We start from the raw sequence: 72,089 nt of genomic DNA, 5'->3' as shown, positions 1-72,089 counted from the left end.
TCCCTCTCCTTCTCCTCCCTCTCCTCCTCCTCCTCCTCCGCCTCTCTCTCCTTTTTCTTTTTACCGGAGCACTGCTCAGCTCTGGCTTTTGGTGTTGCAGGGGATTGAACCTGGGACTTCGAAGCCTCGGGCATGAGAGTCTCTTTGCATAACCAATATGCTGTCTACTCCTGCAGTCTCCCTTCCTTCCTTCCTTCCTTCCTTCCTTCCTTCCTTCCTTCCTTCCTCCCTCCCTCCCTTCCTTCCTTCCTTCTTTCCTTCCTTCCTTTTTATTTCTTCCTTTCTTTCTTTCATTGCCACCAGGGTTATTGCTGGGGTTCAGTGCCTACACTAGAAAACCATGGCTCTTGGTGGCCTGCTAGGGAAAGAGAGAGGCAGGCTGGGAGTATGAATCGACCTGTCAACGCCCATGTTCAGTGAGGAAGCAATTACAGAAGCCAGACCTTCCACCTTCTGCATCCCACAATGACCTTGGGTCCATACTCCCAGAGGGTTAAATAAACACTATACTTTAAGGGATCATTTCTATAGTATGTTACCAGAGGGTTAAAGAGTCAGAAAGCTATCAAGAGAGGGGATGGGATACAGAGTTCTGGTGGTGGGAATTGTGTGGAGTTGTACCTCTCTTATCCTATGATTTTTGTCAGTGTTTCCTTTTTATAAATAAATAAATAAAAATAATAAAGCTTTCCCCCTGCAGGTGGGGACTAGAGGACTCAATATGCATTTTCCAAGTATGTCCAGTGGTAACGTTTTTTGATGCAATATTTTTCTTTTTAAAAAAATTTATTTATTTCCTTTTTGTTGCCTTTTTTATTGTTGTTGATGTCATCATTGTTGGATAGGAGATATCACAACTGACACCACAGAAATCCAGAGAATCCTGCAAAACTTCTATAAAGAACTATATGCCACCAAGCTAGAGAATCTGGAAGAAATGGAACAATTCCTAGAAACCTATGCACTTCCAAAACTGAACCAAGAAGAACTACAAAATCTAAATGCACCAATCACAGACAAAGAAATTGAAACCGTTATTAAGAATCTCCCCAACAACAAAAGTCCTGGACCAGATGGCTTCACAAACGAATTCTACAAAACTTTCAGGAAACAGTTAATACCCATACTTGTTAAGCTATTCCATAAGATTGAAGAAACAGGAATACTCCCTTCCACCTTTTATGAAGCCAACATCACCCTGATACCAAAAGCTGATAGGGACAGAACAAAAAAGGAAAACTACAGACCAATATCTCTGATGAACATAGATGCCAAAATATTAAACAAGATCTTGGCCAACCGGATACAGCAACACATCAAAAAGATTGTTCATCATGACCAAGTGGGATTCATCCCAGGAATGCAAGGCTGGTTCAACATCCGTAAGTCAATCAATGTCATTCACCACATCAATAAAAGCAAAGCCAAAAACCACATGATTATCTCAATAGATGCAGAGAAAGCCTTTGACAAAATCCAACACCCATTCATGCTCAAAACTCTACAAAAAATGGGAATAGATGGGAAATTCCTCAAGATAGTGGAGTCTATATATAGCAAACCTACAGCCAACATCATACTCAATGGACAGAAGTTGAAAGCATTCCCCCTCAGATCGGGGACTAGACAGGGCTGTCCACTGTCACTGTTACTCTTCAACATAGTATTGGAAGTTCTTGCCATAGCAATCAGGCAAGAGAAAGAAATCAAAGGGATACAGATTGGAAGGGAAGAAGTCAAGCTCTCACTATTTGCAGATGATATGATAGTATACATAGAAAGACCTAAAGAATCCAGTAGAAAATTACTGGAAGTTATTAGGCAATATAGCAAGGTATCAGGCTACAAAATCAATGTACAAAAATCAGTGGCATTTCTTTATGCAAACACTAAATCTGAAGAAGAAGACATCCAGAAATCACTCCCATTTACTGTTTCAGCAAAATCAATCAAATACCTAGGAATAAAGTTGACCAAAGAAGTGAAAGACTTGTATACTGAAAACTATGAGTCGCTACTCAAGGAGATAGAAACTGATACCAAGAAATGGAAAGATATCCCATGCTCATGGATTAGAAGAATAAATATCATCAAAATGAATATTCTCCCCAGAGCCATATACAAATTTAATGCAATACCCATCAAAGTTCCACCAAGCTTCTTTAAGAGAATAGAACAAACACTACAATCATTTATCTGGAACCTGAAAACACCTAGAATTGCCAAAACCATCTTAAGGAAAAGAAACAGAAATGGAGGCATCACACTCCCAGACCTTAAACAATATTATAAAGCCATCATCATCAAAACAGCATGGTACTGGAACAAAAATAGGCACACAGACCAGTGGAAGAGAATTGAAAGCCCAGAAGTAAATCCCAACACCTATGGGCATCTAATCTTTGATAAGGGGGCCCAAAGGATTAAATGGAAAAAGGAGGCTCTCTTCAATAAATGGTGCTGGGAAAAATGGGTTGAAACATGCAGAAGAATGAAACTGAACCACTTTATCTCACCAGAAACAAAATCAACTCCAAATGGATCAAAGACCTAGATGTCAGACCAGAAACAATCAAATACTTAGAGGAAAACATTGGTAAAACACTTTCCCACCTACACCTCAAGGACATCTTTGATGAATCAAACCCAATTGCAAGGAAGACTAAAGCAGAAACAAACCAATGGGACTACATCAAATTGAAAAGCTTCTGCACATCCAAAGAAACTATTAAACAAACAGAGAGACCCCTCACAGAATGGGAGAAGATCTTCACATGCCATACATCAGACAAGAAACTAATCACCAAAATATATAAAGAGCTCAGCAAACTTAGTACCAAAAAAGCAAATGACCCCATCCAAAAATGGGCAGAGGATATGAACAAAACATTCACCTCAGAGGAGATCCAAAAGGCTAACAAACATATGAAAAACTGCTCTAGGTCACTGATTGTCAGAGAAATGCAAATTAAGACAACACTAAGATACCACCTCACTCCTGTAAGAATGGCATACATCAAAAAGGACAGCAGCAACAAATGCTGGAGAGGATGTGGGGACAGAGGAACCCTTTTACATTGCTGGTGGGAATGTAAATTGGTCCAGCCTCTGTGGAGAGCAGTCTGGAAAACTCTCAGAAGGCTAGACATGCACCTTCCATATGACCCAGTAATTCGTCTCCTGGGGTTATACCCCAAGGACTCCATAACACCCAACCAAAAAGAGGTGTGTACTCCTATGTTCATAGCAGCACAATTCATAATAGCTAAAACCTGGAAGCAACCCAGGTGCCCAACACCAGATGAGTGGCTGAGAAAGCTGTGGTATATATACACAATGGAATACTATGCAGCTATCAAGAACAATGAACCCACCTTCTCTGACCCTTCTTGGACAGAGCTAGAAGGAATTATGTTAAGTGAACTAAGTCAGAAAGATAAAGATGAGTATGGGATGATCCCACTCATCAACAGAAGCTGACTAAGAAGATCTGAAAGGGAAACTAAAAGCAGGACCTGATCAAATTGTAAGTAGGGCACCAAAGTAAAAACCCAGTGGTGAGGGGTAGACATGTAGCTTCCTGGGCCAGTGGGGGGTGGGAGTGGGCGGGAGGGATGGGTCACAGTCCTTTGGTGGTGGGAATGGTGTTTATGTACACTCCTAGCAAAATGTAGACACATAAATCAGTAGTTAATATGAGAGGGGGAAATCAATTGTATGTCTCAAAGTTTCTCAAAAGACAAACTGAATCTTTTAAATATATAGGCTTTGTATTTGATATGTGGACTCTCTCAAAAGCCTAGACCAAGTAGATTAGAAGCATCCAATAGCACAGCTATATACAAGATATTGGGTACTGTACAGCAAACCATAACAAAGGGACTTTTCAAAGTTAACCCAATTAACAAATAATGTGATGATAATATTAACTATCGATTGTCTTTTTGAACCCTAAGACAGCAGGAACCTCACATATTCACTATAGAGCCCCTACTTCCCCCATTCCTGGAACCCTTGGATAGGGCCCACTTTCCCGTATGCATCTCCCAATCCAAACCAAATAATATTGCATCCGCCGATCACAACCTAACCAAAGCAACGATTGCCACCTCAACATGCTTCACCTCAGACTGTATCCAGAGACTTCTCGTGTGGAATGACAACCCTTCAACTTCATTACTCGGGTGAGACCTTTCCTTTTATAGTACACTCTAACTTCATCTCAGGTAGTTCACTTTCTAACAAAGTCCCATAATCTAGATATACACCAGTTTCTGTGAGAGAGAGCTTATGTGCACACGTATCCATAAACTACTGCAAAATATATACCTGAAAGCAGAAGTACACTAGAGTTTGCAGTGAGTATCTCCCTAACACTTCCTCTCCACTATTCCAAGCTTGGGATCCATGATTGCTCAACAAATTGTTTGGCTTCATATGTTAACTCTCTTTTCAATCACCAGGTTCCAGATGCCACCAGGATGCTGGCTAGGCTTCCCTGGATTGAAGACCCCACCAATGTGTCCTGGAGCTCAGCTTCCCCAGAGACACACCTTACTAGGGAAAGAGAGAGGCAGACTGGGAGTATGGACCGACCAGTCAACGCCCATGTTCAGCGGGGAAGCAATTACAGAAGCCAGACCTTCTACCTTCTGCAACCCTCAACGACCCTGGGTCCATGCTCCCAGAGGGCTAGAGAATAGGAAAGCTACCATGGGAGGGGGTGGGTCATGGGGATTAGGTGGTGGGAATTGTGTGGAGTTTTACCCCTCCTACCTTATGTTTTTGTTCATTAATCCTTTCTTAAATAAAAAATTAAAAAATATATTTATTTATTTCCTTTTTGTTGCCTTTTTTATTGTTGTTGATGTCATCGTTGTTGGATAGGACAGAGAGAAATGGAGAGAGGAGGGGAAGACAGAGAGGGAGAGAAAGATAGACACCTGCAGACCTGCTTCACTGCCTGCCTATAAAGTGACTCCCCTATAGGTGGGGAGCTGGGGGCTGGAACTGGGAGCCTTATGCTGGTCCTTGTGCTTTGCGCCATGTGTGCTTAGCCCGCTGTGCTACCGCCCCCAACTCCCTGATGCAATATTTTTCATAGCTTCTTTCCTCCATAAATATAAATTCAAGCAAAACACTTTCTTTTAAAAAATATTTATTTATTTATTTATTCCCTTTTGTTGCCCTTGTTGTTTTATTGTTGTAGTTATTATTGTTGTTGATGTCATTGTTGTTGGATAGGACAGAGAGAAATGGAGAGAGGAGGGGAAGACAGAGGGGGGAGAGAAAGATAGACACCTGCAGACCTGCTTCACCACCTGTGAAGCAACTCCCCTGCAGGTGGGGAGCTGGGGGCTCGAACCGGGATCCTTAGGCCGGTCCTTGTGCTTTGCGCCACCTGCGCTTGACCCGCTGCGCTACAGCCCGACTCCCGCAAAACACTTTCTTAATTACTATTATTCTACTGTTAGATATTCAGATTTTTTTTTTTTTACCAGACTACTGCTCAGCTTTGGCTTATGGTGGTGTAGGAGATTGAGCCTGGGGCCTCAGAGCCTCAGGCTGAAAGTCTATTTGCATAACCATTATACTATATCCCATGTTCAATATTCAGATTCATGATTTTAACATGGTGGATGCTCAGGGTAAAAACTAGTAATTTATCAAAGGCCCTTGGAAAATCTGGTGAATGCAGACTACTTTCCTGTATTTCTAGAAGGAATAGAAAGGAAGATACGGGAAGAAGGAATTAGTTAATGTCACAGAAAATGCATCTTTGGTTTTTGTGACAAGTACATGATGATAGAAATCATTGTCTTCCTCCAGTCAGAGTCTAGAGGAATTGGTGGATTAATTTTCACAAATAGAAAATCACCTTGTTATTTCGGTAATATAATAATATCACATTTAAAATTACTTATGAATCATCTCCCTTATTCTGGTATAAACCCCATGAGAGCAAGGACTAAGCCTATCTTATTTATTTTTATGTCCTCAGAGTTTGGCACAGTTACTGGTAAAGGGAAAAAATTAAATGTTTGTTGAAGTGGATTAAAATAGAAAAGGTCTTAATTCCTCAAGGACACAGATAACTTTAGCACTAAATATTGAATGAGATTTCCCAGTATTTTATTAGAAGTGTTGATTATTTAGATGATGTATGTGGCTGGTCCTGCAAGGTGTTTCCCAGTAATCATACTCCACATTTTTAGTTGGAAACATGACCACTTAAATTAAAGACTACAAGGGGGCCGGGTAGTAGCACATCAAGTTAAGCACACATGGCATGAAGCTCAAGGTCCAGTGTAAGAATCTCGGTTCGAGCCCCCAGCTCCCCACCTGCGGGTGGGGGGGTCGCTTCACAAGCAGTGAAGCAGGTCTGCAGGTGTCTATCTTTCGCTCCCTTTTTCTGTCTTCCCCTCCTCTCTTGATTTCTCTCTATCCTATCCAACAACAACAATAACAATAACAACAACAGCAACAAAATGGGAAAAATGGCCTCTAAGAGCAGTGGATTCGTAGTGCAGGTACTGAGCCCCAGTGATAATCCTGGAAGCAATAAACAGAAACAAAAACTAAAGATTACATTTCCCTTGCAACCCAGTGTGGCTAGTGAGATACTAGCAGAAAAACAGTGTGGCAGTTTCCAAGAATCTTCCTTAGTAGATGGCCAAGAGATTGACTGGAACCTGCTAGATATGAAAAAACGGTCAGTGTTGATTCTGATAATTTATAGTTTGTGGAAATTTTATTATGTTTACTCTGTATAAGCTTTAAAGAAATTTGAATAATAGGGTAGTGTGGAAATATTGAAGTGATTATATGTTTTTTCTGTCCTGGTTTGGGAGAATATTAAAGGGCATAAATTTCACTATGGAAGTAATCATTCATTAATATTTTAAGGTCAGAATCCCTTGAGAATTCAATAAAACTTCTAGATTTACCACACCCCCAATATGCAAGGTACACTTGTTACCTTGGATTATTTCCTTACCATTTTCTGAAAATGCCCTTCCATATACTCAGTTAAAGAAGCTCCATTGCTTGAGCTCCACAACATCTGATCATCTCAGGTTGTATCTTGTCAGAAGATGATTATCTGGTGCAAACCAAGTCAATCAGAGCCTGAGCCTAAGATATTTTTAGAGTGGGAATGGATTAAGAGGGTGAATCTGGGAGTTGAGTGGTAGTGCAGCGGGTTAAGCACATGTGGTGCAAACCACAAGGACTGGCATAAGGATCCCCGCTCGAGCCCCCGGCTCCCCACTTGCAGGAGAGTCGATTCACAAGCGGTGAAGCAGGTCTGCAGGTGTCTATCTTGCTCTGCCCCTCAGCCTTCCCCTCCTCTCTCCATTTCTCTCTGCCCTATCCAACAATGACATCAATAACAACAACAATAATAACCATAACAATAAAACAAGGGAAACAAAAGGGAATAAATAAATAAAATTTAAAAAGAGGGTGAATCTTCATATACTTAAAAAAAGTAAGAAGTAAATCTTTGAAGTATTTGTTAATCATTTTTCCATCACATGAAGAAAGTTTGCAACAAAGGAGAAAAAGCCAAAGAGAAGTATCTCTCTTAGAGTTAACCACGTGAGTCTGTTATTCTAGTAGTTTAGAATAAATTATAGAGTAATTTTAGATTTAGCGTCAATCAGTTCTGTCAATTCTTGACTTTGGATTCCATAAATCTTTATCCTAACTTCTTTCTGATCAAATTTACTTTGAGTACATTTCATTTGCCACTTAGTACTACCAACTACACACAGATAAATGTGAAATTGTCTCTTCATGTCAGAGGATTCACCAAGAGTTAAGATTTCGGTGTATTACTGTAATTAACTGTGATCTAATGTACTCTGATGAGAGTACATAGGTTGTCTATCAAATAACAAATTGAACTTGTCTTGTTTACAAAATATGTTACTAGAATACATGCAAAACTTTGTTTCATTATCATTGGCCTGTAATTCGAAGTTTCCCCTATTTCAAACTTCTTGTCCATCCATAACTATCAAGATTAAAAAAAGTTTTAAGTGCTTTTAATATTCATGTATTGATTTTCCTTTGGAATATAGAATGAGAGAAAGGAAATAATATTGTGCTATTTTATTTCCTTCCACTCTAGGAAGCAATCAGGTTCTAGAAAACCATAAAATAAAATTTATAGGAGTCTGATTTGTGAATTGGAATGATAATGTTATTAATCTGTAGGAGGATGTATGCTCTTCTAGTGTCTTGAACTATGGAGTCTTCTCGCCAAGGTACTTACTTCCTGGTATAACTAGAAGCTGTCTTATTAGAAGTGACATGACCAGAAGGTCATGCTGACAAGGATGGAATTACAGAGAGAAGAAAGAGAATGATGATCAGAGATCTAGTATCCAGGCTCTGCCAGAGCCTAATGAGCTACTTTCCTCAAAACCAAAATTTTAGTCAGTGGGGGGGAAATTCTAGATATCTTTCTCATTACACTGATAATATTTTTGGTATATGTTCTGCTAGGTAAGCTCTATATGTCTTGTTGAATTTATTAATTTTCATCAGAGACACTGCTTTCTCTCTGACTTCTGATTGATTCAATATTCATGCAGTTCCTGGTTTCTGCCTTTACATTCTGGGGAGAGGTCTTTATTACTCATGAAAGCAAGCAGGTTTTGACCAGGAGAAAGTCCAGAAAAAGCTGAGCAACTACATGTATCATAAGAAGACTAAATTTAATAAAACCAAAATAAAAACATGGAACAACCTCTGTCAATTGTAGGGTGACAGTTTGAGAATCCTGAAACCTAATTCTGAAAGGAGAAACTGAGTTCCTGGAGGGTGGAGTAATGATATGATATCCAGTCAAATTTGCTCCTATTTCATTTATATCAGCTATCCCCTCTTATACAGTGGTAGGTGTAATAGAGTATTTGTGTTGAGAAGTATTGCCTTTTATTATATTTGCAATAGAGTAGAAACTACACACAGTATTTTATCAAAGAAATTCTGTCAAAATCTGGAGGTTCCCCATACTTCCTGCTTTAAAATATTCATGATTCTTTTCTTACTGTCCTCTTGATCTCATAAATGTTATTGTGCTCTCCAAAGAGAGCATTATAGGCTTTAGAAATATACATGGACTGTGACATTTGTATCCAGGGTCTGACATTTAGATAGGTTTATATTCAAAACACATCTTTCAAAATTAGCATAGGAACTAAGGAAAACCAGAGAAAAGTAGTTATGCACATACTTGAGGGTTTTACTTAAGGCATTGAGTAGTAATTGAGTTGACTGAAGTTTTAAAAATGTCTGCAGAAGGTTTCTTGTGAGTAAACTGCTTTAAAAATGGTTTTCTCTAGCCCCAGACTTTGAGATGACTGTAGCTCTAATTGACATCTTATCTGAGACCTCAAGAAGGACTAGGAATCAGAACCTCACAGCTGAGAAAACCCTGGCCCAAAGTAATTGTGAAATAATGTTTTTGCTGTTTTAAGTTGCTAATTTTGAGGTAATCCATTACAGCTATGTTGAAATAGATAATGGATACAGTCTCTAAAAGTCTATGTGATCATGTCTAAGTTAACTTTATTGGCTGTATCTTATGCCATTGTCCCCATTGTCCACAAGTCTTGCTATGTAACCCCCCTTTTTAAAAAAATCATTAATTACAGATTATTCATGCCCCCGTCCTAGAGTCTGTATTGTTATTCTTTCACTTGGTGTGCTATATACCCAATACTTTCATAAATAACTCCAAATTAGAGTTACATGTTTTAATAATAGATTTTCTATTTTCTAGTTGTACCTAGAAAAAGTACTTGGAAAAAATTTTTTCACTTCATAATATTGAAACACCAACATCAACTCAAAATGGATTGAAGACCTGGATATTTGATGTAAAAGCATAAAATACATAGAAGAAAACATTGGTGAAATACTTCAAGACCTCAGCATCAAGATGTATTCAGAAACTCAAGGTTTAAGAGGTGGGGCTACATCATATTGAAATGTTTCAACACATGGAAAAAAATCCCACAAGGATAAAAAGGCAACCCAGAAACTGGGACATGACATATCTGATAAAGGATTGCTATCAAACATATATAAAGAAATCAGGGGCTGAGCAGTGGTATACCTTGTTGAACACATACATTACCATGCACAGGAATCCAGGCTCAATACCCTGGTCCACATTTGTGGGGGGGGGGCTTTATGAGCAGTGAAGCAGTGCTGTAGATGTCTCTCTATCTCCCCCTCACATCTCAATTTCCCTCTGTCTTATCAAAAACAGAAAAGGAAAAAAAAAAAAAAAGGAAAATGTGGCCACTGAGAATGGTGGGCTTGTCGGCAGGCACCAAGACCCAGCAATAATTCTGGTGGCAATTAAAATAAATGATATATAGCTCAACAATAATAGCAACAACAACAAAAATGACCCAATAAAAAAGTGAGAAAAAGATGTAAATAGGGGCCAGGTGGTTGCACACCTAGTTGAGCACATGTATTACAATGCGCAAGGACCAGGGTTTGAGCCCCCGGTCCCCACCTGCAGAGGGAAAGCTTTACGAGTGGTGAAGCAGGGCTGCAGGTGTCTCTCTGTCTCTCTCCCTCTCTATCACCCCCCCTTGATTTCTGGCTGTCTCTATCCAATAAATAAAGATAATAATAAATAAAAATTTAAAAAAGATTCCAATAGACAGTTTTCTAAAGAAAATGTACCTATGGTCCACAGATGTATGAAGAAATGTTCCACTTTACTTATCACTAGAAAAATTCAGGAAGGTGGGAGAGATAGCATAATGGTGATGGAAAAAGCTTTTGAGGGCTGGATGGTGGTGCACCTGGTGGAGCACACACATTACAGTGCATAAGGACCTGGGTTTAAACCCCCGGTCCCCATCTGCAATGGGAAAAGGTCCCTAAGTGGTGAAGGAGTATTGCAGGCATCTGTCTGTATGTCTGTCTGTCTGTCTGTCTGTCTGTCTATCTATCTATCTATCTATCTATCTCCCACTTCCTTCTCAACTTCTTTCTATCTCTATCCAAAATATATAATACTAAATCAAAATGTTTAAAAAAGACTTTATGCCTGACTCTTCAAAGTCCCAAGCTCTGTACTACCATAAAGCCAGAAGCGAATAATGTTCTGGTAAAAACAAAAAAACAAAACCAAAAAAACACACCACAACCCTGGGCCAGCAAAATAGCTCACTTTGATAGTGTGCTATTTTGTCATGTGCATGACCCAGGTTTGAGCCCCAACCAGAACAACACTGAAGGAAGCTTTGGTACTGTGGTCTCTTTTCCTCTTTCTCTGCCTCTCTGCTTCTCTGTCTCTATCTAAAATAAAATAAAATAAAATAAAATAAAATAAAATAAAATAAAATAAAATAAAATAAAATGCAGGAGCCAGACAGTGAGGCACCAGATAGAGCACACACATTGCTATGTTCAAAGACCCAGGTTCAGGTTCACAAGTCCCCACCTGCAGGGGGTAAGCTTCACAAGCAGTCAAATAGTGTTGCAGGAATCTCTTTCTCTCTACTTTCTACTTCCTCCTTCCCTCTCAATTTGTCTCAGTCACTATAAAAAGTGGATGGAACTGGAGGTGATTTTGCTTAGTGAAGTAAGGAGGTGAAAGACAAACACTGGATTGTCTGACTCATATATGTGAACTCTAGAGAACTGAAACACAAGAGTTTGCCAAAAAGGGAAGAAGGAGGAACAGCAGTAGCAGCAATGGTAATCAACCCTCTTTCTAAGACTTTGTGAGAGGTTTGGAGAAACAGCATAATGGTTCTGCAAAAGACTGTCATGCCTGAGGCTTTGAGGCCCCAGGTTCAATCCCCAGCATCACCATAAAAGAGAGTTGAGCAGTGGTCTTCTGTGTATATTTCTCACTGTATTTCTCTCATTGAAATAAAATAAAATAGAATAAAATAAAATAAAATATCATAGGTCAAGTGGTGGCACACCTGGTTAAATGCACATGTTACCATGCACAAGGACCTGGGTTTGAACCCTCACTTCACAAACAGTGAAGCAAGTACTGCAGGTGTCTCTGTATCTCTCCATATCTTCCCCCTCCCTCTAAATTTCTCTCTGTCCTATCAAATGAAGAAAAACAAAAGGAGGTGGTGCATTTGGTTGAGTGTATATATTACAGTGCGCAAGGACCTAGGTTCGAGCCTCTGCTCCCCATCTGCAGGAGGAAAATTTTGGGAATGATGAAGCAGTGCTGCAGGTCTCTCTCTCTCTCTCTTATATATAGATAAGACTTTGTGGGATTTTTTTTGATTTGGTTAATTTTTTAATCATCTTTATTTATTTATGGATAAAGATAGCCAGAAATGGAGAGGGAAGGGGGTGATGAGGCAAGAAACAGAGAGACATCTGCAGCGCTGCTTCACCACTCACAAAGCTTTCCCTCTGCAGATGGGGCTGGGGGCTCAAACCCAGGTCCTTGCACATTGTAACATGTGTATTCAACCAGGTGCGCCACCACCCAGCCCCTACGCTTGTAATCTTTTAACCTTGTAAATCACTAGTAAATTACTAATAAAATATTTAAAAGAGAGACTTGTAAAGAAATGTGGATGGCAACTGAAAATTGTGACAGGAAGATTATATACCATGGTAGCACACCAGCCTTGTATGCCTAAGGTCCCAGGGGCCCCACGTTCAATCCCTGGCACCACCCATACGTCAGAGTTGCTAAGAGCTCCAGATCCTCTAAATAAATAAACAAGTAAATAAATAAAGTTGTGAGTGATAATAAGACTTGTGGGAAGGAGAAATTATGCTTGAAATGAGAGAACTGGGGAAGAAACAAGAAACTATAGGGGGAAAAATCCAGAGAACTATTGGAGAAAATATAAAATTGTGAGAAAGAAAGAATTGTGGGAGAGAAAGGATAATGATGAGAGGAGAAGGGAGGTGTGTGGAAGAGTGATGAAATAGCCAATACGTGTGACAGGTAGAATTGGCTTGTTAACCTGGAAGAAAATAAAACTAGGCCTTCCACATTACTCACATGATTATATTTAAGAACGATCAAAGCTTAAATGTTAACAACAAAACAACAGACATCTTCACAACTACATATTGCAGGTGGAGTGGGTCAGACCTTTCTTTTAAAAATTACTTATTTATTTTTAATATATAAGATGGAGTGATATATGACAGACCAGAGTGCTACTCAGCTCTGGCATCATGTAGTGATGGGTGTCGAACTTGGACCCTCAGGCATGTCATTTCTGTGTTCTAACACACAAAACTACCTCCACACCTCTTGGTCTTCTCAACCGAAACTGAGATTAGGCATATTTGACTTTACAAATACTTATTTTGGATAGAGACAGAGAGAAGTTGAGAGGGATGGGGGAGACAGGGAGAGAGACACTATTTCGTCACTCTGAAAATTCTTCCTACAGTTGGGGACTGGGGGCTTGAACCTTGGTCCATGCGTATGGTAATGTCTATGCTCAACAGGGGATAATAATTTTTAATTCAATGTAGATACAGACAAAATATGTAGAGTTTCAATTATTCCAATACTCATTCATGAAAATAATTTATTAGACTGAGTTCTTAAAAGAACATGTTTTAATCGAACTGAGAAACAGTTAAAAAAAAAGAGAAAAGGCTATATATTTTATATTTCAACAATGTTCTTTGTAGACTGAGCAACTTGAAGATAAATGTTCCAAAAAAAGACAGTTCTACATTTCTTTTTTTATTTTTTTAATTTTTAAAAATAATTTATTTCTTTATTGGGGAATTAATGTTTTACATTCAACAGTAAATGCAATAGTTTGTACATGCATAACATTCCCCAGATTCCCATTTAACAATACAACCCCCACTATGTCATTCATCATCTTTCATGGACCTGTATTCTCCCCAACAACCCACCCACCCACCCACCCACCCCAGAGTCTTTTACTTTGGAGTAATACTCCAATTCCATTTCAGGTTCAACTTGTGTTTTCTTTTCTAATCTTGTTTTTCAACTTCGGCCTGAGAGTGAGATCATCCCATATTCATCTTTCTGTTTCTGACTTATTTCACTCAACATGATTTTTTCAAGGTCCATCCAAGATCGGCTGAAAACAGTGAAGTCACCATTTTTTACAGCTGAGTAGTATTCCATTGTGTATATATACCACAACTTGCTCAGCCACTCATCTGTTGTTGGACACCTGGGTTGCTTCCAGGTTTTGGCTATTACAAATTGTGCTGCCAAGAACATATGTGTACACAAATCTTTTTGGATGGATGTGTTGGGTTCCTTAGGATATATCCCCAGGAGGGGAATTGCAGGGTCATAGGGTAGGTCCATTTCTAGCCTTCTGAGAGTTCTCCAGACTGTTCTCCACAGAGGTTGGACCAATTGACATTCCCACCAGCAGTGCAGGAGGGTTCCTTTGACCCCACACCCTTTCCAGCATTTGCTGCTGTTACCTTTTCTGATGTATGACCTTCTCACAGGAGTGAAGTGATATCTCATTGTTGTCTTGATTTGCATTTCTCTGACAATCAGAGACTTGGAGCATTTTTTCATGTGTTTCTCGGCCGTTTGGACCTCTTCTGTGGTGAATATTCTGTCCAAGTCCTCCCCCCATTTTTGGATGGGGTTATTTGTTGTCTTGTTGTTGAGTCTGGCAAGCTCTTTATATATGTTGGTTATTAAACTCTTATCTGATGTATGGCATGTAAAGATCTTCTCCCATTCTGTAGTGGTTTCTTTTGCTGTGAAGAAGCTTTTTAATTTGATGTAGTCCCATAGGTTTATACTTGCCTTAGTCTTCCTTGTAATTGGATTCGTTTCATTGAAAATGTCTTTAAAATTTATGCGGAAAAAAGTTCTGCCAATATTTTCCTCTAAGTATCTGATAGTTTGTGGTCTAACATCCAAGTCCTTGATCCACTTGGAATTTACTTTTGTATTTGGTGAAATACAGTGATTCAGTTTCATTCTTCTGCATGTTTCAACCCATTGTTTCCAACACCATTTGTTGAAGAGACTCTGCTTTCCCCATGTAATAGTCTGGGCCCCTTTGTCAAAGATTAGATGTCCATACGTGTGGGGCCTCATTTCTGGGCTCTCAATTCTATTCCACTGGTCAGTGTGTCTGTTCATGTTCCAGTACCAAGCAGTTTTGATGACAATGGCCCTATAATACACTTTGAGATCTGGGAGTGTGATGCCTCCGGTTCTGTTCTTTTTTCTCAAGATTGTTTTGGCAATTCTAGGTCTTTTCTGGTTCCAGATAAACATTTGTAGCATTTTTTCTATTCTCCTAAAAAATGTGCTTGGGATCTTGATGTGGATAGCATTAAATTTGTAGATGGCTCTGGGTAATATATTTATTTTGATTATGTTAATTCTTCCAACCCATGAACATGGAATATCTTTCCACTCTTTTGTGTCTTTTTCAATTTCTTTGAGTAGTGACTCATAATTTTCAGTATACAAGTCTTTCACTTCTTTGGTTAGGTTTACTCCTAGATATTTTATTGTTTTTGTTGCTATAGAAAAAGGAACTGATTTCTGGATTTCAATTTCTTCTAACTTAGTGTTTGCATAGAGGAATGCCACTGACTTTTGAATGTTAATTTTATAGCCTGACACATTACTGTATTGCCTGATGATTTCCAAAAGCTTCTTGCTGGGTTCCTTAGGTTTTTCCATGTATACTATCATGTCATCTGCAAATAAGGAGAGTTTGACTTCTTCTCTTCCAATCTGTATGCATTTAATTTCTTGCTTCTGCCTGATTGCTATGGCAAGAACTTCCAACACTATGTTGAATAGTAATGGTGATAGTGGGCAGCCCTGTCTAGTACCTGATCTGAGGGGAAATGCTTCCAGTTTTTCACCATTGAGAATGATGTTGGCTGTAGGTTTGCTATATATAGACTCCACTATCTTCAGGAATTTTCCATCTATTCCCATTTTTTGTAGTGTTTTGATCATAAAGGGATGTTGTATTTTGTCAAAGGCTTTCTCTGCATCTATTGATATGACCATGTGGTTTTTGGTCTTGCTTTTGTTGATGTGGTGGATCACATTGATTGATTTACGTATATTAAACCAACCTTGTATGCCTGGGATAAACCCCACTTGGTCATGATGAACAATCTTTTTGATATACTGCTGTACCCGGTTGGCTAGAATTTTGTTCAATATTTTAGCATCTATGTTCATCAGAGATAATGATCTGTAGTTTTCTTTTCTGGTTGTGTCCCTGTCTGCTTTTGGTATCAGAGTGATGTTGGCTTCATAGAAGCTGGCAGGGAGTATTCCAGTGTCTTCAATCTTCTGGAAGACTTTTAAAAGTAGAGGTATTAGTTCTTCTTTGAAAGTTTTGTAGAATTCATTTGTAAAACCATCTGGTCCAGGAGTTTTATTTTTGGGAAGATTTTTGATAACTGTTTCAATTTCATTAGCTGTGATGGGCCTGTTCATGTTATCCACTTCCTCTTTATTTAGTTTTGGAAGTTGGTAGGAATCTAGGAAATCATTCATTTCTTCCAGGTTCTCTAGCTTGGTGGCATATAGTAGTTTATAGAAGCCTCGCATGATATGTTGAATTTCTGCAATGTCTGTTGTGATATCTCCTCTTTCATTTACTATCCGATTTATTTGGGTCTTCTCCCTTTTTTGTTTTGTGAGTCTGGCTAAAGGTTTGTCTATTTTGTTTACTCTTTCAAAGAACCAACATTTACTTTCATTGATCTTTTGTATGGTTTTCCTATTCTCAATGTTATTTATTTCTGCCCTAACTTTAGTGGTTTCTGTCCTTCTGGTTGCTTTAGGATTCCTTTGTTGTTCTTCTTCTAGGTCTTTAAGATGTGCAATCAGGCTGTTTATTTGTGCCTTTTCTTGTTTCCTAATGTGTGCTTGTATAGCTATGAACTTCCCTCTTAGGACTGCTTTAGCTGTGTCCCAAATATTTTGATAGCTTGTGTCTTCATTTTCATTGAACTCTTGAAACATTTTGATTTCTTCCTTGATTTCCTCTTTGACCCAGAAGTTGTTAAGAAGTGTACTGTTGAGCTTCCACATTTTGGGACTGTTACTAATCTTTTGTTGATTGTTAAGTGTTAGTTTAATTCCACTGTGGTCTGAGAAGATGCTTGGGATGATTTCAATGCTCTTGAATTGGCTGATGCTGTCTTTGTGGCCTAACATATGGTCTATCCTTGAGAATGATCCATGTGGATTTGAGTAAAATGTGTATTCCAGTTTCTTGGGATGAATGACTGTGAAAATGTCCAATAGTTCTAGTTTATCTATCTCTTCATTTAGCTCCCTTATGTCTTTACTGATTTTCTTCCTGGATGATCTGTCAAGTTGAGATAGTGGGGTGTTGAAGTCTCCTACTATGATTGTGTTACTGTTAATATATTGCTGTAGCTCTTTCAGTAGAAGTTTGATGTATTTAGATGGCTTCTCATTGGGTGCATAGATATTAATAATTGTTAAGTCCTCTTGATTGACTGATCCTCTGAGCATTAAGTAGTGTCCATTCCTATCTTTTTTAATCTTATCTATTTTAAAGTCTATCATGTCAGATATGAGAATAGCTGCTCCTGCCCTTTTTTGTGGGCCATTGGCTTGTATGATAGTTTTCCATCCTTTCACTTTAAGTCTGTGTTTGTCTTGTTGTGTTAGGTGAGTTTCCTGTAGACAACATATTGTTGGGTTGTGTTTTCTGATCCATCTTCCTACTCTGTGTCTTTTAATAGGTGAATTCAGGCCATTGACATTTATTGATATCAAAGATTGAAGATATTTTAACGCCATTCTTGTAGAGTTTTAGAGTGTTTTGATATATGTTCTATTTGTGGTCTGGTTGTTTATAGGAGACCTTTCAGAACTTCTTTCAAGGCAGGCTTGGTGATGGTTGCTTCCTTCAACTGTTGCTTGTCTGAGAAGGTTTTGATGCTTCCATCTAGTCTGAATGACAATCTAGCAGGATATAGTATTCTTGGCTGAAAGCCTTTCTCATTGAGCACTCGATAGATATCTTGCCATTCTCTTCTGGCCTGTAGTGTTTGTATGGAGAAGCCTGCTGCTAATCTTATGGGTTTTCCTTTGTAGGTGACTCTTTGTTTTTCTCTTGCAGCCTTGAGGATCCTTTCTTTATCCTTATTCCTTTCCATTCTAAGTATGACATGTCTTGGTGTCTTTAGGTCTGGGCTAATTCTGTTAGGGACCCTCTGGGCTTCTTGAATCTTTATGTCTTTGGTGTTGTCTAGACTAGAGAAATTTTCAGCTATTATGGCCTGGAGAATGTTTTCTTCCTCTCCTTCTCTTTTTTCCTCTGGTAAGCCAATAATGCGTATACTGTTTCTTTTGAAGTCATCCCATAGGACTCTGTTGTTGTTTTCAGCATCTCTTAATCTCTTTTTGAGATCTCTTACTTCTTTTTTAGTTGTCTCTAATTCATCCTCAATCTTGCTAATTCTGTCTTCAGCCTCATAGATTCTATTCTCTCTGCCCTCTACTGCTTTCTGGAGTTCATCTATTTTGTTGCCCTGCTCTGATACTGTTTTAGCTTGTTCAGCTAGTTGCCTCCTTAGCTCAGCGATTTCAGCTTTCAGCTCTCTAATAACCATGAGATAATTAGATTTTTCTTCCATATTCTCATTTGTTGTTCCTGCATTTCTGATTACAATTTTTTCAAATTCTTTACTCACTCCTGTTATTATTTCCTTAGCTAATGTTTGGATGTTGAACTCGTTGTTTTGTGCTTCACCCTCTGGAGGACTTTTAGCTGGACTCTTGTCCTGGTTCGATTCTCCAATATTTTTTCTTGTTGTTTTAACCATTTTATATATTATGTTATGAGTTCCCTTTATCAGTACTTTTCAAATTATTGATCACTATTGCCTGGATTGACTTGTGTCTAAGTAAGTTAATTAAAAGGTTCACAGTGGTGGAAGTTAACAGTTTTTTAAATCCCTGAGTTGGAGCTCAGTGGTGTAAAAGCCTCTTTTTTTTTCTTCCCTGTAGGCTATGGGAGCCTGAGGGCTTTTAAACTATCAATAGGCTTCTTAGCTTAATCACTGACTCCTGACCAAGAGATAAAGCAGGGTGTGGCAGAGATAATCCAGTGGTTATGCAAAGAGACTTTCACAGCCCCTCAGCTATGCCACTGAGGTATAGGTCTTCTCCTGAGTTTCCCGGTTAGATCTCTGTCCCCTGGTGTCCCTCCCTGCCACTGCTCCAGATTCTGAGGGTAGTAGCAATGGAGACTCAGAGTTGCACTTGGTGAGTCTCTGGGGAGTCCTTTCCTCCCTTCAGCTGTCCCCTTGTTGTGGAGCAGACTGGAGGTGGTGTCTCCACTGATAAACTGGTGAACTGTTAGCAGTCACTTAATCTCTCCTTAGACCCCTCTCTCCTCTCTGTCACCAGCCACGCGTGTTTGTACTCACGGGTGATTTACTGGGTTCCTGTGGTCATTCTAGTCCTGTCTTGTTTCGGTCCGGGTGGTTTCCTTTGGTATTCCTAGTTGATCCAGGAGAGACAGTTCTACATTTCTATTTTATGCATATGACTACTGTCAATAGAAAAAAAAAAACAGAGTAAAATGAAAATCCATATTATCAACAACACATGAAAATAAGCTTGTAACAAAGGGGATGAAAATGAAGGTAGTGACGCATTATCCAAGGAAGAGTTACAAACGTTCAAAGAATCTAGTAGGAGCTATTTTTTGTGCTGATCATCATATAGCAAGCACATGAGGATGTCAAAATAAAGCTGTACACCTGAAACTTAAAACAAGCAAGTGAAACAAAACCAACACAGGCTCTCAGATTATAAGAACAAAATGGTAATTACTATAGGGTAAGGGGGACAGTAATAGGTAAAGGAAGTCAACTGTATGGTGGTAGATGCAAACTTATTGGTAGGGTTCAAAGCATAGCCCATATGGATGCTTAAGTATAATACTGTAAATTTGAAACTTACATAATATTATAAAGCAATGTTATCTCAAGAAAAACTAAAAAGTATAAGGATCTTTAAATATTATAGCTGGGTGAATGCAGAAGAAGGACATTCTTTTTCTTTCTTTTAAATTTCTTTATTGGTTTAATGTTTTACATTCAACAGTAAATACAATAGTTTGTACATGCATAACATTTCACAGTCTTCCACATAACAATATGACACCCACTAGGTCTTCTGTCATCCTTTTTGGACCTGTACTCCCCCACCCCCACCCCATAGTCTTTTACTTTGGTGCAATACACCAACTCCAGTTCAGGTTCTACTTGTGTTTTCTCTTCTGATCTTGTTTTTCAACTTCTGCCTGTGAGTGAGATCATCCCATATTCACTCTTCTGTTTCTGACTTATTTCAATTAACATGATTTCTTAAAGCTCCATCCAAGATGGGGTGAAGAAGGTGAGTTCACCATTTTTGACAGCTAAGTAGTATTCCATTGTGTATATAGACCACAACTTGCTCAGCCACTCATCTGTTGTTGGACACCTGGGTTGCTTCCAGGTTTTGGCTATTACATATTGTGCTGCTAAGAACATATGTGTACACAGATCTTTTTGGATGGGTGTGTTGCGTTCCTTAAGATATATCCCCAGGAGAGGAATTGTAGGATCATAGGGTAGGTCCATTTCTAGCCTTCTGAGAGTTCTCCAGACTGTTCTCCACAGAGGTTGGGCTAATTTACATCCCCACCAGCAGTGCAGGAGGGTTCCTTTGACCCCACAGCCTCTCCAGCATTTGTTGCTGCTACCTTTTCTGATGTATGACATTCTCATAGGAGTGAAGTGGTATCTCATTGTTGTCTTTATTTGCATTTCTCTGACAATCAAAGTCTTGGAGAATTTTTTCATGTGTTTCTCAGCCTTTTGGAAGGGAAGGACATTCTTATTCATTGCTCATGGAAATATGACCTGCAACAGTTTTCTGCAAGACAATCTGGCAGCAGCTATTAAAATTAAAAATACCCATGCCATTTGACCTAGTCATCCCTTTTCAGGGCATCCATCCAACTCTTAAAAATTAAGGACAGGGCCAGGTGGTAGTACACTCAGATGAGTGCACATGCTACAGTGCACAAGGACTGGGGTACAAACTTAGCCTCTACCTGTGTGGTGAATAATGTTGCAGGTTTCTCTCTTTATCCCTCTCTATCTCCACCCCCCCAGCCCTTCTCTGCTTCTCTCATTCTCTATACAATAAATGAATAAATACATTTTTAAAAATTAAGAATAAAAACTGTAAACACACACATATGCCACTACTTGTAGTGGCAAAGGATAGTTAGAAAAGTGGTTAAATAAGTTATGGTGTCATCTATCCAGCAAAATATTGTGAAATTAGTTACAAAAAATGAATGAAAGATATAGCAGTTTACTTTGATACTTCCAGATGACATTTTAGAGTGAGAAGACAAAATGCAGAAAAGCGTGTATAATATAATCAATTTCATCTCTCTAAAGCAACGACCAGAATAACTTCTCTTCCCCACTCCTGCTAAGGGTTACTGTTGGTCTGCATGTCTACACAATCCCACTGCTCCTGGCAGACTGCTTTTTTTTTTTCCCAATAGAGGCTGAAAGACAGAGAGAGGGAGACAGAAAGAAGAGACATACAACAGCACTGTTTCACTACCTGTGACGCTTCCCCTTTGTGTGGTGCTCCCATGTAGTCGCTGAGGACTTGAGCCTAGGTCTTCATTCATAACGAAATGTGTATTTGTTCTACTGGGTGAGTCACCGCCCAGTACCCCACCCCCAAATAACTTCTTAAGTGTATGTGGATAGGTAAGTGTGTGTGTGTGTGTGTGTGTGTGTGTGTGTGTAGAATGTAGAAAGTAGAAAGGAATGCATTTTAAATGTGAATAATATTTTGTTTTAAATGTAATGTTCTGTGCTCAGGGCATAATTTGAAAACATTTTTGCAAGGTGAATTCTTGCCATAAAATTATTTTAATTTTTCTCCCTGCCTTTTTCTTTTTAACTGATCAGCTCTGGCTTACAGTGGTGCAGGAGACTGAGCCTGGAACTCCGAAAACTTCAGGCATGAGAGTCTCTTTGCATAACCATTATGCTATCTACCCTGCCCCCTTTTACTCTTTCACTGAGAACCCCAGACCAGAAAAAGTTGGTAATACAAAAGTTCTGATGGTGGGGGCTGGGTAGTAGTGCAGCTGGTTAAGCACACATGGCGTAAGGATCCGGGTTCCAGCCTTTAGCTCCTCCCTGCACGGGGGTTGCTTCACAAGTGTTGAAGCAGGTCTTCAGGTGTCTTTCTCTCCCCCCTCTGTCTTCCCTCCTCTCTCGAGTTCTCTTTGTCCTATCCAACAACAACAACAACAGTTATAACAGCAATAACAATAACAACCACAACAAGGGCAACAAAAATGGGAAAAAAAAGCCTCCAGGAGCAGTGGATTCGTAGTGCTGGCACTGAGCCCAAGCGATAACCCTGGAGGCAATAAATAAATAAATAAATAAATAAATAAATAAATAAAAATTAAAAAAGTTCTGATGGCATTCCAGTTATCATAAATTGTCCATAACAAAAGAGGACTACATTTGGCATTGTGTCTTGAAGTTGTCTACAGAGATGCCATTTAGCAGATAATGGTAAATTACTACTTTGCATTTTGTTCTTCAACATATCCTTGTTTGTGTTAGTATTATATAAGACAATTGAAATTACTTAAGTCAAATCAGTTACTATCCCATGTGACTTTATCAGCTAGGATTTTGCATGGAACAGGTAGATCCAGACTGGGCAACTGACGAGGGTTTGTTAGAGAGACTATTTACAAAAGCATGGGTAGGGGGGGATCAGGCAACCAGAATGGGATAGCGTTCTACCTTAAAATGGTACCACTGTGTAACTGTTACCACCTCTAGGTCTGGAGGGGCAAAGGGAGAAGAAGCACCCAGCTGTATGCGGTGGACTATTTGATAGTAGATGTGACCTTCAGCAGCACAATGGTAACTGCCCTGCGGAGATCCTGTGAAGTGAGAGCTGAGCAAATTAACCCTCCACTCTCAGATCTGTTGATACCAGCGCCCCATTCTTCAAACTCAATTGGAACTCAACAGATGAGGCTCCACTGACACTGTTCATTATAGGTCAGCCTCTGGGAGTACAGAACTGGGTAGCGAGGGATGGACAGTGGACCTAAAAGAGGCAAAGATGCCATCACTCTTTTTCAGAACCCATTTCTTCAGATGATTTGATAGCTGCTAAAGACAAATCATAATATTTAATTCATGGCTTCAATTACCTCATGGACCATGGCATCATAGTAATGGAAAGCTGTATTTGGAAAGCTTAGCATGGAAACATATGGCATCCACTCTCATCTGATTTACATTAGATAGATGTCACCCAAAACAGAAGAAAAGCTCTTGAGTTTAAGACCTAGGATATGTAAGTTCTGAGAGAAATTGGGGAGAATAAAGAAGAAGAATCGACATTTTCTCAAGGAGGAAGATAAAGCTCAGGGCTGAATAATCACCAGTATGAATCCCCTCTAGAAGGAGCTTCATTCGCTTTAGTTTCTCCCCCCCCCACACACAAACTCACTAGTGTAGTTTTCTTTGTCATAAGTGATTCTTTCTCTCTGGTTCTTATTTAAAAATGAGAATTACAAAAGAATCTCCTAGGACTCTTTATTGTTGCTTAATAAAACCCATTTAGAAGCAGAGCTGTCTCTCATGTTAAACTCAATCAGCACCAAGAGGTAAGTGTGAATTATTCCATCATCCTTCAGCCTGTGTGTGCTTTCATAATTCATAATCCTGCTGTACATGGAGTGCAAGAGGGCCACTCAAGAAATGATTGCAGTGTCACGCACAAGAAGAAGCACATCCAGTTGTTGCTGCTTCTACGAATGCTTCTCCATGGTCTATGCCTTTGATTTTTATTTCAATCTCCTTTCATTGATTTTGTCAACAAATGTTGGTTGAAAATAAAGGGACATAACAAATGAAACAACAATTTGCTCTTGGAGTAAAATCAGTGCTAGCAGAAGCATGCTATTGCCCTTGTTTTATTGTTGTAGTTATTATTGTTGTCATCGTTTTTGGATAGGACAGAGAGAAATGGAGAGAGGAGGGGAAGACAGAGAGGGGGAGAGAAAGATAGACACCTGCAGACCTGCTTCACCGCCTGTGAAGTGACTCCCCTGCAGATGGGGAGCTGGGGGCTCGAACCAGGATCCTTACGCCAGTCCTTGCACATTGCGCTTTGTGCGCTTAACCCACTGCGCTACTGCCTGACTCCCAGAAGCATGCTACTATAGATAATTTAAATAAAATGTTTATAGTTTCATATCATTCTTTTAAAAAATTTTTTATCACTTTTTTCTTTTTTATATATATTTATTTATTTATCACCTTTTGTTGCCCTAAATTTTTTTATTATTATTCATATTTATTGGATACAAACAGCCAGAAATGGAGAGGAAGGGGAGACAGAGAGGAAGAGAGACAGAGAGACACCTGCAGCCCTGCTTCACCACTCTGAAGTTTTCCCCCTGCAGGTGGGGACTGAGGGCTTGAACCTGGGTCCTTGTGCACTGTAATGTGTACCTTCAACCAGGTGTGCCACCACCCAGCCCCCCACATCATTCTTTATTAAAAAGCACAGATATATCATACTGTACCAATTTAGTCTTCCTGCCCCTCGAAGAATTTCTTAAAACAAATAAGCAGTTATAGTTGAAAGAACCTTTCATTTTAAATAACAGCAGTAGAATTGCTAAGGAAGATTTATCCACGGTGTATCTACTGGGATGCTAGAATGCTTTCTAATCTTGTTTGTTTGGAGCTCATATTTCTATGCAAGAATGTGGAATAGTAATTACGGTAATTCCTAAGGAAATGAGCATAATTATTGATTTGCAATGCTATTTATGGAGAAGCCACTAGCAAGACGCATTTGTTTCTAGAGTTACCTATTGTCCTCATTAGGAAGTCACCTCACAAAATTAGAGCTATCATAAACTAACCTTCTTTGTTTACTGAAACACTGAGTGTTTTGTTGACCTGAACTTGAGAAAATGATGAGGCCCCCTTTTTCCTTTTTCTCTAAGTTAGAGAATTACTCTAATCTTAAAGATATTATTCCCTGCAAGAATTGAGACTCGGCTTTGTGCTTCTGTTTTTGTCCTTGAAAAAGCAATATGTATGTACTATAAGGTAACTTTAGTAATACATTTATTATTTATGATCTTTAAAATATAGTTGCTTTTTCATGAGGGTTTATAGTGATTTTCTCCTACAACTTAACCCAGACTCTGGAATCATATAAAGGGGCTAAAATTCTGTTTCCTGGGATTTTTTTTTTTAAAAAAAAAGGCAGGTAAGGTATCTGTGGTAAATAAGATGCATGTGACATTAAAACCACAAACCTATGGTGACCACTTTGATTTATCTAGGACACCTATTAAATGTCAGAGATATGGGCCACTTCTAGGTGTCAATGGAATCATTGTTGATTTGAAATTCAAAACACATTTGAATATTGTGATGATATCATATCCTCCCCAAAGTACATTTGGCTTGCTCTTCCTTCTCCCTTCTCCCTACCCTGTCCTCCCTTTTGATTGTAAAAACAGTATAAGAGAAAAGATGCAAAATTCCTAGCACCGCTATCATTTCTGTTTGTTGACTTCTATTCTCTGCCAATACACATTCATGCTTTTAAACATAGTAGCAGTCATAATATCTATGCAATACTGTATTCTGCATTTTTGTTTTAAATTCTTTTGAAAAGAGATTTGGAATTTCTCTGAGAAGATTGCAAAACAGGACTAAGGAAACTATGCAACTCTAGCTGAAAAAAAGGGCGGGGGTGGTGTGTTGATTGTGTTTCAAGCTTTTTCAATGGCAATAAGATATTTACCTTAAATTTTCTTATCTAGAGATGTGAATCCAGTCACCTTGGGTAGGAAAAGGGTAAGAAATGTAATTAAACAACAATTTGTGAATGAAAGTAGAGCAGAACTTGTTTTCTGCCAGATTGCTAATTAAATGCCATGGAAGACTTGTATATTTAATTTTAGCTATGTAAAGAATGTGCAATAGTTGGTAGGCAAGAGTTTAGCCAGGAAAGCAATGACTGTATTTTTAGATCGCTTTGCTACCTCTGCTAATTTATTAGCCTTTGATGTAACTGATATGTAGACATGGAAAAGCTTCTTGATCTCATCCAGAGCTGAGCTTTGCCAGGTGAAAGGGCAAGGTACTTTGGGTCTCAGCAAAGGAATAGATGAGACGATGCACTATAAATTCTCAACAGGAGAGGGAAGGAAGTAGAGGTGGAAGAAGACTGATAGATGAGGAAAACACAGGAGATGTCAAAGGGCTGGAGGTCTCTAATAAAAATAGACACAATGGTAAAAATAGAGCAATAGAACTGGAAGAATAGGGTGGGGGAGAAAGCATAAAGGATATGCAAACAGGCTCTCATGCCTGAGGCTCCCAGGTCCAATTCCCCACCACCACCACCATAAGCCAGAGGTGAGAGTGCTCTGGCAAAACAAAAACAAAACAAATAAACAAAAAACCTGGAAGAATGGAGGATGATGTGCATCGGGTTTATTAAAACTGAAATGAAATCTGAATTGCAAGTGAGTGGCCTATTTAAAAATCTTTTTGGGGTTGCTTTGGTTTTCATGTCATAAAACATTGAGACCAGAACAGAGAAAAGGAAATGAGAAACTCAACTCAGCTCAACTCATTCATTAATTTACTCATGCAATCATTCAGCAAATACCTTCCTTAAGTCTCTTTTCTGTTCCAGGCAAGGTGTTAGGCCCTGGGAATGTGTGTTAGTGAATAATTTCTTGGACAATTTCTCTCTCTCTATCTCTATGTCTCTCTTTCTTCTTTGAGAGTCCAATGCTTGGCTGCAATATTAATTACCATGAGTGAGGGATAGAGAGAGAGAGAGAGAGAGAGATGGAGAGAAGCTCCCAGGCACATGAAGTGCTGGAGTTGGATTTGGGGCCTCATGCTTGAGAGTCTAGCACTTTATCCACTGCTCCACCTTTGTATTTCTTTTCTTTTGTTCTTGATCTTTTAATTTATTTATTTAAAAATTTATTTATTTTCCCTTTGTTGCCCTTGTTTTATTGTTGTTGTAGTTATTATTGTTGTTATTGAGATCATCGTTGTTGGATAGGACAGAGAGAAATGGAGAGAGGAGAGGAAGGCAGAGGGGGGAGAGAAAGATAGACACCTGCAGACCTGCTTCACTGCTTATGAAGCGACCCCCCTGCAGGTGGGGAGCCGGGGGCTTGAACCTTACGCGGGTCCTTGCGCTTCGCGCTACATGCGCTTAACCCGCTGCACTACTGTCTGACTCTCAATCTTTTTATTTTTAAATTTATTCAATTTTTTTTGCCACCAGTGCTTCCTGACTATTTGATTTCACTGTTCCCAGCAGACTTTTTTTTTCTCCTTTTAATTTGAGATAGACAGAGAGAAAGGGAGAAGGAGAGATATCTCAGAACTGCTCTAGCATTCAGGGAGTTTCCCCTCGGTTCATGATCCTCTCATGTGGTGTCAGGGTCCTTGTGCATGGTGAAGTGTATGCTCTGTCAGGTGTGCTCTGCGGGATGACTTGTGAATCTATCTATCGCACAGCAATGTGTGAAGTAGGATTATTGACATTTTTTTTTGTAATTTATATTCTAATGGGGGAAGAAGTAGATTTGGCACTTAGCCAATAAACAAAACATCAAGTTACAGTATGAAAAATAAGTAATAGCAAGGACATAGAAACACAAGGCTTGGGGAGGTATATATATTTAAACCTTTTAACCTATTTAACATTGGTCTACAATACTACAAAGATAGTTTAACACACACACATACACACACACACACACACACACACACACACACACACACACACGCATAAGACTCACCATACTCACTTCCAAAGTTTCTGTGCCACTACACAAAAGAAAACCATCTAGCTATCCCTCAATTTTCCAATGAGGAGCTGTTTTAAACATGAAGATCAGAAGAGTGAAGAGGGGAGACAGGAGAGGGAGAATGAAGCAAATGAGGGAGGAAGTCAAACTAACACCTAGGAAGAATGTTTTAAGCCAAAGAACAAGTGGTTAAGGGCTGGAGAGGGGACTCTGCTCACCAGGCTTGCCCTTGTCCAAGGCAAGAGTACAGAGGTTCATGTGCTCAGTCTAAAGGTTAGAAGTCATGAAACATGTCTTCTCATTCAAATTGAACGTATATACTCAGTGTTGGTCCGGGAGGTCAGTTCAGACTTAGAATCCTTGAACTAGGGTTCTATACCAGGCCTAGGGATGCAGAATGAGTCTGCCTCCAGTTTCCTGCCTTAGACAGAGGTCAAGTTCCCATTCTGTTCCCATCCCTGTTCCCTCAACTTGAGAGGGTGTACACAATATGAGCTGATGCCCCTGCTTGCACGACCCACCTTTCACCCCAAAGTCTTAAACAGCTGTCCTGTGCTGGCACCTTGAAACAAAGCCTGCACATACTCATGACCTTTTGGGTGCATATTCTGGGGACCTGGGACACAACCAAAAATGGGGACTCGATAGGATGCAGGGTCTGGGTGGGTACAACCTCTTGATCCCACTGATACTGCCCTTTGAAGACAAGTGTAGTTGGGGGAGGTTTAGAACAACACCCTCAAAATCATGAGGTCCATGGTAGAGGGCCCTTGCACCAGGTCCAGTATTTGGGTGGCACTGTCATTTATCATGTATGCTACTAGAGAAACAAGGAAGCTACTCCCTATATCCTCAGGATTTGAACTGTGATGGTGGAGGAAAGATGAAACTTCCGTTCAGTCGAGGGTCTATAAAAAGTAAAGGAAGGAAGAAAAGGAAACCAGAATGTATGGAGCATCTGTGCAGAGCCTGACTGGGTGAGATATGCATTTGCTTGTGTGATCTAATCTTTCAAGTAACCCCGGAAATAGACTCCGTACTCTCCTGTGTACAGTTGACAAAATAAACCCCTGGAGGTTACTTCCTTATTGAGATTCACACAGACAGTGAAACACAGAATTCAAACCTGGTAAAGCCCTTATGCTTTCTACTGCGTCTCACTGCCTTGGAAGATATTCTCAAAGAAAGACCACATTTGTAATGAGAGAAGAGCAAGAAGGAAAGTTAAATACTATGTTTAGAGGGAAAAGACTTCGGAGGTTTTTTTTTTTTTTAATTAGATAGGACAGAGAGAAATTGAGAGAGGGAGAGAAAGAGAGACACCTGCAGACCTGCTTCACTAGTCATGAAGTAGACCCCCTGCAGGTGGAGGGCAGGGACTTGAACCCAGGTCCTTTGCTTGGTAATATGTGCGCTTAACTGAATGTGCCACCACCCAGCCCCTGGAGGTCTTTAATTCAGGGCAGAATTCTATCCTGGGGACCTTAGAACTCCTGGAAATCAATGAAAAGAATGTGATTTTATGATCTGTGAGTACTTTTAAAATTAAAAATGTAATTTATATATAGTGCAATGAAAGGAGCTTACATGTACAATTTGAAAGACTTTGTTTTTGCAAATATAAATACCCAATGCAACAACCAACTCATTCAAGAGATTTCCTTCAGATATAACCCTCAGTTTAGAAATTTCCCCGTGCCTTATTATTATTTTTCTTAACCAGAGCATTGCTCAGCTCTGGTTTATGGTGATGCTAGAGATGGAACCTGGGACCTTGGAGCAGCAGGCATGACAGCTTTTTTAAAATTTTCATTTATTGTAATGAGAAAGAGTAGATACAGAGGGAAAGATACAGAGAGAGAGAGACAGAGACACCAGAACACTGCTCAGTTCTGGCTTATGGTGGGGCTAGGGATTGAACCTGAGACCTCAGAGCCTCAGGCTTGGAAGGCTTTTGCATAACCATTATGCTGTCTCCGAAGCCCCATGACAGCTTTTTGTATAATCACTGTGCTATCTCCCCAGACCCTATCCCCATGCCTATCTCTAGGCAATCTCCTCCCACAACAGGCAGTATTGTGATTTCTATTACTATGGATTTACTCTGCATGGTTTAGAGCTTAATGTAAACAGAATCATGCAGTATGTATTTTTTTTGGCCTGGATTCTTTTGCTCAGCATGTGTTTTGAGATTTATCCATATTATTCGATGAAAGGGATTTCTTAATGCTAAGTAGTATTTATTCAGTTGTATGACAGTATCATTTGCTCATTCATTTGCTTACAGAGGGGCACTTGGCTGCTTTCTATTTTTGGCTATTATGAATAAAGCTATTGTAAACATTCCTGCACATGCCTTTTTGTGAATGTGGGTATTCATTTATCTTGGGTGTATCCTTAGGAGGGATATTGCTGGATGATATGGTAGGTGTAGGCTTCAATTTTTCATTTGTTTGTTTGGTTTTTGTTTTGGTCATTACAGGGACTTTACCATTCTCAGCTGACTTTTTTCAGATAGAAAAAGAGAGAGACAGAGACAGAACCAGAGGGAATGAGGGAAAGATATCACAGCATGGAAGCTTCCTCCACTGTGGTAGGGCCTGGGCTTGAACATGCACAAAAAAGTAGGTGTGCTACCCAGATGAGTTCTCTTGCCTGCCTACATTGCATTTTTTAAGCAACTACCACATTTTCTCAAAGTGGTAATATCACTCTACATTCTCACATGTAGTGTAGAATTGTTTATCAATTGATAAACTTATTTTTTAATTTAAAATACTTTATTATAAAACGAAAAATCATAGGGGCCGAGTAGTGGTGCACCTGGTTGAGTGCGCACATTATAGTGCATCAGGATCCAGGTTCAAGCCCCTGGTCCCCACCCTAAGGGGAAAGCTTCACAAGTGGTAAGGTAGAGCTGCAAATGTTTCTCTTCTTCCTTTCTCCGTCTCTATCTCCCCTTTTCCTCTCAATTTCTCTCTCTCTCAAAAAAAAAAAAAAGAAGAGGAGGAGGAGGAAGAAGAAGAAAGATTATATTAACAGTTGGCAGTCTTGTATCTACTATTTAGATTTGATACAGTAACACTTCCCTGTACTTGCTTCAAACCATAATAAATGAAATATTGCAGATATACCTGAAGATGCTCTCCCTCCCATCTCCTACCTCTTCCTCTTGCCTGGAAGTTGGCATCATCCTGAGGTTAGCTTACATTTTCCCACATCTGTGTTTTTTTTGTTTTAACTTTTATTGAGGTCACATTGGTATACAAGGATGTATGATTCAGGGGTACAATTTCACACCTCTTTCTTATCATATTTGTATATTTTTAAACTCAAAAAATAGTATATGGGGGGCCAGGCAGTGGCACACCTGGTTGAGTGCACATGTTAAAGTGCACAAGGATCCAGGTTCAAGCCCCAGGTCCCCACTTGCAGGGGAAGGCTTCAGGAGCCTCTCTGTCTCTCTTCCTCTCTATCACACACTTCTCCCTCTATTTCAGGCTGTTTTTATCCAACAAATAAATAAAGATTATTTTAAAAATTAAAAAATAGTATATGAATCATTTTGAATATTTCATAAAGTCTAACAAAGATAGCACATTTCCCTATAATAGTAATTTATATATTGGTTAGATTACACTGCAACTCATGGAAAGCAGAGAGCATTAATTTTATTTTAAGGGTAAATGTACATGGTGGGTAAAATTCTTCAAAGATGGGAACTTTTGAAAGGAAAAGTAATGTGGAATTTTTTTAAATTTCTTTATTGGGGGATTAATGTTTTACATTCGACAGTAAATACAGTAGTTTGTACATGCATAACATTTCTCAGTTTTCCAATGTGGAAAATTTTAATGGTTGCACTCATGGGAAATTAGAGCTAATACAGTCCTCCCATACTACAATACAGATCAGGAGACTGAGTCACATACTAGTTGTGACTTGTTAGGATTTTACAGCTAAAGAAGTCCAGGACAACATCAGAACCAGGTATTTTGATGTCTACTCTAGAATTCTCTTGACCACAATCTGCAGTTTCCATAACACTGAAGGCAATCAAAGATGAAGAAGGAAGGAAGGAGAGAAGAGAATGTGATGTGGAGGTGGGAGAAAGGAAAAACGTCATAAAAAACAAGACAGCAGAAATGTGGTATTTTAAGGAAGAGGTTTGCCCTTCATGTGAATGATTCTTGGATTTTGGTGTATATTTTTGGTAGCAGTATGCGGTGAGTCACTAACAAAGAGCTTAAGACAGATGAGTTAACATAAATGGACCAAAATAAGCTGTGGTCTCTAGGCTGAGCAGCTGTTGGACAGACCTGCCAATATTTCACTTCCCAGAAACACTTGCGGCAGATTAAAGTGAGCAGGCGGTGAGTGCCGCATTAGAAAATTCCATATCATTCGAGTTCCCTGAGATGTGGCTATCCAGGGGAAAGGGGAAAACCCTTGGCTATTTATTGAAGCTCCACGTTGCAGAAGAAAGTGGCTAGAGACGAGGGCTGCATTGGACTTGATAGTAGAGGGATAAGGCAGGGGCATGGGAATCTAAATGCCCTGGCTTTTCGGCCCTGATTGTGCCACTACTAGCCACTCTGTGCTTGTCCCTCACCACCTCCTGATGAAGGGCTTGGATTGGAAGGTCTCCTAAATTCCTCTCTGTTGAAAAGTGTGTAGTTCACATTTACTGAGCCCTTCCTTTGTACCAGGCACCTTAAGAAGCAGTTTACATACAAATTCCTCCACCCAGTAAACCTCCCAGGTTGCAGCAACAGTAGTTCCATCATGCAGATAGAGAAACTGAGGCTTAAAGGGATAAAAGACCACCTGCGGTCATGTAGGGAGCACTGGTAGAGTCTGGACTCAAGTCAGAGACTGTCTTAGCAAGCTGGCTCCTTAATTGCCATTCTGCCTGGCCCCTTCTCCCTAACCAGCAAATGTGGACTAAGGCTGTCATCATATCTTTCTTCCTCTGTCTTGCTTTCAAAGCATTATGCTTCAATTGCACTACTGTAGATTTTCAGGTCATAATTGGAGCCCCTCGCTGCATCCACACACTGCTCTGTGGGTGGGTTGGTGGTGTAAAAGCTAGTAAATCAAATTCAGGACACGCACACCTCACGCAGGACAGAAATAGTGTTGACCAGGGCACATTCGATTCACAAGATCATCATTGCCATATGCTCTTGCTCCACTGGATAATCTGTACTTGGTGTTCCTGCTGATGTCACTGGGAGAGGTGTCTCACAAGGAGGCCCCCTGTTTGAAAAGTCAATTCAGCAACCTCTTCTATCCTGACTTAACGTGATATGGTCATGGCAACAGAGGAAACAGTGGCAGTGCTTTTGTTCTCTTTTGTATGACATACAATTTAAGCACCTGCTTGCACTGTCTCTCTCACATGAAGACATCAAATGTGGGACGAGCACCCAGCACAGAATAAATTACTCCAACTCTAAGATTGTGCATGGCTTTGTCTAACTTCTGTTCAAGCTGGATCTTTAGGTGATGGATAATTTTATTTTGTAAAGTCTGTCAGGATATTTAAGATCAAGACCACAGTTCTTTCTATAGGTCTTTCTTACACACACACACACACATGCACACACACACGCACATGCACGTGCGCACAGAAATGGAGAACTAATGCAATATCTAAAAATTCATGCTCCAAATCACTGCTGCTTACATTTACTTGGAGGTCTTAAGACACAGAAATGTTGAACTGGGAAGGATAGGGAACATGTTCTCATTCTAAGTCAAAAGGCAAGTAGTAAAACATGGCAGACTGTACTGATGATCTTGATTTCTTCCTATAGCTATCTACTGCATCACATGACCTTGGAACTTTATAGTAATGCAGAATCTATTCTCCCTTCTCTAGAATATGGGTTGTCCCTTTAAGTTTTGGTCAATAGAATGTTATGGAGGTGATGGTAGGTCAATCCCAAGCTTAGGTCTCAAGACTTCGAGTATTCATTTGCTTGTTCTTTCTCTGTGTCTACCATGAGACTGGGCCCCAGCTCTCCTGTTGAGAAGTGTGACATGAGGAACAGAGCTGAGCTGACCCAGTCCTTGCAGCTGAGGTCATGTGCAGCTGAACTGCAGCTGACTGCAAGACAGTTGAGTAAATCCAACTGGGGTCAGAAGCACTGCCCTACTCCTCATAGTGTAAACTGCCAGTTCACAGATTTGAGAACCAAATAAATGCTTATTGTTTAAAGTCTTTGAGTCTTGAGGTATCTTGTTGTATAGCATTACACAGCAACTAAAAATTGATTTAAAAAACTGCGGAGGTCAGGCAGTAGGGTTAAGCGTACATGGCGCGAAGCGCAAGGCCCTGCATAAGGATCCCAGTTTGAACCCCTGACTCTACCTGCAGGGGTGTTGCTTCACAAGCGGTGAAACAGGTCTGTAGGTGTCTATCTTTCTCATCCCCTCTCTGTCTTCCCTCCTCTCTTGATTTCTTTCAGTCCTATCCAACAACATCAATGGCAAAAATAACAATAAAGACAACAACAAGGGCAACAAAATTGGAAAACATGGCCTCCAGGAGCAGTGGATTCATGGTGCAGGCACTGAGCCCAGCAATAACCCTGGAGGAAAAAAAAAATCGAGACTTCAGATGGCAGGGAAACATACAACAAGAACTGGGAGGATTGAAAGAATCAAACTGAGATTTAATAGTTGTTGTTTCAAATCAGTGGAGCTTATGGAAATTCTTTCAGTGGTTATTTCACATTTCATACCAACTTTATTTTCTTTAAAAAGCCTTCTGTAGAAACCAGGTAAGAGCAAGAGACTGGCATACTTTAATGTTGGCCTTTTTGGTCACTACATCATCTGGAGCTCTAGCCAGGGAATCCTTGGATTCCCACATAGATATGATGGACCTAGACCTCTAATGGATCCCTCTCTCCACCATCACTGGTCATCTCCATCAGGAACATCATCATAAACCCACTTGTGGGCCTCTACAGGGCCTTGCCTTCAATGTAGAACAGCAATGGTAGGGACTGCCCCACTCTCCAAAGGGAGACTGAGTCAACCTATGCTGCCACTCTGGGAAGACTGGTCCTGAAATGAAGGCAGCCCAAAATGTCCCTAGCTGTGACCATGAACTGTGAGCTCAGACTGACAGGGACTCAGAGGTTACACAGGCTCTTGTGCTAAATATGAATAGATATGGGCCCTAGGTCAGATCAATGGGGCCTACAGAATGACATTTATATACTTTCCTCATATTTGGGAGCTACTACTCTTGGCCCTAATCCAACTTTCTAAGCCTATTCTCAACTCTGACACCATCTCCACAGATAATACCTTTAGGCATGCTAGTTGTTGGGTTCAGGCAAAAATTACTAAAGTCATGGGCTTCTTGGAATATGCCTAAAATGCACTTCCTAGCTTCTTCCCACACCAAGATTCTTAGTTCCAGCTGCCCTTTTCTTACCTTTAGGTTCCTGATTATTAAATAATTTGCTCTGCTTTATATCTTAATGTTTTTTTCAGCCACCAAGTTGTAGACACTAACTACCCTGATGCCAAGCTGACTTCCCTGGGCAGATGGCCTCACCAATGCTTCCTGGAAACTCATGTCCCCAGATCCATATCCCACTAGGGAAAGATAGAAACAGGCTGGGGGTATGGATCGACCTGCCAAAGTTCATGTTCAGCAGAGAAGCAATTATAGAAGCCAGACCTTCCACCTGCTCACCCCATAAATAATTTTGGTCCATACCTCCAGAGGGATAAAGAATAGAGAAGCCGTAAGAAACAGCGTCTTGTGGGCCCTCCCAGGACCTTGGCTCTACCATAAAGCAATTATGGTAGGGATAGCCCCAGTCTCCTAAGGGAGGCTGGAGGTATCCTGCCCTGCCACTCGAAAAAGACTGGTCCTGAAGTGAGTGCAGCCTGCAAATGTTCCTCAGATGTGACCATGAACTATAAGCTCAGACCAATAGGGACTTAGAGGTTACACAGGCTCTGGCGCTAAGTATAAATATATATTTATGTTTATATATATGTGCCCTGGAGCAGGTGGATGGAGGGAAACAGTTCATTTTAGCCACAGAATTTTTTTTTATAAGAATGGGAGCTACTTCCTGCCCTAATCCAACTCTCTAGCCCTTTTCTCTATTCTGACACCATTCTCTCAGACAATATTCTCATCCAGACTCAGAGTAGCTACCAAACTTAAGCAAAACTACTATAGTTGTGTGCCCCCAGGAACATGCCTAAAACAGTTATATTAGCTTTCTTCTACCCTAAAATCCCTAATCTCAACTGTTCTGATCCTACTTTTTGACTCCTGTTCATTAACCATCTTGTCTCAACTTAGGTCATGCTACCTTCCAGACACCAAGTTACAGATGCTACCATGACTCCACCCCGACTTCTCTGGACAGACGACCTCACCAATGTGTCCTGGACCCTTGTATCTCTAGAGCTTTGGTCCACTAGGGAAAGATAGAAACAGGCTGGGGGTATGGATCGACCATGCTCAGCAGAGAAGCAGCTACAGAAGCCAGAACTCCTACCTTCTGCTCCCCATAAACAACCTTGCTCCATACTTCCAGCTGGGGAGAAGTGATAGGATGAAGATAAGAGGACTCTGCACTCCATCTCCATAAGCACCCAGAGAGAGAGAAGGAAAAGGAGAGGGACATGTGGAGGTAGCTACGGTGTTATGAGTGGCTTAGAGGGGTAGAGAGGATTGAATCAGAAAAAGAAAGGGCATATGTATAAATGTGGACAGATAGTTATAGAGAAGATGGTTGGCCCATGTCTACAACTTTAGGGGAACTGTGGTGGATTGCAGTGGCAAGAGTGAAGATTCAGAACTCTGGTGGTGGGAATGGTGTGGATGCAAACCCCTGCTGACATGTAATTCTGTAATATAAAAAGAAAATCAAAATAAAATAGGGAAGCTTCCAATGGAGAAGATGGGATACAGAATTCTGGTGGTGGTGGGAATTGTGTGTGGAATTACACCCCTCTTATCCTACAATCTTTTTAGACATTATTAAATAACTAATAAAAACATAAAAAAAAACTTTTATAGAAAGAAAGTGTGAAAGAGAGCAAACACAGAAACTTCCTTCACGGTGATAGGGGCCAGGCTCGAACCTGGGTTGCACACATGGCAAAGAAACACAGCTATCCAAGTAGTTATTTTGCTGGTGCCTCACACCGAGTTTACTACTGATGAGACACAATGCTAAGTTAAATGACTAGTGAGTGTAGACCAAGAAAATTAAAAAAGAAATCATGATAGTCACAATTTATAGTGGTTGCCCATGGGACTTAAAGGGTCAAATAACAGATATTCATGGTGGTGGAGAAGAGTGAATTTAAGGAGCTAACTATGGGCCCAAGGGTCAAGGAGAAAAAGAATGGCAACAGCATGAGTTTAAAAGTCTAGATAAAGAAGAAAATACTGAATTTTGTAATGGAAAGAAACAACTATGATAGATAAGTGTATGTGTAATTGTATATTTAACTAGAAAACAGTTACAATTAACATTAAAAGCTTAGCGGGGAAGCAATTACAGAAGCCCGACCTTCCACCTTCTGCACCCCATAATGACCTTGGGTCCATACTCTAAGAGGGAGGCTGGAAAACATACTCTATGTTCCTCCTGAGAAAGATGGGTCCTGAAATTGCAGCATCTTGGGACGTTTCTACTCATGACCACAGAATGTGAGCTCAGATTTACAGGGATGCAGAGGTCACATAGGCTCCTAAACTGAATATGGGCCCTAGATCAGATCAAATTGATGAGGTTTACAGTCAACAATATTTATACACCTTTCCCAGATCCAGCTTTCTGGTCCTTTTTCCAGCCATGACATCATCTCCCCAGACAGTATCTTAGATCCACTTGCATATCAGAAGTCAGGCTCAGGAAAAAAAAAAAAACTAGTATAGTATAGTCATGGGTCCTTTGGAATGTAACTAAAATAGGACTACTAACTATCTACAAAACGGAGACCCCTCAACTCTTCATATGAACCATTCCAGCCTTTAGGTTCATGATTAATTAACACTTTGTTTGGCTTTGTATGTTAACTCTTTTTTTCAGCCACCAGGTTCCAAATTCTACCATGATGCCAACCGGACTTCTCTGGGCAGACAACCCCACCATTGTGTCCTGGAGCCCCGCTTCTCCAGAGCCCCGCCCCACTAAGGAAAGAGAGACAGGCTGGGAGTGTGGATTGACCTCTCAATGCCCATGTTTAGAGGGGAAGCAATTACAGAAGCCAGACTTTCCACCTTCTGCACTCCATAATGACCCTGGGTCCATACTCCTGGAGAGATAAAGAATAGGAAAGCTATCAGGGGAGGGGATGGGAAAGGGAGTTCTGGTGGTGGAAATTGTGTGGAGTTGTACCCCTCTTATCCTATGGTTTTTGTCAGTGTTTCCTTTTTATAAATAATTTTTTTAAAATTGAAAAATGGCCTCAGGAGCAGTGGATTTTAGTGCAGGCAATGAGCCACATAATTAACCCTGGAGGCAAAAAATAAATAGAAAAATAAATAAATTAAATTTAAAATAAAATGAACCAAAAAAAAAAAAGGAAAGCTATCAGGGGAGGGGATAGATACGGAGTTCTGGTGGTGGGAACTGTGTCGAGTTGTGCCCCTCATATCCTATGTTTTTTGTTAATGTTTCTTTTTTGTAAATAAAAATAAAAAGATGTATTGGGGAAAATAAAAAAGCTTAATAAAGCTGTCCATGTGCTCCCACCCCACAATAATCCAGTTTAACTGGCTCTGGACAATTTCTAGTTGCCAGTACCTGCATTCTGGCTTTTTCCAGAATTGTGGAAGTTGATTTTACTGACCAGAAATGTTGGGAAATTATTATCTCCTGCCACCCTCCATGCCAGCAGCAAGCCCCAAACAATGACTAAGGGAGTTGGTACAATAATATCCCAGCTCTATAGGTTATTGGATTGGATGACTTTGAAGGACACATACATAGTATGTTATATCTTTCCCATTTGGTCAAAAACTTGAGCTCCAGTTACTTATTGTGGCAGCTGGCTTAACAACACACTTATCTGCGCCCTTTACCCTTCCTTCCCCTCCTTTCTTATCCCCTCCCCTCTCCTTTTCTTTCTCTTCCCTCCTTTTCCCCTCCCTTCTCCTTCCCTTCCATCCCTTCTCCTCTCCTTTCACATATTCTCTGATCATTCTAAGGCTTCTAGTGTCTTTTATGTTCCTTTTCCTGCATGAGGTTCTTTGCTGTTGTTTTCTTTTTCTGAGCTGTTCTCACCCTGATGTGTGCACACAGTGACTTTTTATTATTCAGAATTCAGGTTAATTTTCGCTCTCTCAGAGAAGCCTTGCTTCGCCAGCAAATCTAATGTAGCTTCTTCATCTGATCCTAATTCTTTTTTTTGTTTGTTTGTTTATTTATTGGATAGAGACAGTCAGAAATCGAGAGGGAAGGAAGAGACAGAGAAGGAGAGAGGAAGAGAGACATCTGCATCCCTCCTTCACCACTTACAAAGCTTTGCCCTTGCAGGTGGGGATCAGGGGCTTGAACTGTGCCCTTGCATATTGTAACATGTATGCTCAACCAGGTGTGACACCACCTGGTCCCAAGAGCCGTGCTCTTAAAGAATTCTGCTCCTGATCCTAATTCTTGATGCCACCCCTTACCCATTGATGCTTTTATTACTTCTATCTCTGTTTTCATGTGCTTTTTGTCAAGAAAATAAACCAGCAAACTGCTTTTGGGATGATAGGTGGGCACTATGTATGAAAGCCATCCATAATGTGGTAAGTCCATTTCTTGGTATACTTCCCAAAACAGTGAGGGCTTACATCATCAAAAGCCATCTAAAATAATGCTTTATTCATTGTTTGTGTGATAGTTTCTTTGGCTGTGCAGAAGCTTTTCAATTTGATGTAGTCCCATTAGTTTGTTTCTGCTTTAGTCTTCCTTGCAATTGGGTTTGTTTCATCAAAGATGTCCTTGAGGTTTAGTAGGGAAAGTGTTCCACCAATGTTTTCCTCTAAGTATTTGATAGTTTCCGGTCTGACATCCAGGTCTTTGATCCATTTGGAGTTGATTTTTGTTTCTGGTGAGATAAGGTGGTTCAATTTCATTCTTCTGCATGTTACAACCCAGTTTTCCTAGCACCATTTATTGAAGAGAGTCTCCTTCTTCCATTTAATACTTTGGGCCCCCTTATCAAAGATTAGATGTCCATAGGTGTGGGGGTTTAGTTCTGGGCTTTGAATTCTGTTCCACTGGTCTGTGTGCCTATTTGTGTTCCAGTACCAGGCTGTTTTGATTATTATGGCATTATAATATAGCTTGAGATCTGGGAGTATGCCAAAGAAACTATCACACAAACTAAGAGACCCCTCACAGAATGGGAGAAGATCTTCACATGCCAAACATCAGACAAGAGACTAATCACCAAAATATACAGAGAATTCAGCAAACTTAGCACCAAAAAAGCAAATGACCACATCCAAAAATGGGCAGAGGATATGAACAAGACATTCACTTCAGAGGAGATCCAAAAGGCTAACAAACATATGAAAAACTGCTCCAGGTCGCTGATTGTCAGAGAGATGCAAATAAAGACAACATTGAGATACCACCTCACTCCTATGAGAATGGCATACATCAAAAAGGACATCAGCAACAAATGTTGGAGAGGCTGTGGGGACAGAGGAACCCTTCTACACTGCTGGTGGGAATGTAAGTTGGTCCAGCCTCTGTGGAGAGCAGTCTGGAGAACTCTCACAAGGCTAGACATAGATCTTCCATATGACCCAGTAATTCCTCTCCTGGGGATATACCCCAAGGATTCCATAATGCCCAACCAAAAAGATGTGTGTACATCTATGTTCATAGCAGCACAATTCATAACAGCTAAACCCTGGCAGGAACCCAGGTGCCCAACAGCAGATGAGTGGCTGAGAAAGCTGTGGTACATATACACAATGGAATACTATGCAGCTATCAAGAACAATGAGCCCACCTTATCTGACCCATCTTGGACAGAGCTAGAAGGAATTATGTTAAGTCAGCTAAGTCAGAAATATAAAGATGAGTATGGGATGTCCCCACTCATCAACAGAAGTTGAGAAAGAAGAACAGAAAGGGAAACTAAAAGCAGGATCTGATTAAATTGAGAGCAGGGCACCAATGTAAAAACCCTGTGGTGAAGGGGGGGTGGCCATTGGGCTTCCTGGTGCGATGGGGGGTGGGGGGGCGGGGGGGTGGGGGGGATGGGACACAGTCTTTTGGTGATGGGAGTGGTGTTTATGTACAATCCTATTAAAGTGTAAACATATAAACCACTATTTAATTAATATGAGAGGCGAAAAACTGATGATATGTCTAGAACTTCTTAAAACACAGACTGAGTCTTTTTAATACATAGGCTATCTTTGATATGTTGTCTCACCCAAAAGCCTAGACCAGGGAGAACAGAAGCAACCGGTAGCACAGCTATATACAAGATGCTGGGTACTATACCCCAAACCTATCAAAGGGACTTTCCAAAGTTAACCCTATCACCAAATAATGTGATGATAACAATAACTATTCATTGTCTTCTTGAACCCTAAGACAACAGGAACCTCACATTTCCACTCTAGAGCCTATATTTCCCCCAGTCCTGGAACCTTAGGGTGGGGCCCACTTTTCTGCATGCTACTCTCAATTCAAATCAAATAATATTGCATCCGCGGACTGCAACTTAATCAACGCGAGTGCCACCCCAGCATGCTTCACTTCAGACTGTGACCAGAGACTTCAGGTGTGGAATGACAACCCTTCAGCTTCATCACTCGGGTGAGACCTTTCCTTTCATAGTATTCTCTAATTCCATTCCAGGTGTTCCACTCCCCAATAAAGGCCTCAAACCTAGATATAGTCCAGGTCCCCTGAGATAGAGCATAGGTTCACCCGTGCCCATAAACTAGGGGAAAAATATATAACTGAAAGCAGAAGTACACAAGAGCATGCAGAAAATACCCCCCAACACTTCATCTGCACTATTCCAGTCTTTGAGTCCATGACTGTTCAACAATTTGTTTGGCTTTGTATGTTAACTCTCTTTTCAGCCACCAGGTTCCGGATGCCAGCAAGATGCTGACCAGACTTCCCTGGACAGACGACCCCATCAATGTGTACTGGAGCTCTACTTCCTCAGAGCCCCACCCTGCTAGGGAAAGAGAGAGGCAGGCTGGGAGTATGGATCGACCAGTCAATGCCCATGTTCAGCGGGGAAGCAATTACAGAAGCCAGACCTTCCATCCTCTGCAACCCACAGCGACCCTGGATCCATACTCCCAGAGAGATAGAGAATGGGAAGGCTATCAGGGGAGGGGATGGGACATGGAGATTGGGTTATGGGAATTGTGCGGAATTGTACCCCTCTTATTCTGTGGTTTTGTTAATGTCTCCTTTATTAAATAAAAAAAAGAAAAAAAAAGAATGCTTTATTCATAGCATCCAAAACCTGGGGACAAACTAATTGTCCAACGGGAGGAGACTGAAAAAACAAGTTGTGGCGTTTTAGGTGGAATATTCGACAATGGAATAATACACAGAAGCAAGATGACACTGCCACTATACATGGGGACATGTCATAGAAAACCAGATAGAAAAGAATATATTACACAATTCCATTTCTCTGGCATTTGCAAACAGGCAAAGTGAACCTATGGTGGTAGGTGTTGGAGTAGTGGCTACCTCTGGTAGGAAGATAAAGACCATGAGGGAGTTTAAGGTGCTGGAATATTCTATATCCAGTCATGGGTGGTAGTTACATGGATATGTGTATATGTAAAAAGCCATGGAGGGGCAAGAAAGATAGCTTAGTTGTGGATCACAGGATTTGCATACGTGAGGTTCCAGGTTTGAGCCTTGGCACTGCCAAATGCCAGAGATGAGTAGTACTATGGTCTAATACAAATAAAGAAATACTCTAATACAAATAGAGAAATAAATATTTTTAAAAGCAATTGGGAGGGGGTCTGGCAGTAGCGCAGTGGGTTAAGTGCAAGGATCTCAGTTTGAGCCCCTGGCTCCCCCCCCCACCTGCAGGGAGGTCGCTTCACAAGCGGTGAAGCCGGTCTGCCGGTGTCTATCTTTCTCTCCTCCTCTCTGCCTTCCCTTCCTCTCTCGATTTCTCTCTGTCCTATGCAACAGCAACAACAGCAGTAACAACAACAAGGGCAACAAAAGGGAAAAAATAGCCTCTAGGAGCAGTGGAGTTGTAGTAGGCATGGAGCCTCAGCGATAACCCTGAAGAAAAAAAAAGCAATTGAGGGGCCAGGAGAGACAGCATAATGATTATGTAAAACAATTTCATGCCTAAGGCCCTGAGCTCCCAGGTTCAATCCCCTGCACCACCATAAGCCAGAGCTGAGCAGAGCTTTGGTTTTTATCTCTCTCTCTCTCCTTAAAATAATATAAATATAAATAAAATGCTAAAAAAAGTGATTGAGGGGCCAGGTGGTGGCACGCTTGGTTAAATGCACACATTATAGTGCACAAAGACCTGGGTTCAAGGCCCTGGTCCCCACCTGCAGGAAGAAAGCTTCACGAGTGGTGAAGCAGGGCTGCAGGTGTCTCTCTCTCTCTCTCCCTCCCCTCTCGATTTCTCTCTGTCTCTATCTACTAAATGAACAAATAAGTAAATAAATAAAAATTAAAAAAGCAAATGAGGTGTATACTTAATATATGTGCATACTCTATAAATAAAATTAAAGGCAGGCTACAGATGACTAAAACAAACAAATCTGCAAAAATAGGGTTACCAACTGTCTCTGAGACTTTCTGAGCACTATGGTGGTTGGTGGGGGTGGGGCACAGAACTTTGGTGGAGGGTGTGGTGACTTACACGTGACATGTATGGGTGTGAAATTATACCTCTGAAATAAAATAATTTTGTCAAATTCTGTTAATTCACTAATATAAAAAGGAGGGGAAAAAAGTAGATTCTATGAGAGCAAGGACATTTTTCTGACTTGGGCACTACTACCTAACACAAGTTAGATATGCTACCAGTAAGTACTTCTTGTCTCAGTGAGAGAATAAATGTGGGTTTGCTCTAAAAAAATTAAACCAAAAAATGAAGGTCACCTTTGTGGAATATCTATTTTGTATGCCAGATATAGCAGAAGAATCAAAGGTGAATCAATCTACTGAGAAATAACACAATCAATTATATAAAATGGCACCAGGTAAAAAAAATCACATAAAAGCAGATGTCACACAAAGTGTTAACAGAGCTAGAAAGAGACATTTTTCAGTTGCAGCTTTGGGGAAGTGAGATTTAATCTGACCCTGGAAATGTTTCTGTAGGTAGGGCTGGGTGGGAAAGGAGACAAAGAAGGGGGTAGGTGTACATGGCAAAGAACAAAGACTCTGAAAACAGACCGGAAGCCCAAGGCACATTCTGGAAACCTGAAGTGGCTGTAGTCAGGGGTGGGGAGTTAGGGGGAGTGAAAGATGAGTGTCAGTCAGAGCAGGCCACGGCCTGCTCAGAAAAGGCCCAGACAACTTTGCAAGGAGCTTGTTCTCCACTCCACCCGAGGGGATGAGGTTTCAAAGATTTTTTTTTTTTTAACAGAAGAGCAATTTAGAAGGAAGAATTTTCATCCTTAAATCAATATTAAAGACCTATATTCACATACATAAAAATATGAAAAGCCCATTCAACACAAGGCACACAAATCTGGTATAATCATTGCTCTCATTTTCATATGTCAATGCTCATATTTTTTTAAATTGAGTTATATTTTATTCTTATATCACAAAACTTACCATTTAAACTGTAAACTTCATCGGGTTTTAGTGTATTCACCAGGTTGTGCAATCACCACCACAGACTAATTCCTGAACATTTTCATTGCCCCCCCAAAGAACCCCCCTACCCATTAGCAGTCACTCTCCCTTTCCTCCCTCCCCAGCCCTGGCAACCACTAATCTCCTTTCCGTCTCTGTGGATTTTCCCAGAGACACTTCTCTATGTGTATATGTGCACACCCTTCTCCCATTAGTGGTCACCCCCCTCCCCACACCCACACAAATGGATTTGTACACACTGCGTGGCAGGCTGTGCTGCCTCCTGAACATAGACACACATTAGATTAGTCTGTGAAAAATTAGCCTGGCTGGCAGGGCAAGGATGGATTGGAGACAAAGAGGTTGGGGGCAATGAGATTGCTCAGCAATGCCTGCAGAAGGGAGGATTAGAAGTTACACAGGCATGGCCTAGGATCCTGATGTCTACTGCCACTGTGGTATGCTTTTGAGATTCCCACTCAGGGACACTGGTCCTCATGGGCTCACAGGGAATGTTGGTGGCTGCTGAGTATCAGCTCAGTGTCCTTCTGGGCCTGGCCCTCATGGAAAGAGAGCTCACGAGTGCCAAGCCCCACTTTCTCTGGAGGCTAACACAGCTGTCTCCATCCAGTGACTAGTGAGTGGCATGGGTGGGAGGGCATACAGGTCTAGCCAACTCCTCCATGTTGGAAGATGTCTGAAGAGCTAGCCAAATTCCAGATTTCTCTGAAAGCTGAGATTTTTAAAGTAATTGTGCTGCAACCCAACCCCTCCTTCTTCCCCAACCTGTTGTCCACTCTCCTCCTTACATGCTGTTGTTCCTAATAAATGACCTGCACTCAAAGCTTTCTCTCAGAGTCTGCTTTCCAGAGCACACAGCCTGCGACAAGTAATGAGGATGAAAATGGAGTTGGTATACATAGAGCAATTGTGGAGCAATTAAGTGGATAGAGCTAGGTAATGGATCAGGGATGTGGGGTGGGAAGGGTGAGTTACAGAGAAGGTACGAAACACATAAATGTGTTGCGTATACACAAACACATAAATTCAAGCCGTATACATACATGCATTCATTTATATGTAAATACATAAAACATCCTCAGGCACTTACTCAGTTTATACTTTGTATCAGAAACAGTTTTGGCAGCTTTAAGAAGAACCCAAGTTGGTTCTTTTTTTTTTTCGGAAACTTTTTTCAATTTATTTTTAGAGTTAATTTCTCCTATACAGGTCAAAAACTACTTGAAAATGTCATTAGAAGGTAAGTTTTTTTGTTTTTAGTATTCTGCTCTTGCCTCCAGGTAATTTCCTTTTGGTTAAAAACTAAAAGCAATAGAAATGCTACAGGATGTCAGAACAGTCTTTGGATAGAGGTGAGGCGCTCGATGAACTTACATAGTTCTTTTGTGCAATAAATCCACAGTGTTTGGGGGAAGGCAATGAGAGTAAACAACTAATTCTAATACGATTTGTTGCACATCATGGTAAATGATAAGAGAAAATCTGGGAGGAAATAGTAAAGGAGGAAAGATGCTGTCAAGGTTTTAAGGCCAGATGTCTTGAAAGCTGGTAAAGTCATCTTGTGCCATGGAGGATGCAGATGAAAGAGATGAAATTAGAAAATAAATATCCCCCACCTCCCAACTTGAAACTTGGGTCTGGGAACTTCTGAAAGAGGCCATGCATAGAATAATAGAATATATATATATCATCTGTATTAGAAATGACAGCACTTTGGGAGTAGATGAGATTGTCAAGGGAGATCATGTAAGAAGGAAACCTGAGAAAGCTCTGCAGTAGAGCTGACTAATAACTGAACTCAGCCTGCCTCTCCCTACACCGACACCCAGGGCAGACAGAAATGACTGGCCATAAGGCACCAGAATCCTCAACACATGGTTTCTGGCAGCCATCACCAGTGAATCCACTCACCATTCCTGATTTCTTCTCAAGGCCTAGGTAAGGTGACCAGGAACGACTGTGGGCTTCCAGGAAGAGGGAGTCAAATCTGGCTAGAAGATGGAGTGGGACTGTTAGGTGCAGAGAGAACACTTAGGAAGCAGAAGAAGTCTTCAGAGGGAGGGTCCCAGTAGGAAATAACACTTGTCAAATGATGGAGTAAACCGAAGACTTGAGGACACAATGAGACTTGAAATGGCAAGCCAGTGATGACCTTCCGGGAGAGTTGTTTCACGAGAATGTTCACAAGAGAAGTGAGGTGACAGAACTCTGGGTAGAGAATGGGTGTCCTCTCCAAATGCTGTCTATAAATGGACAGTCTTGGATTACTGGGAGAGCTTACTGAGAACGTATTTCTAGGATTCACACAGTCGTGGCCTCAGGCTGCATCCTGGTCTCCCAGGGGGCTGCTGTCAGGGCTATCTGAAACAAATGGGTGCTCACTTCCAGGTCCCTTTCACAGGGATACAGCACTCAGCACACACTGTTGCTGTCATACCCCAAAACACATGACTCTCAACATGAGGACCTCCTCTGGCCACTGGAACATGCCCAGCTGCATGCCAGAAATGCCAAGGAGTTATTTCCCGGGCAGCGGGCCTTGGCTAGTGAATGACCAAAGTTAATGGACAAATATCATAGCTACCTCACTTCTTAGGTGGGCAACTGGGGACTTGTTTTGTTGGGTAGTTTCTGGCAGAACTGAGCATGAGCACCTAGGTGAGTCTTGAAGCCTGCTTGCCAGCATCCTTTAAAAAACACTATTCCAGGAGTTGGGCGGTAGTGCAGCGGGTTAAGCGCACATGGCGCAAAGCGCAAGAACTTGTGTAAGGATCCCAGTTTGAGCCTCCAGCTCCCCACCTGCAGGGGAGTCACTTCACAAGCAGTGAAGCAGGTCTTCAGGTGTCTATCTTTCTTTTCCCCTCTCTGTCTTTCCCTCCTCTCTCTGTCCTATCCAACACTGATGACATCAATAACAACAACGATAATAACTACAACAATAAAACAAGGGTAACAAAAGGGAATAAATAAATATTTTTTAAAAATCCCACTATTCCTGGGGATTGGGCGGTAGCACAGCAGGTTAAGCAGACATGGTGTGAAGTGCAAGGACTGGTGTAAGGATCCCGGTTTGAGCTCCTGGCTCCCCACCTGCAGGGGGGTCGCTTCACAGGCGGCAAAGCAAGTCTCCCGGTGTCTGTCTCTCCCCCTCTCTATTTGCCCCTCCTCTCTCAATTTCTCTCAGTCCTATACAACAACAACAGCAATTACAACAATAATAATGACAACAACAAAGGTAACAACAAGGGCAACAAAATGGGAAAAATGATCTCCAGGAGCAGTGGATTTGTAGTGCAGGCACCGAATCCCAGCAATAACCCTGGAGGCAAAAAAAAAAAAGTGGTCTGGGAGATGGCCCAGTGGATAAAGTACTGAACTCTCAAGCATGAGGTCCTGAGTTCAAGCCTCAGCAACACATGTACCAGGGTGATGTCTGGTTCTTTCTCTCTCCTCCTATCTTTCTCATTAATAAATAAAGAAAAATCTAAAAAAAAAAAGTAAAAAAGTATCACTATTTCTTGCAGTGAGGCCTATACACACATAGAGGTGGAAAAGCTATATCCCCAGAAGTTCTACAGTATTGTGAACCCATCATGAATCAAGAACACTTTAATTAAAAAATTTCCACTCCCTCTTTGGGGAATGGAGACACAAAGCAACCATGTATTCAAGGCAAGACAACCAGTGTTGTCTCCTTTCCCTCTGCCTTTCCTCTTGCCTACTCGTCAGTGTGCTGAGTTTACCAATCACCTAAACTATCAGCACCCATATCTTTGCCTCAGAGTTGTCTCTGGGGAGAACCCCAAACTCATCAACTCACATTCTTTTCTGGGACACAATATATATATATATAATGTGTGTGTGTGTGTGTGTGTGTGTGTCCCACTAACTTCTTCATCTAGTCATCTGTCAAGGGGCATATGGATTGCTTCTATATTTTGGCTATTGTGAATATTGTAGCTATGAACATGAGGGTGCACATGTCCCTTCAAATTACTGTTTTATTTGAAAAATGCCTAACAGTGGTATTGCTGAATCATGAGGTGTTTCCATTTGTATTTGTTTAAGGACTCTCCACACTGTTCTCCATAAAGGCTGCACCAGTTTGCATTCCCACCAGCAGTGTAACAGAGTTCCTCATTCTCCACATCCTTTCCAATACATCATTTTATGTCTTTCTTTTTCCTACTGTTATTGCTGAGGCTCAGCACCTACACAACAAATCCACTGTGATCTTGACATTCATTTTTTTTTTCTTTTTTGCCTCCAGGGTTATTGCTGGCGGCTCAGTGCCTGCACTATGAATCCACTGCTCCTGAAGTCCATTTTTTCCCACTTTGTTGCCCTTGTTGTTATTGAATAGGATAGAGAGAAATCCAGAGAGAAGGAGAAGACAGAGAGAGGGAAAGACAGACACCTGTAGACCTGCTTCACCACTTGTGAAGCGACCCCTTTGCAGGTGGGTAGCTGGGGGCTCAAACCAGGATCCTTACACCAATCCTTGTACTTTGTGCCATGTGTGCTTAACCTGCTGGGCTACCACCTGGCCTCCCTGGTATCCATTTTTTCCTTTAATTTTTTAATTTTAATGTGAGAGATACAGAGAAGAAAGATGGAGAGAAAGAGAGAATCCAGAGCACTGCTCAGCTCTGGCTTACGATGGTGCTGGGAATTGAACCTAAAATCTCAGAGCCACAGACATGAAAGTCATTGGTATAACCATTATGCTATCTCCCCAGCCCTCCTTTCTTTTATTTGGTAGGAGAGAGAGAGAAATCAATAGCGATGGGGAAGATAGAAAGCTAGAAGATAGCTAGCTAGCTAGCTAGATAAACCTGTGGGCCTGCTTCATTGTTCCAGAAACTTCTCTATAGCATGTGGGAACCAGGGGCTTGAACCTGTGTCCTTGAACATGGTAATGTGCACTCAACTGGGTGCTTCACTACCAGGTCCCCCATTTTATGTCTTTTTAAATGATGTCATTTTCCCTCTAGTACTTTTAAATCTTGTTTTTCTTATCTTTCTTGTTATAAATAATACCTTGTATTTATTTAATTTGGTATTTATTTATGAAATTATTGTGTCCTTTTTCTGTATTCCTGTACAGAGTTCTACTAGTACCACTTCTTATTTACCCCTTCCTTTTGACTAACCACCACCTCCACATATCTGCCTATCTTTTTCTTTAGTATTTATATTTTTATTTGTGAGGCTTGCTCTTATGTGAGTTTAAATCCATTTTCTAACACTGTGTATTTTATATACTTTGCAGCAACTTTATTCTAGTTTCTTTTCTTCATAGACTGCAGATTGTTGCTATTTTTCTAACATAAAGTATCTTTCCTAAGTGCTATGTATTCAATTTTTTTTTAAATTACATTTGAATGAGATGGTTTTTCCTGGGCAAACTCTAAGAATGACCTGAGAGGATGAGTGGAAGACAGCTCAACCAGCAGAGCACATTTGCTTCACTATGTGTGAAGGCCTGAATCTGAGCCCCAGCACTACTGGGGAACACCATGGAAGGCACCAAGGCAGCTCTCTTTCCCCCACTTTTACTAAATTAAAAAAAAAATTGGGTTCATTAGATAGTTCAGTGGAGTCCTGTATGCAAGAGGCCTTAAGCTCACCCCCTGACTTTCCCCCTTCTTTCTTTTGCTTACATCAGAACATAGTTCAACTCTAGATTGTAGAGGTGCCTCAGATTGAAGTTGAGACCTTGGAGCCTCAGGCATGAAAGTCTTTTGCATACCGATCATGCTCTCTCACCAACCCCTGGCTTTACATTTTCAAAAATGTGTGTGTGGGGGGAGACGGAAGGTTTTTATTCTTTAAAAATAAAGGAGTTATATCCTTTATTTTTTTGTGTTCAAAGACTCTTATTGCTATAGTTTGTATTTAGTACCAAATAACCTCCATTTCTCTGAAAGACAACTACTGGATGGTTTTGCTCATTTGCACAATACAAATGATTGAAACACATGAATTTGTAGCCAAACTGTCCCTAAAACTTAGTGAAAACTATCATGGATATCCTGGGTGGGGTGTGGGAGTGCACAGAATTGGTGGTGGGTGTGGTGTGTGTGGAACTATACCCCTATAATCTTATGATCACTAATTATAAAGAAAGGAAATAAGGCAAAACAAAAAATTCATTCCTTGCAGTGTGATATGGAAATACAGAACAGGCATGTGTTGAAGGAAGGTAAGGCATGCACTCTGACTAGAGTGCATTCAGTTGTAAACAGTAGGTGCCAAACTAGCTGCTGTATTTTCAAATGGATTCCTGCTTAGGAGGACCTATAAGGGAGGTTTTGGTAGCTTCTTAGAAGCTTCTTGCTGTCTTCCACATAAGCATTGGCAGAACCCCTTCCCAGCTCTGTGTTGTCCGGAGAAGAGGGGCCAGTCACTTCTATAAGAGAGTATTGACCTCCAGCCTCTGGAATAAAGTTCAAGCTCCTTAACCTGTTCCCAACTGGTGAAACCCCTTGATTCACATAATTCACAAGGTATGCGTTCCTACATCTAGACCTTAGCTCCACTGTGACTTCTACCTCGAGTGACTTTCCCTCTCTTCTGCTCCTTTCCAGACCCAGTCCTGCTCACATTTTCTCCCTAAAGCCCTGAAACCCCGTTTGCCTTCCATACTACCACTCATTTGGCTTTCATTATTTGTTGCTTATTCTTATTTCCATCATTTAAAATATTTGAGAGGGGGGTGGGAGTGAGGGAGAGAGAGAGAGAGAGAGAGAGAGAGAGAGAGAACCAGAGCACCACTCAGTTATGGCATATGTAGTACCAGGGATCAAACTTGGGGCCTCATGCCTGCAAGTCTTTTTTTTTTTAAACTGTTTTCTTTTTAAAAAATATTTATTAGAGTGTACTATTAAAGGAAAGGTCTCACCCGAGTAATGAAGCTGAAGGGTTGTCATTCCACACGTGAAGTCTCTGGATACATTCTGAGGTGAAGCATGTTGAGGTAGCAATCGTTGCTTTGGTTAGGTTGTGATCGGCAGATACAATGTTATTTGGTTTGGATTGGGAGATGCATACGGGAAAGTGGGCCCTATCCAAGGGTTCCAGGACTGGGGGAAGTAGGGGCTCTATAGTGAAGATGTGAGGTTCCTGCTGTCTTAGGGTTCAAAAAGACACTCAATAGTTAATATTATCATCACATCACTCTAATTTCATCTCAGGTAGTTCACTTTCTAACAAAGTCCCATAACCTAGATATACACCAGTTTCTGTGAGAGAGAGCTTATGTGCACACGTATCCATAAACTACTGCAAAATATATACCTGAAAGCAGGACTACACTAGAGTTTGCAGAGAGTACCTCCCTAACACTTCCTCTCCACTATTCCAAGCTTGGGATCCATGATTGCTCAACAAATTGTTTGGCTTCATATGTTAACTCTGTTTTCAATCACCAGGTTCCAGATGCCACCAGGATGCTGGCTAGGCTTCCCTGGATTAAAGACCCCACCAATGTGTCCTGGAGCTCAGCTTCCCCAGAGTCACACCCTACTAGGGAAAGAGAGAGGCAGACTGGGAGTATGGACCGACCAGTCAACGCCCATGTTCAGCGGGGAAGCAATTACAGAAGCCAGACCTTCTACCTTCTGCATCCCTCAACGACCCTGGGTCCATGCTCCCAGAGGGATAGAGAATGGGAAAGCTATCAGGGGAGGGGGTGGGTTATGGGGATTGGGTGGTGGGAATTGTGTGGAGTTGTACCCCTCCTACCTTATGCTTTTGTTCACTAATCCTTTCTTAAATAAAAAATTAAAAAAAAATTTATTTATTTTCCCTTTTGTTGTCCTTGTTTTTTTTATTGTTGTTGTAGTTATTATTGTTGTTGTCATTGTTGGATAGGACAGAGAGAAATGGAGAGAGGAAGGGAGACAGGGGGGGCGGGGAGAAAGATAGACACCTGCGGACCTGCTTCACTGCCTGTGAAGCAACTCCCATGCAGTTGGGGAGGAAGGGGCTCGAACCGGCATCGTTAAGCAGGTCCTTGAGCTTTGTGCCATGTGCATTTAACCCACTGAGCTACCGCCCAACTCCCGCCTGTAAGTCTTGTGTTCTATCTCTTAGCTATCTCCTCATTATTATTTGTATCTTGTCATGTGTCTAGGTCCTCTCTTTTAAACTAGAAATGAACTAGATTTAAACCAAAAGTCTTGCTTATTTATTTGTTAATTCCTATAGCTTTTAACGTAATGCCTGAGATAAGACACTGAAGACAGAGATAGATAGTAGATCAATAGGTAGAGAAAAGGGGTCAGGTGGTAGGTAGCACAGCAGGTTAAGCACATGTGGTGGAAGGTGCAAGGACTGGCGTGAAGATCCCAGTTGGAGCCCCTGGCTCTCCACCTGCAGGGGAGTTGCTTAACAGGCAGTGAAGCAGGTCTGCAGGTGTCTGTCTTTCTCTCCCCCTCTCTGTCTTCCCCTCCTCTCTCCATTTCTCTCTGTCCTGTCCAACAACAACGACATCAATATCAATGATAATAATAACCACAACAACGATAAAAACAACCAGGGTAACAAAAGGGAAAAAATGGCCTCCAGGAGCAGTGGATTTGTGGTGCAGGCATAGAGCCCCAGCAATCACCCTGGAAGCAAAAAAAAATAGGTAGAGATATGTCGGGCTGGCTTCGGGAGAGGAGACAGACAACCCAGGACTCATGGTTGAGCTGTAGGCAGTATCTCTTTATTCATTCAGAACGCAGCACAATCTACGCCAAGCTAAACTAAACTAAAACTAATATACTTGCCAAGTAGGGTGTAAACAGGATGTGACATAGAGAGGGTGGAGCGAAAAGTGACTGGTGAAAATCAGGGTGTGACAAGGAGAGGGGGCGGAGCAGGCGAGAATTCTACCACTGAACCACCAATGCCCTGGAGGGAGGGTGGTGCTTAGTTATGTAAATAGAATACAGTGTTAAGCAGGGGGGATTAAACCAAATGAAAACAGAAGGAATTTTTAGAAGCAGAATTAGAAGCATACCAACAGAGATAGAGCAAATTGAATTTCTTAACAGTATTGGTGCAAAATCCTGGAAATAATTTCATACACAGAAAGTTGCTTAGGGGCTGGGAGATAGCAAGCACAAAGACTGAGGTTTGAGCCCCTGCTCCCCACCTGCAGGGGGTCTGTTTCGTAAGTTGTAAAGCAGGTCTTTAAAAAAGTAGGACTTTCTCTCTATCTCCCCAATTTCTCTCTGTTCTATCTAATAAAAAATTATTTTTAAAAAAAAAGGAGCATAAGGACCGGCTAAGGATGCCGGTTCGAGCCCCCAGCTCCCCACCTGCAGGGGAGCTGCTTCACAGGCTGTGAAGCAGGTTTGTAGGTGTCTGTCTTTCTCTCCCCCTCTCTGTCTTCCCCTCCTCTCTCTATTTATCTCTGTCCTATCCAACAATGATGACATTAATAACAATAATAACTATAACAATAAAAAGGGCAACAAAAGGGAATAAATAAATATTAAAAATTTTTTTTAAAAAAGGAAAAAATGGTCACTGAGAGCAGTGGATTCCTAGTGCTGGCACCTATCCCTAGTTAATAACCCTGGTGGCCATAAAAAAAAAAAGAAAGAAAGACAGAAAGGGAGAGAGAGGGAGAGAGAGAGAGAGAGAGAGAGAGAGAGAAGGAAAGCTGCAGGAATGAAAGTAGTATAAATAGTATCTGCAAAGGCTTGAAGACAGCTTACTGAGTAGAAAACACACTCTACCATTCACAAGGCCCTGGGTTTGAGTTCCCTGTACCACATGGGAGCTCCACGTACAGGGAAGCTTCACAAGCTGTGGAACAATGTCATGGTGTCTCCCTTTGCTCTGTCTCCCTCTCCTGCTCTGCTTGCTTTTATCTGAGATTGAAAGGGAAATAGAAGAAAGGATTCACTGGTAGTGGCAGAATTATATAGGCATGAAGTCCCAGAAGCAAAAAGGAAATCTGCAAATGATTTTTCTACATTCACTTACTCACCAGCTGTAAATAGTTTTCTTTTTTCTGCCCACCTTCCTATCCACATATTCATGTATTAAGTATCATTTTATTATTATCTTCTCTCCCCCCGACATGTTCTGAACCATTTGAGAGTAAGTTATACACATCATGAGCCTTTTTACCCTTAAATTTCAGTGTGTATTTTCTAAGACTGGGGATAGTCTCTTACCTAATCACAATAGAGTGCTCAATTTCCAGCAATTTAATATTGGTGTGATAGATTTTTGTCTCTAGCTTGTTCAGTTGACCCAATAAGATCTTTTATGCTATTTCCCCTCTTATACAGAACCCAGCACAGGGTCAGATACTGCAGGGTCATGTCTCCTTAGTCTTTAATTGGCATATTTCCACAGCATTTCTTTGTCTTTTATGACACTGACATTTTTCAAGTTAACCTTCCTCCTCCGTTTTAAAAAGGAATGACAGAACAACAACAACAACAACAAAGCTCCTAGGTTTTGCTGGCTATTTTCTTTACTTTGTTTTTTTCCAGGAATTTTAACCTTTATTCAGGAAAACTGGTGACAGCCAGTGGGCCCCGAGAAAAAGAGAGACTGAAGCCTGAGAGCCCTTGAGAGGACAGTAGGCCCGCCTAGGCAGAGACAGCCAGGCCCGTAGTGCTAGTTTCTATTCACACCCAAGCTCCAACTTCGCCTCCTTTCTAATGCAGGCTATTTTCTGTACATACATATGGACGAATGTGGATTTCTGAGTGGTGTCATAGTCATTGCTAGCACAACACTCCAAATTGGAATCTCATTCATCCTCATTCTGAACCTATAATCAATGGCAATAATATTAATGCAGCTGTACAGGAACCTTTGCCTTATTTTATTTATAATGCTTTTCTTCTTATTTAAGTAGAACTGGAGTGGAAGAGGAAATTGCAAATCTCTTTGTCCTCCAGCTTCTGCTGGGTTGCAGGCTGCACGGGAGGAAAAGTCAATAGAGGAAGTGAGAGAGTAAACTGAGAAGTTGAAATCAAAGTGGTGGGCCACGGAGTTGAGCCTGTGGTGTATCTCTTCTCTGAAGTCAAAGCATTTTGACAGACAACATCCAACCCTAGTTAAATAAAATCCCTATGTTGTAGAAAGGGAAGGCATTAGTAATTTCCGCTGTCTCTGAGTGGAAACAGAGACACTGACAAGCACAATGGCTTTAACTTTAAGTCTGAGAGACATGGAATTATGGAAAGAGAACAGAGAAAGGAAGAATCTGTTCAGGAGATCTGAGTCTGTTTATCACCATCGCTGCTAAGTAGTCACATATAGCTCTACAAAGTTACAACATCTCTTGGAGTCCTGAAATACATTACTATCTGTAACATGAGGCCTTGGAGTGGATTAGATTCACTTTACATTTCCTTCAGTAATTTCATTTTACTTTTTATTGAGAGATAATACAAAGCATTGCTCTGTCATTTATGACTCCTTCCTCTTTCTTTCTCTCTTCCTTCCTCCCTCCCTCCCTGATTCCCTTCTATCCATCCTCCCTCCATTCTATCCATCCTCCCTCCCTCCTTCCCTCCCTCCCTTCCTTCCTTCCTTCCTTCCTTCCTTCCTTCCTTCCTTCCTTCCTTCCTTCCTTCCTTCCTACCTTCTTTTTCTACCAGGGTTGTTGATGAAGCTTGACAGCTTCACATGAAGACTCCACCATTTCCAGATACCAAGAGGAATAGAGAGGGAACAAGAGGTGATGGCAAAGGCAGTGAGAAGGAGAGATGCTTGTAGGGATCCCTCATCACCTGTGAAGCTCTCCCCTGCAGGTGGGGAGCAGGGCTTGAACTAGGGTTCCCATACATGGTAATCTGCGTGATCTAATAGGTACCAGATTTGTCTTTCTTCATTTTAAGTACTTCTGAGGCTTGAACTCAGATACTCATACCTGCAAGTACATACATGCAAGGCATGTACTTTGTGGCTGAGCCATTTCCCTGGCCCTTCTTTAGTGATTTGAAAATCCAAGAGTGATGAATTTCAGCATACATTCAGGACACATATATAGAATGCCTCCAATGTGTCTGTCCTGGGTTGGGATGAGTGGAGCCCCATCCTTGTTCTCAAGTCTCCTACCATGGTGGTACTGGTAGAGGGAAGGTGGGTAAGCACAGAAATGTGAGAAGGATCAAAGTAGGGGCAAGTTCAAAGTACAATGGTGTTCCAAAGGAAATAGTAAGCAGCTTTCCCCAGAGAGCAGAATGTTTTCCTTCTCTTATTTTCTATTTTATTTTATTTTATTTTATTTTATTTTATTTTCCTTTCTGCTTTTCCTCCACCTTCCTTTTTTGTCTTTATTGGGGGATTGATGGTTTACAGTCAACAGTAAAATACAATAGTTTGTACATGTGTAACATTTATCCGTTTTCCACATAACAATTCAACCCCCACTAGGTCCTCCTCTGCCGTCATGTTCCAGGACATGAACCCGCACCCCCCCCCACTCCATCCCAGAGTCTTATACTTTGGTGCAATACACCAGACCCAGTCCATGTCACGCAGTCCATGTCCAGTACATGTCACGCAGAATGTTTCATAGAGGAGGTGATGGTGGCTGTTGAACTGAGTTTAGAAGGCAAGAATAGGGCATCCCAGTAGAAGGTGCATGGTGATGGGGAACTGGCCATACTTTGGATTTGTTGGAACACAACACAGAAGTAAACTGTGGGAAAGTGAGGCTGTATCAGCAGACAGGCAGGGGCCAATCTGAAGAGTGGAGTAGGACTCAGGGAAAAGAGATCATTGGATATTTTACTGCAGATGACGAAGGATAAAAGATGAGGCGGCACTGGGGAAATCGGGAAGCAGCAGGTGATTAGAGACACATGTCAAAGAAAGAACTGAGCTGGTGGTGGGAACTGTGTGGAATTGTACCCCTTTATCTTACAGTCTTGTTAATCATTATTAAATAACTAATACAAAATAAACTTCTGGGGGCGGGCAGTAGTGCAGTGGGTTAAGCGCACATGGCACGAAGTGCAAGGACCACCTTAAGGATCCTGGTTCGAGCCCTCGGCTCCCCACCTGCGGGGGGGGGGGTCGCTTCACAGGTGGTGCAGCAGGTCTGCAGGCGTCTATCTTTCTCTTCCCCTCTTTGTTTTCCCCTCTTCTCTCAATTTCTCTCTGTCCTATCCAACAACGATGGCTACAACAACAATAATAAAAACAATAATAATAACAACAAGGGCAACAAAAGGGAAAAAATAGCCTCCAGGAGCAGTGGATCATAGTGCAGGCACCGAATCCCAGCAATAAATCTGGAGGCAAATAAATAAATAAATAAATAAACTCCTGAATGCTAAAAAAAAAAATAAAAGGGAATTGAGAAGGCTCATTCACTGAGTATGAGGGTGAGGTAGAGCAAGAGGGTGAATTACTATAGGAATTCCAAGTTTCTTCTCTTAAAAATGACTTATACAGGGAGTTGGGCTGTAGCACAGCGGGTTAAGCGCAGGTGGCACAAAGCACAAGGACCGGCATAAGGATCCCTGTTCGAACCCCGGCTCCCCACCTGCAGGGGAGTTGCTTCACAGGCGGTGAAGCAGGTCTGCAGGTGTCTATCTTTCTCTCCTCCTCTCTGTCTTCCCCTCCTCTCTCCATTTCTCTCTGTCCTATCCAACAACGACAACAACAATAATAACTACAACAATAAAACAACAAAGGCAACAAAAGGGAATAAATAAATAAAATTTAAAAAATGACTTATACAAAACAAAACAAAACCAGAACCAAGCAAACTGCTTCTAAGACTTGTGAGAACTATGGTGGTTATCTTTCAGAGTTGGGAGGGTGGAGACACAGAACTTTGGTGGTGGGTGTGAGGTGGAACTATATACACCCTGTAATCTTATACAATCTTGTAGTATACTATAATCACAAATAAAAAAATAAAAAAACATTTATTTGATATGAGAGGGAGAGAGGGAGGGAAGGAGGGAGGTTGGGGCAGACAGACAGCAGAATGCCAACCTGGCATGTGTGGTGCTGGGGATCAAACCTGCAGCTTCACACTTGCAGGCCCTACACTCTACTACTCTATGTCTCTGATTTACTCAATGGAATGGATTGTGGTGCCATTATCTGCAATCAAAGCAAGTCTGGGAGATGAACTGAGTTCAGTGTAGCATGGGCAGGCCTTGAGGCATGCAGGAGACACTCAAGCTAAGATTTCCAGCAGGCAGCATTATAAATGGAGCTGGAACTCAAGAAAGTCTGGGTTGGAGACAGATTTGATAGTTAGCTTGTTATAGGTGTGAACACTGGCACCCAGGGAGCGGGCTGCGATAGCAGGGAGAATAGGCGTGCTATTGTCTAGTGATACCTGGGTGCATATTTGCTGAGAACTTAGCTCTGTGATAGTGGACAAGTACTGCTCAACTTGTTTCTTCATTTTTAAAAATATATATTTATTTATCTTCCCTTTTGTTGTCCTTGTTTTTTATTGTTGTTGTAGTTATTATTGTTGTTGTTATTAATATCTTCATTGTTGGATATGACAGAGAGAAATGGAGAGAGAAGGGGAAGATAGGGAGGGAGAAAGATAGACACCTGCAGACCCGCTTCACCGCCTGCAGGTGGGGAACCGGGGGCTCAAACTGGGATCCTTACGCGGGTCCTTGAGCTTTGTGCCATGTGCACTTAAGCTGTTGTGCTACTGCCCGACTCCCTTGTTTCTTCATTTTTATTTTATTTTTTTAAAATTTTATTATATTTTTAAAAATTTCTTTATTGGGGAATTAATGTTTTAAATCCGACAGTAAATACAATAGTTTGTACATTGTTTCTTCATTTTTAGCAGTCATCCTAATTTGTAAACTTGTGAGAGTTTGTGATTGAAAAAAAAATCTAATCAATGGGCCGCAGAAGAGAAGCAGGAAGGGCCCGCTAGGAACCTGCATTAAGCTGCCTTCTTCAGGTGTCAGAAGGAGCCATTTGCTAAATTCTTGGCATCCTGATTCTCCTTCTTGCCACATTAGTTTGTTACCAGTTGCTTAATCTCTGAGTCTTGGCTTTCTTCTGTGCACCACAGAGACAATAACAGCACTTCTGATTATCTCAGAAAATTCTTTTGAAAATCGAAGGAGACAAGGTTTGTGTGAACACCACAAGGTGCAATGTAAAATGTTAATTATCTAAATGAATGGAACGAACAGATTAATCAGCATTTTCTGAGCCGTTACCTCCATGGAGTGCCTAGTAGATGAGTGTTCTAACTAGTGGATTGTTGAAAAGTCATGATGCATTTTTGCATAGAAAAACACATCTTTGTTAGGGGTCTGTTCAGGGAAGGAGTCCTGGAGAAAGGCTATTAACAGCCCCATCCCCTGCACCCTGCAGGTGCCAGGAAGAGAGGCCAAAAGCGCCAAGATGCCTGCATCCTGCACCAGCAACTCCCTTTCCACCTGACTGCTAAGGCCATGAAATGCAGGTGAATGCAGATGTGAGCAGCTGGAGACAATGGCTGGAGTTACTCTCCTCAGGGTCTGCACTCCTCTAAAGCTTCTATTTTCCTCTCTTTGTTATCCCTGCTTTATCCTCAGTAAATGCTCCTCTCTCTGAAACATGGCTGTTTCTCTTGTGATTGTTCCATGCAGATGTCCGTCTGGAGCCCTACCAGTGGAGCTCGGAGGGGACCTCTGTGTCCTTTGCCCTGTTCCCCGCTACTCCCTTGCTACATCATGATTTCCAACAACCCAGCAGTTAGTAGCAGAACCAGAATAAAGCCTAGGTACTTAATCTCTGGGTTCTGATTAGTTATATTAATCACTGTATGCTATTCACCCACCTGGGACTTACCTGGGATAGTGGGTAGAAAGAAATAGAATTGTAAATTGAAGAATGTGTCAGACCACCAGTGCTTGGCGTCCTCCCCCCTTTATCATTATTAGTAGTAATTTCAGAAAATTACGAGATTTCAGTGGTATAATTTCACACTCACATTTGATGAGTATAAGTTAACTGCACTCTCTACTATAAGATCCCCACAGGGGTCTTTGTCTGCTCTCTTGTTTCTCCTCAGGCTGTGTAACAACAAACTCTGTCCTTAACCGTGTGAATGCCACCCCTCCCAGAACTTCAAATTCTCATCTCTAGGTGGAGAAAGATACCCTCCACTGCATGTACAATAGTGTTAATGCAACAACACACAAAGTGTTCCAGCTCACAAAAGGCTCTCTCTACCTGTTAGTACATTAGGCAGCCCAGAAACTCAGAATGGAAGACAGTAGCATTTCCAGGGTGAGGCAACCCTGGGGCCAAACTAGTCCATGATTACAGTGATGTGGGCAGCAAAGATGGGTGAACTTGATGAACTGAAAAACGTTAAGATTACTTCCACTTCTAGGTTTCCCCAATGCAACCAATAGACTACACAACTACTGTACTCTGTGAGCTAGGGTAGAAGTGTGGATCCCTATTATTCATTTGTTTTCCTTCATTGTCTTGGCAGCAAGAAAACGGTAAGGTGTTCCCTAGGCCAGAGGAGCCCAGGTGATGAACCCTGAGACCCCACTGCCTTTTATATTCTACCCATGTCAATACTCAGAAAGAACTTGTATAGGGTAGTGATCTGGCTGGCACTCAGTCAGCTCCCATACCTCCCAACCTCCTAGACCCCCTGGCCCCCGGACTAAAGCACAGGTGTGATCTCCAAAATCTTTGCTGAGCAACCACAGAGGTAACTAACTTTTTATTTGTGCTTGTACTGTGGACCTCAGGATTTTCTTTTTCTTTTTTTTTTTTTTTTAAGATAGAGACAAATAGGGAGAGAGTGAAAGAGACCACAGCACTGAGACTCCTTCAATATAGTGGGGGCTGGGTTTGAACCTGGTTTGCACACATAGCAAATGGAGTGCACAATCCGGCTGGCCCTCAGGACTTTAAACTTCTCATTTGCTCACAAGTTTCCTGTACCAGGCCTGATCACGGGCTACAGTCACAGAGTTAATCCTACACCTCTTTTCTCCTGCCCTCCTTTCTCTAATTCTCTCTCCCTTTCTTCAGTCTTTTCAGATTTTTTTTAAAGAGACCAGACAGTACAAACAGTTGTCACATATCTTTCTTCTGTTTCTATCTCTTTGAGTTTCCTTTGTTATAAATTTTAACTTAGTCAGATACATTTGTTACATCATGACCCAATATTGATATATTATAGTTAACTACAGTACATTGCTATGTGTGTCTCATGACTGGATTGGGCTATTGAGGAAGCTCAGAAGGAAAAAGTGCCATTTTCAATTCATATGAAGGGGACAGACATAATGGATATCTTTGAGTGTTAATATAGATCATATGACTAAAGTAAAGTGTAAATTTTCTTCACTGCAAAGTTCTTCTTTCTTCCCTTCCATACTGTCCTGTTTAGAGGAAGTCAAAGTGGTGTCCATATTTTACAAATGAGCAGTTATGCTTCACCCCATTTAGGGTAAAATTCTACAAAATTCATCTGCATGGAAGATTTATTTCTTCTCCCACACTTAGCAATTTAAAAATATTTATTTATTTTAATGAGAAAAGTACAGAGAGACAGATATCAAAACACCAGAGCACTGCTCAACTCTAGATTAATAGTGGTGCTGGGGATTAAATCTGGGAGTTTGGAGCCTCAGGCATGAAAGAAAGCCTTTTGCATGACCATTATGCTGTCACCTCAGCCCCACACTTACCAATTTATTCAAGCACTTATTTATATCTGTATAGATTCATGGATATTTATTTTATACTTTGGACTATGATTTAACATGACTTCATTTATTACTTTATTATTTATTTATTATTTACCAGAGCATTTTTTAGCTCTGGATTATTGGGATTGGATTATGGGGGATTTGGAACCTTTAGTGCCTCAGGCAGGAAAGCTATTTTGCATAACCATTATGCTGTTCTCCCAGCCCTTTATCTTTCCTTCAAGCTTTAACCATTGGGAGTTCTTTCAGTTGATTCACTTGGCTCCAAGGTTCATTTGTTTCTTGCTTCTTCTTTTAAAAAAATAACTTTTGGGAGATAGGCGGTAGTGCATCGGGTTAAGCGCACGTGGCACAAAGCACAAGGACAGGCGTAAGAATCCCGGTTCAAGCCCCCAGCTTCCCACCTGCAGTGGAGTCACTTCTCAGGCAGTGAAGCAGGTCTGCAAGTGTCTATCTTTCTCTCCCCCTTGTTGTCTTCCCCTCCTCTCTCTATTTTTCTCTGTCATATCCAACAATGAAGATATTAATAACAACAACAATAATAACTACTACAACAAAAAAAAAACAAGGACAACAAAAGGGAAAATAAGTAAATATTTTTTAAAAAACAGAAATTATATTCACTTAACCAAACTTCAGTGCGAGCTTACAGTATACCAGGCAGAGAGGATACACCTATGAGCAGAACTGAGTTCTGCCTTCAAGGAATTCTCAGTGGGGGTGGCAAAAGGAAGGAGAGCCAGGCAAGAGGAGAGTCATGGTGGTGTGGTGAGAAACTCAGGATGCCTGCCTCAGTTATATGTGCCCACTTACTTGCCTCTCCTCAGCTCCACACATTTCCACCCTGGGCTAGCTCCTCCTTGCCCTGGTCTCTGTTCATTTGTTACACTTTTCTAGGCAGACAGAGCATGACACTCATTATAGGCAAACACTGATGATAATATCCACTGCTATTCAATCCACATAAGATGACTCCTGACTGACTACAGCAAAGAAGGACCAAGACCGCTGGGGAGACAGTATAATAGTTATGAAAAAGCCTTTCAAGCTTGAGGCTTGAAAGGTTCAGTCCCCAGTCCCAAATGAGCAGTGCTCTGGTCTCTTTCTTTTGGTATCTTTCCTTCTGTATCTAATCTTTCTTATTCAAATAAATAAAAATATTTAAAAAAAAAGGACCAAGACAGCACTTGTTTACCCTTTTGCAGATCCCATAGATATGGGATAGTTATGCATATAGAAATTAGGGAAGGAAAGAGAGTAGCACTTTAATAGCAGGAATTTAACTTTTGTCTCTCCCAATATGCAGTTTTAAGGAGGGCTGGGGTGCCAGGAAGCTGTTCTCTCAGCCATCAGCTTCAAGTTTCCAAAGCCTGGTTCATGGCCAACTCTTGGTTAATCGACATCTGAGCAGTAATTATTTTTAGATTGCCCACTATATGTTCTGCCACTCAGTGTTATGTGATCATGTAATGAAATCCATGCCCTAGTGCATTAACTAACCTTTCAAAAAAAAAAAAAACCCTTTCAATAGCTTCTCCCCCTACCCCCTTCTTCCCCCTTCACAAAGAGATGGCAAAAAGCTCCTGGACTTGAGTGCTAAATGTCGAACCATTAAAAATGCTGGTGAAAGCTATGAAGTCATCAAGTATTGACCTGAGAGAACATTTAGCACCATCTGATTCTTCCATCCTGACATCAACATGAAACGGACCTTACATGCCAATGAATCACTTTCCCTATTTAAGTTCACAGTGTTTGTCTAAAATAGCTCCCCTGGTACAAAAGGGAAATTCAGTCCAGGGATTGTAACAGTGAATGGTAGATTTAAGTTTTATGCTTTCATCATAAGAAAAGGAAGACTTGCTAAAAATGTATATATTTTTTTATGGTGGAGGGATGCCAGGATAGAAGTGTTTTCTTATTCATAGATGTCATTAGGAAATTAGAAATGCAATCCCAGTGTATGAGTTTTTCTTAATACTCCATGCTTTCCAGGGGTAGTGATAGAAGCTTGTTCAAAATGTTGATTCTAGTCCACATCCACTACCATGTTGCTTTAGTTGGTGTAGCAGAAACTTTTGGGTGCCTGTCCATGTTTCTTCAACCCTTACCACTCAGTGGACCTAACCTAACCTCCACTAGCATATTTATTTATTTATTTGCCAGAGGGTTATGGAATTACCAAGCCAGAGGTGTCAAGGAATTTCCACCACTCAAATGCAGTTTAAATCAATCACTGAGAGGCTCTAGTGTCAAAACACCAAGTCCCTCTCTTCAGTGGCATGAGTTGTATATACTATGTTGTTTCTAAAATTCCCCAATGGGTTTAAACTCTAGTTGCCCTGGTAATAACTGGTGCGAGAATATACTTTTTTGGGTCATCTCCTTGTCTTCACTCTCTCCTATTCCTGTTTCCTGGAATCACCTTTCAAGTCAAGTTTTCTCTTTTAAATTCTGAATTTTAGCTCTGTTTTTGTGGGGAATTCAAACCAAGAGGACTGGTTTGAAGTTGTCTTTGTAATCAGTATTTCTAACAAGAACCCTAGGATGAGTCTATGTATATGGCACAACACACAGCATTTTGAGAAGCTTTGTTCTGAGATGGCAATGATAATTAAATGTAAGGTTGTTAGTATTTTTTTATTGGTCCATAATTCTCTAGAGATTTTGCATTTCCCTCAGGTCCTATGATTATTGTTTAAGGAAACAGGGAACAAGAAGAAATGCTTATCTGTTTAATCTCTTCTCTCCAGGTTACAGGAGAAGGCAAGTGCTGGGAAGTCATCTGGTGTTCAGTCAGGACTCTGGGAATTTGGGGGAATATGATGAGGTCTTGGAGAGGAATTGAATGAGGGTCATTCCTGAAAGAACTATCTCAAGGGAACATCATGAGTGGAGAAAAAAAAATCAAAGAATGCAATAAGAACCTATAAGTGTTGGAGAAATAGAAAGATTGGATAAAAAACTGTAACTGGGAAGCCAAAACAAAATAAAAAAGTAAAGGAGCAGGAGGGAAGCATAACAAGAATAGTAGTGAGATTGGAGACATATTCAGAGTTGATCACATGAATGCCAGTGCTTCATTCTAGAGTTTCCGATGTATTTACTGAATTCTCTATGCTAGGCTAGCATGAGGGTGTTTCTTCCTGGGCATATGCTCTCTGGGTTGGAGAGAACTCTACTGGAGCCAAGCTGGACTGCTGCTTACTCAGCAATGTGGGAGAGCGACCAGGAACTCGTGGCGGAGGGGGAATGCAATGTGTCTTTATTGATCAGAGACAAGGCCAAGCCTTTCCCGCTACGAGACAAGTTCTCAAGATCTTCCCGCATAGTCATCACCGCCCAGCTATCATCCACATTGGTCTCCAGCTCCCACTGATTCTGTGCTCGGAGAAACTAAGATGGAACTTTCGGAAAGCAAACTGGCGTCTGTTCAGTGATCTTACCAACAAATCTATTCCTGCAATTCCAATTAACTCTATCCCCTCTGAAGATTCCTACAGGTGCTTCTGCCAAGCCATCTTCAAAGCAGCTTCCCAAGCCATTCCTCATGGGAGACGTGCTAACTATACGCCTTATCTTGATGCTGAATGCGAGCAACTACTAAAGCAGTATGATGAGTCGGGAGATCCAGATGTGGCTGACCATCTCATTGCCTCCCTGGATGCAGCACGCCAAGCCCGCTGGCAACAACTCACGGAAAGTCTGAACTTCACCCACTCAAGTAGGAAGGCCTGGAAGCTTCTTCACAGACTGGGTGCCGGTAGCCAACCCCCTCCCGTCTCCCATCCTCCCGTATCTCCAAACTCAGTGGCCAGTCACCCAACTCAAGTGGGATGTGCTAAGATCAACCCAGTCTGGAAAAGGGAAATTTCCCATGAGTGGTCATCCCACTTCCGGTTATCTTGTCCATCTCCAAAACTCTCTCCCTTTACACTGTATGAACTGGAAGACGCTTTGAAGAGGGTTAAACCGGGAATGGCTGCTGGCTATGATAACATCACCCCAGAACTCATTCTTAACCTGGGTCCCGCGGCAAAGAAGTAGCTTGCTTCATTCCTGTCCCACATCTTGGAATCTGAGTCTATGCCCAAAGTTTGGTGTCGTGTGAAGATTATAGCGGTTTTGAAACCAAAGAAAGACCCAACACTGGCCGCCAGCTATAGACCTATTTCTCTCCTCTCCGTGTGTTACAAACTCCTTGAGAGGCTGCTTCTGTCACGTATTTCTCCTCTTACAGAGAAATTCCTATCACCCGCCCAAGCTGGTTTCCGCCCAGGAAGATCTACCTGCGAACAAGCCCTGGCCCTCTCAACTTACATTGAAAATGGATTCCAGAAGAATTTAAAGATGGGTGCTGTCTTTGTTGATCTCACAGCTGCCTATGACATGGTCTGGCATCGTGGTCTCCTAGTCAAGATCTCAAGATGCCTGCCTCCATGGGTGGCCAACACTATATCGTTTCTTCTCCAAAACAGAAGATTCCGGGTGCATCTGGGTGACAAGTCTAGCAGATGGAGACTTGTCTCAAGTGGCCTCCCCCAGGGCTCTGTTCTGGCTCCTACGCTATTCAATATTTACATCAATGACCTCCCAGAAACTTCTTCAAGGAAGTTCATCTACGCCGATGACATCTGCTGTGCAACTCAGGCATCCAAGTTCGACATCCTCACGGAAACACTCACGAAAGATATGTCTCTGATATCTGATGACTGTAAAAAATGGCGACTAATCCCTAGCACTGCAAAAATGGTATCATCTGTTTTCCATCTACACCATGCCTCGGCTTAATGTGCAGCTTGGCGGTACGAGAATCCGGCATGAAACCCAGCCAGTCTATCTTGGCGTTACTCTCGATCACATTCTGTCATTTCACGAACATCTCATAAAAACTGCAGCAAAGGTGGGCGTGAGGAATAACATCATTGCAAGACTGGCCAGCTCCTCATGGGGCGTGAGCGCTTCCACACTACGATCATCATCTCTGGCATTATGCTATTCCACTGCAGAATACTGTGCCCCAGTATGGTTCCGTAGCCCCCATGTCCACTTGGTCGATTCCAAATTATATTCCTCCATGAGGATCATTTCTGGAACCATCCGTTCCACCCCGGTTCCATGGCTGCCAGTTCTTAGCAACATCGCCCCGCCAGATATTCGTTGGGATGCGGCATCATCTAAGTTCATTTCCCACGTCTACGCTTGACTGGACCTGCCAATATACGCGGATATCTTCGCCCACCCTGTCCAACGCTTGACGTCTCGTCACCCAATCTGGTCCCCTATGCCTACACTGAACTTCTCTGTTCCAGACTTTTGGAAACAGAGTTGGCAGTCAGCTGAGGTAAAGAACAAACACCTCATCACAGACCCCTGCAAGCGTCAACCCGGCTTTGACCTAGCACGTTATGATTGGGCCCTCCTCAGTCGCTATCGAACAGGCCATGGCCGGTGCGCCGCTATGTTCCATCACTGGGGAGCCAGAGACGACCCGAACTGCCCCTGCGGCTACAGACAGACTATGACCCACATAGTCAATGACTGCCACCTCTCCAGATTCAAAGGAGGTCTGGAAACTTTACATCAGGCTCAACCTGACGCTGTTGACTGGCTACAGAAGAAGGGCAAATGCTAGAAGAAGAAGAAGAGACAACACTTTTATATATTTAGAACCGGAAGTGTCAAGTCAGAAAAGGAAATGGCTAGTAAAGGGGATGGAGAAAAGGAAAGAGTGGGAAGGTAGAAAGCTTCTGTAGCAATGGTTGCTAGGGTTTTAACTGGCAGGATTAATGTACCCTGCAGGCAGGGCAGGTCCAGAGGTAGAAAGAAGATAGATCAAAGGTGGGGATCTTTCAGGCAAAACAATGGTTATGTAAATAGACTATAGTGTCAGCAATGGAGGATGGAGCAGGGGGGCTGCCTGACATCTCTACTGGGAGAGACTATGGTAAATGCACACATATGTTCATATGCTTGAATAAACAACTTTGAAGAAAATATGGGAAAAAGTATAACTCTTTTGGACTTTTTATGTTCTTATTTTCTGGTTTAGTGCTGTTTGTATTCTGCCTTACATCATTACATGTCTCATCAAACTTCCCTTTGTCTCAAATTCAATCTGGAGTGTCCATTCAGTCTTGTAAGCTGGTTCCCCTTCCCCTTGTCATTTTATTGAGGGTTTAATGATTTATAGTACAGTTGTTGACATATAGGTACAACTTCTCAACTCCACATGATAGATGTCTGCAAAACACTCTCACTCCCAGCTTAGGTCTGGAGAAGGATGAATACCAGGTGAGCTGGGTTTTGTTACAACTAAGGCTAAAGTTTTCACGTGAACACCAATATATTTGACTAAGATCCTATCCCTGCCATGCCCTCATCAGACTCCCTTTTCTTGAAGGGAGTTGGACTCTGTCTTTAGTGCCTTCAGCTACTGCTTCATCACTGAAATAAAAATGTTGCCATTATTATTAGTCTTGGCTTAAGCCTTTTGCTCTTGGGTTTCTGCCAAGTATATTATCAGGTGGACTTTTTTTGGTCAGTACAAGACCACCCATTATCTGGGGCCCTAGTTATGGAATTCTTGGATTCCCACACAGATATGATGGGCATATATCTCTAATAAATCCCTCTCTCCACCATCACTGGTCACTTCTATCAGGAATATCATCATAAGCCCTTTCATGGGCCACTCCAGAAACTTGCCCTCCTTATAAAGTAGCATTGGTAGGGACTGCTCCACACTCTGAAGGGAGGCTGGGTCATCCTGTCCTGCCAGTCAGGGAAGACTGGTCCTGAAATAAGTGCAGCCTAGAATGTTCCCAGTTGTGACTATGAACAAGGATTCAGGGGTTACATAGGTTCCTGTGCTAAAAAGAAGAAGAAGAAGAAGAAGAAGAAGAAGAAGAAGAAGAAGAAGAAGAAGAAGAAGAAGAAGAAGAAGAAGAAGGAGAAAAAGAAGGAGGAGGAGGAGGAGGAAGAGGAGGAGGAGGAGGAGAAGGAGAAGGAGAAGGAGAAGGAGAAGGAGAAGGAGAAGGAGAAGGAGAAGGAGAAGGAGAAGAAGAAGAATATATATGGGTCTTGAATCAGGTGGATTGGGTAAACCGCTAATTTTATTTATAGATTATCTGCAAGTTTGGGAGCTACTCTCTGCCATAATCCAGCTTTCTAGTTCTAGTCTCAACTCTGATACCATCTTCCCAGACAGTATTTTTGCCCACCTCCACATTAGCTATCAAAATCAAGTAAAAACTACAAAAGTCATGGACCCCTAGGAACATACCTAAAATAGATTTCCTAGCTTCTTTCGACCCTAAGATCCCTATTCTCATCTACTCTACTCCTACTTTTTGTTTCTTGTTCATTAATCATTTTGTCCTGCTTTATATCGTACCACCTTTCAGCCACCAAGCTGCAGATGCTATTAAGATTCTATGACTGCCCTGGGCAGACAACCTCACCAATGAGCCCTGGGGCCTCACCTCTCCAGAGCCCTACCCCACTAGGGAAAGACTGAAACAGCCTGGGGGTATGGATCAACCTGCCAAGGCCCATATCCAGCTGAGAAGCAATTACAGAAACCAGAACTCCCTCCTTCTGCACCCCCAAAAGAATTCCGGTCCATACTCTCAGAGGGGGAGAAATGATAAGGGAAGATGAACAGAGGGCTCTGAACTCCAACTCTATGAGCACACGGAAAGAGAAGAGGAAAAGAGGAAGGAAATTCAGAAGTCGTAATAGGTGTGAATGTGCCTTGGAAGGGAAGAGAGGACAGGATCACAGAAAAATAAAAGGGCAAATAGATATAAATATAGACAATTATAGAAATAATAGTCAACCCATATCTATGACCTTGGGGGAACTACAGTAGCTTCCAATGAAGGGAATGGGGACAAAGGACTCTGGTGGTAGGAATGATGCAGAATTATACCCCCTGTTACCTTACAATTTCGTAAATAAGTATTAAGTCACTGATAAAGTAAAAAAAAAAAGTATAGTATCAGATAACGTTGACTGTTGGAGCAAGCTGGACAGGCCCTGTGTTATAGATTTATAGATTTCTGGCTATGTTTCTTATGATCAACTTATGTACAAAGAGAGCACTCAGAATATTTAGCTAAACTCTAGTAACCCTACTATATTGTTCCAAGATCTTGACATACTTTGCAACTTAGCCTGTATGGTTTGGGGGCAAGAAAAAGAAAACCCATAAAACTGTAAAAAGTAACAATTATGAGGCCAGGGAGATGGTGCAGTGGGTAGAGTACTGAATTTGCATGCATGAGGTACCAAGTTGGATCCCTGGCATTGCATATGCCAGAGTGATGCTCTGGTTTTGTCTATCTCTCTCTCCCTCTCTATTCATCTCATAACCAAAGAAACATAACCTTAAAAAGTAACAATGAGTGGTTGAGAAAGTTGTGGAATACATACACCATGGAATACTACTCAGCTATAAAAAATGATGGATTTATCTTCTTCACTGCATCTTGGATAGAGCTTGAAGAAATCATGTTAAATGAGATAAGTCAGAAAAAGAAGGATGAATATGGGATGATCTCACTCATAGACAAAAGTTGAATAACAGTATCAGAAGGGAAAACACAAAGCAGAACTTGGACTGGAGTTGGTGTATTGCACCAAATTAAAAGACTCTGGGGTTGGGGACCGGGGGGCTCAGGTCCTAGAACATGATGGCAGAAGAGGGCCTAGTGGGGATTGAATTGTTATGTGGAAAACTGAGAAATGGTATGCATGTACAAACTATTGTATTTTACTTTCAACTGTAAACCATTAATCCCCCAATAGAAAAATTTAAAAAAAGGTAACAATTGCAAAAGCTTTAAAAATAGCAATTACCAAGAAAGACCAACAACATCCCCCCCCACACACACACACTGGTGTTTCCCATGTCTTTTGAAAAGAACCTGGCACAGTGGGCATTCAATGGAACTTTGTTGAATAGATGAATAATACAATGTTGACAAGGAAGAAAAGGAATATGGCATGTCACATAGGAGGTTTTTCAATTAGCTTAAATATGTATGTATCTAAATGGAAGGGGGACTAGACATAACATTTTAATGAAGAGTTTCAACTCAGTGGGGATAGAAACATGAAAGTGTTTTATTTAGCTTTAATCTCTGCTTCCAACTGTGCTCTGTCTCATTGCCCTTCCCGTTTTCCTAACAATATCTTGGGCAAACTCCATAACTTTCTGGTGACTTTTTATTGGAAGTCCAGTCCAGCTGAAAAAGTCAACCTCAACTTTGATCTCAATCTCATTTCTTCTCCTGTCCAAGCCTAAGGTTGAGCTGTGTTGAAATGGCCAGGACTAGCTCTCTAATACAACCTATACCCTCTCCAAGGCTTTGGTCAGCAAACATACTGACTGAAGAGAGATAGGAGAGGAAAAGGGAAAAAGACCGCCTAGTGACTGCTATTCTCGTTCTCTCTTGGTTGTTGTGACTTCTTTGGTGCACACTACCAAGCCTTTGTACTCTCTGGTGGCAGCTTTCCAAGCACTGTCTTCTTATGGGGACATGGTGAGTTCCTTAGGGCAGTACTCAGATACTCTTCCTTTGGTCTGTGAGATCAAAACTGCT

The sequence above is a fragment of the Erinaceus europaeus genome, chromosome X (assembly GCF_950295315.1).
Source record: "Erinaceus europaeus chromosome X, mEriEur2.1, whole genome shotgun sequence".
Lineage (NCBI taxonomy): Eukaryota > Metazoa > Chordata > Mammalia > Eulipotyphla > Erinaceidae > Erinaceus > Erinaceus europaeus.
This window is presented reverse-complemented; position numbering follows the sequence as displayed.